We start from the raw sequence: 72,089 nt of genomic DNA on the forward strand, positions 1-72,089 counted from the left end.
GCATCAAAAAATGCCTCCATAGACCTCAGACAATGATCATCAGGAGACAAGGAAAATGCCCAGATTTGAGGTTCCTTACGCAGTAGAGACATAATAATTCCTAGACGCTGTAGTTCACTACCAGAAGATCTAGGTCTGAACAGAAAATACAACACACAAGCATTTTTAAATAAAAAAAAACACTCAGGTAATCCTACCTTAGGTTCTTCATAGTGTTCTGCAGGGTATTTAGTCACGTACTGATGAAGATCGGCAACCTCCAGAGTCATCCCTTGCAAGCGTTGAGCAAGCTCTTGGATGGGACACATATTGAAGAAAATCCAGGAAGAGGAGAGGAGAAGAAAAAATAAATAAAACTAAAATAAAATAAAAAAACACCTTTTCTTTAATTTTTTTATTAAACGCGGCTGGACATACTGTTATGTTCTGCAACTTAGAACTAAGAAATAGGAGGGAAAAGCTGTCCCTGCACTGAGACTCAGCTTTACCCTACGCTGGGGTGGGAGCCCTATTCCTTGTGAATAGCCCCACCGAAACTCCTGCACTCTAGTATCGTCACTCTGTTGTCAGGTTCAACCACAATTCTTCAGTTTAGTGTCTGATTTCTAACAAAGACATGTTAGGCAATTCTTACATCAGATGCACTCTTTATTATCTATTGAAGACTTACTGTTGGTTTTTTAAATTCACTGTTTGTTCTCTTTTCATTTGACACCCTTTTGTGGCCAAAACTTCTGGCATGGTGCTGTTAGAGAGGTCACAATCTGACTTTAGCGAGAACCTGTCAAGTTTAAAATTCTGCCCCGTCCTAGCCGCGGGTGGCGCTTGTGTAGCGCCCCGAGGGTTCGGCCGCTGCAGGGGTATTGCACCTCTGCCAGAGGTGTGGTATTCCACTCCCAGGTAAGGATGGAGTATGGACCAGGGCTCAGTTAGCTGCATACAGCACACTCACCCCATTTCCGAGGGACAGTTCAACGGTGCTCCCATTAGACAGAAATGCAGGCACGACAGACCATGTCCCTGGCTGGAGTGGGGAGGGAGGAGGAATACCCAGTGATGTAGGAGCAGATAGGGGTTGGTTCCTGAGCGTAGGTAGGAGCCCATTGGTTGCTGGTCACCTGGGCTCATGTTCTAGAGGGAGGTATATAAGGTGGGCACCATCTTAGTTCTGGTTCAGTTCAGGGAGTGAGAGAGGACGGGGAGCAGAGGCTCTGTAGGAGCTCTGCTCAGAGGCAGGCCTAGAGAAAAGGCCGGGAACAGAAAGGAACAAGAACAGCAAGGAACAGAAACAGAAAGGAACGGCAGAGAAAGAGAGAAAGAAACAGAAGGGCTCAGGAACAAGAAGGCAGAAGGGACCCTGAGAACCCACAAGAATACAGGGTGAAGGGTCAGGCAGATTAAGGGTACTGGATCCCAAGTTGGTGGAGGAGAAACAACCCTCAGCCAAAGACCGGAGGTCGTGATCATTTATTGGTGCGACACCTCATCAAACCTGCTAGGAAGGCACCATATAGAACAGTGGGGAACGGGATCCACGTTTACCCGCACAAGTTTGCGACAGCTGGACAAAAGTGGGTCACTGGTGAGGCAGGCCAGAGAAAGGATAAAAGGGGGTCCTGGGCCATGCTCCTGAACTTCCTGGAGGTTGACCGAGCCCCTCACCTGGTGGACGCCGGACGGCTTGGGTGGTCACTCCCTGTACAGAAGTGACCCGGAGAATCTGAACTGTGAGTAAAAGGCATTGGACTGTAGTACGTTGTCTATGTACTCTTTCGCTCCTCCAGCACTAACGGTACTGGGACTCCCTGCACCATCACCCCCACCATCCACTGCACTACCCTGGGGTTACACTATTCCCGTGGGGAGTTATACAATTTCAGCTGCGCATACCATCAACCTCAGGGGACTGCCTTGCAGCGGCGGTTCCTAATAACCGCAATCCACGGGTGGCGTAGTCGGACATTACCAACAGCACGTAGCAGACTACCATTGGTCTGACCACCCTGAGCCACGGAACCGGGTTGCCACTACTACCCCCATCGTCTCCCTATTGCCCGGTTCCGAGTGCCCCACGGCCCAGGGGGAGAGTCACTTGCGCAGATTGATCTGGTTGCAGGCTTCAGTAAAATGGTGCCAGTGTCGGCGCATGTGCACATTAACTTCCCAGCAGGCTTCAAGAAAATGGCGCCTGAGGTGGCGCATGAGCAGGTTGAGATCTCGGTTCAATGACGAACCGAGAACTCAAGCGGTGCATGCGCCGCTACCAGCGACGACAGCAGTGGCACAGAATTTTAAACAGTATGAAGATACAGATGAGGGGCCATACAAGGGATTACAGTACAGTCATAGAGACTGATTTACAGCTGATGTTCTTTCTGATGGAGTCATTCATCTTTTCCATCTGGCCCAGACCAACATGACAACGTCTCCAGCGTTTTTTTCCTGATGATGGAGTTTGTTCAACTCTGAAATGCGTAGATTAATAAAATTGTTTGTTCAACTCTTTGTTCAACACCATCATTTCCATTAGATATCTTCTTGACCAGCAGCGCAGCAGAATTATACATATATCCTTTTCTACTATTGTATTGAGATTACAACACAGACACATTTGACTTCTCATATGTCCTACACAGTCCCCATCTATTCCCAACCTGCACAAACTTCTCATCCTGCTGATACCCCAATGCTGAGCTGCTGATGCCGCTGTAAATGTTCCTATTACTGCACCTGCTCCTCTTGGTGCCCCACATAGTATTGCCCTCTACTATTTCAGTTACAAAGTAAAACGAGTCCTTTGAGTCCTTTTGATGGTTAAATTGACCCATAGAGTATATTAATACCCTGTTCAAGAAACCTAGAAAACAGTACCCACATTTTGCCGACTACAAAGTATTAACGCCCCTGTGTGCCCATGTAACAGGCACAATACCTTGAGTGCCTCTATAGCAATAAGTGATGACTTAACATTTAATAATTTTCACTGAGTCTCCCCCGTTATCCACAGTATGATTGGCTCAGAGCTCCCCTATCCACAGTATGATGTCCTCATAGTTCCCCTATGCACAATATGATTGTCCCACAGCTCCTCCTTATACAATATGAATTCGCTACAGCTCCCCTGTACACAGTATGGTGGGCCCACAGCTCCCCCTTGCACAATATGCAGTGATGGGAATACAGCTCGCCTCTATAGGTTGGCTCCATGGCTCCCCTATACACAATATGATGTCCTCACAGCTCCCCTATACAAAGTATAATGTATAATGGCCAAACTGTATGATGGCCCCCACAGTATCCCCCATGCTGTATGGCCCCTTGTAGCCCTCATGCTGTATCATGATTACCTTATTAGCCTTCACTCTGTAGAAGGGTTTCCTTTGTAGCCCCAAATTTTTATGAAGGTCCCCTTAGTAGCCCCCGCTCTGTATGAGGGTCTCCTTAGTAGCCACCACACTGTATGATAGCCCCCTTAATAGCCCCACCTCTGTATGATGACCCCTTTAGTAGCCCACCACTTTGTATGTAAGCCACCTTAGTAGCCCCCACTCTGTATAATGGCCTACTTTGTAGCCCCCATACTGTTTCATGGCCCTATTAGTAGCCCTGGTGCTGTAAGATGGTTTCCTTTAGTAACCCCTATGCTGAATAAATTTCCCCTTAGTAGCTCTCACTCTGTATAAGAGCCCCTTAGTAGCCCCCACACTTAGTAGCCTTCACTCTGTAGGAGTGCCCTCTTAATAGCCCCCACATTGTATCATGGCCCCTTTAGTAGCCTCCACACTGTAGGATGGCCACCTTTGTAGACCCCCCACACTGCATGAGGGCTGCCTTAGTAACCCACATTCTTCAAAAGGGCTCCCTTAGTATTCCACACTTTGTGTGAAGGCCCCCTTAGTAGCCCCCATGCTGTATCATGGCTCCCTTAGTTGCCCAAAGGCTGTATCATGGCCCCCCATTCTGTATGATGGCTCCCTTAGTAGCCTCCACTCTGTATAAGGGCCATCTAAGTAGCACCTGCTCTGTAGGAGGGCCCTCTTAGTAGCCTCCACTATGTGTTAGGGCCCCCTTAGTAGCCCCCTATTTATGACAGCCCCCTTAGTAGACCCTACGACGTATGATGGCACCCTTAGTAGCCCACACTATATATGAGGCAGCCCCCATATACAATGGCCCTCACACAATATTAAAAGAAAAAAATAAACATCATATACTCACCTAACCCCAGCGAGTCCAGCAGCTGACAGTGGTATATGTTTTCTGGGGTGAGCTTGTACAGCTCCTCTGCCCCCGATGCTACTCACTCCTCTAGCCTTCGGCCTACTCGGGCCCTCACTAGGCTATACACACTGACAGTTAGCTCGCTGCCTCTTCTGCCGCTCTCTGAGCGTCGGCAACGCTCCTAGCTCACTAACTTGAGCTACTTGAGTCTAGCTTGCAGGAGCCTGGTGCTCCACTGCTGAACCTTTAGCTGTGTTCTGGCTAGACTGCAAACTGAAACTAGACTGAGCTCCACTGCAGACTGACCTGTTTCTGTGTCTCACTCTGCAGGAACTGAACTGCCTAACTCCACCTTCCCTATTTATATCCCTAACGGGCTCCCTCTGGTGGTCTGAGGTGGAAGGTGGAGGTGTGTGTGTGCTGTGGGGGCCTCTTGTGGAGGAATCCGTTCATGCACCCCTCTAGAATCTGTGGCACTCATGCGCAGCTGGGGCGCCACATATTCATATATAATGTACTGCTGATACAATGCAAGGATATAAACTAATAAACATTTAAGAACAATTATAAAAAAGCCCTAATATTTATTTTAAAAAAAGCCCCTCCCTAGTATGAAATATAAACTTAGTTCTGGTTTTGAAATGTAAATAAAAAGCCCAATGTAACATGGCAAAGTCTATGATACAAAGGTCCTCTACATTTGTACTTGAACTCATTGACACTACTAATGCAGTAGGATGACTTTACAGGTTTTCTCTAAAACTGTGTTTAAGAAAAAGGGGGCCATCAGTGGTTAGATACCCTTAGTTATGGCGGATATGAAATTCAGTAGAAAGGTGTGTTTCCATTGAGCTAAGTCTTGGTAAACTGTGGTATGTGGTACACTTTATAATTACCGTAATATTTCTGTGAAGTCTCAAGTCTTTGCAGAGATACCTGTCACATATATTGCAAAACAACCATCCTGCAGAACTCTCTGGTGCTTACTAATTTTTCTATTTGTGGTTATTTGTTATATATATGTTTATATATACCATACTAAGCAAAAATTTTAGGAAGGTGTACAAACAAGGCTTCAAAGTAAGAATGCTTACAAAATAGAAGTGTTCACAGTTTATTTTTATCAATTAACAAAAAAAATGGAAAGTGAATGAACAAAAGTGAAATCTAAATAAAATCAATATTTGGTGCAACCATCCTTTGCCTTAAAGGCAGCATCAAAGCATCCATCTTCTAGGTACATTTGCACACAGTGTTTGAAGGAACTCAACAGGGAGGTTGTTCTTAACATTTTGGAGAACTAACTACAGATCTTCTGTGGATGTTGGCTTGCACAAATTCTTCTTTTATGTAATGCCACACAGATTTAATGATGTTGAGATAATGGCTCTGTTGTGACCATACCAACACTTTCAGGACTCCTTGTCCTTCCTCATACTGAAGATAGTTCTTAATGACATTGACTATATGTTTGGGGTTGTTTCCCTTCTGCCGAATTAATTTGGATCTAATCAGATGCCTCCCGGATGGCATTGCACGATGGATAAGTATCTGCCTGCATTTCTCAGTAATGCGGACACCATTAATCTTGACCAAATCCTCAAGTCCATTTGCTGAAATACAGGCTCCAAACGTGCAAGAAACCTTTACCGTTCTCCACTATTTCCCGCACACACTCATTATCGTACTACTTTACAGCCCTTCGGTGAACAAACTGACGTCTGTTACAAACAAATATTTCAGATTTTGTCTTAATGGTCCAAAGCACCTGCTGTCATTTTTATGCACCCCTGTTCTCATGTTTTGTCACTTTTCCCTGTTTGCATATCAAAGGTATTGTTTTCACCAATATTCTTTCATAAACACCACTTCTGGTCAGACTTCACCGAACAGTAGATTGGTGTAGTTGGGTCCCAATGGTTGCTGCCAGTTCTGAATTCATGACACTAGTGGGCGTTTCCTAATTTTTAAGGGAAGTAAACATGATGTGTCTTTCATCTGCAATAAGTTTCATTGGCCAAATACTGCATCTACACTTCTCAGCATTGCCCATTTATTTATGTTCTCAGTGGTGAGAAATACAGGCAGCTACTTATCCAACATATAAAAGTATCTGATTGGCTTATTTTGTAGCAGGACAATGATCCCAAACATACAGCCTATTTCACTAAAGACTATATTTAGAGTAAAGAAGAACAAGGAGTCCTACAATTGATTATATGGCCCTCACAGAGCCCTGATCGCAACATCATCCAGTCTTTCTGGGATTTCATTAAGAGACAGAAGGATTTGCACCACCCTACATCCACAGATCTGTGGTTAGTTCTCCAAGAAGTTTGGAACAACCTCCCTACTGAGTTCCTTCAAAAACTATATGCAAGTGTACCTAGCAGAATTCATCCTTTGATGCTGTTTTGTTTAAGTAATTTTTATTAGGGAGATTTTTTACATAAGAGGGAAAGATTTGGGGAAGAAATGACATATTTGAGTAGTAAATATGCAAAATGAACAGTCAAAAATGAAACAGCATAGTAATACCAAAATATGTAAATTCCAACCAGTTACAAAAGGAACAATACAATTGAAAGGGTAAGACTAGGAAAAGGAAAGGGAAAAAGCAAGGAAGAATAAGGGGGAGAAGGAAGGGGAGATCAGGAAAGGAAGAAAAGGGAGAAACAAAAAGAGTCATCTGAATCATGCATATTCACAGTAAACAAAATAACAAATGAAGTTATTAACACAACATGATGCTATTTTGAAGACAAAGGGGTGGTTGTCAGGTATTCCACAGCGTCGACAGTGGGGAGATCACGCAATAGCTCACCGTGCCGTCACTGTGTTACGGATTTCGGCTGGAATCACGAGCACATGATCCAGACTACTCTCTACTTAGGTATCAGCAAGCGAACAGTGAGTGTATGGCATCAGACCTCTGGATTCCAACGCATGGAATATGTGTTTACGGCCTCCGTATGGTCACTGTCAGCTTCACGATAGCCCGATTATTAATATTATTCGCTGCCACCACCGTCCAGCTTTGAAATATAATACAGGCCTGGGCAGACGCCTGCATTCTGGTAGAATATGGATTTGGGGGAGGGAACGATTACAGGACAAAAGAAACAGAATCATTAAACCTTATATTTAATCCAAAAGGGAGGCAGTGTTTAGGAAAAATATATACACGGATGTTACAAAGGAGACATTAAAATACATAAGTAGTTACACAAAATAATAAGGATTAAAGAAGAAACTTACACTATAAAGATTGTTGCGACGATTCAAAATAGGTGGAGGGGAGACGCTCCGCTTAAACTGTTATCAAACAGGGTCCTCCGCTATGATAGCCATATACTTCCGGACAAAGAACACGACTCCAGCCTCAGCAAACTATCTTATGCTGAAGGTAGAGACATCATGTGGGGCCAGAGGGGGCTACGGCTACGAAAAACTGAGCATCTTGTTTCTTGGCTGTCCCTGCCACTAAAAATATGGGTCCTGTTATCATCTGAATTATGTTATTCCATATTTCATATCGGCTCCGATCGGACTGGGGCTGGTGGCTGGGAATTGTTTGTGAGTGCCTTTGAACTTAACGAGCTTCGTCCTCCTCTCTGTGTCTAATCACCCCCTGGGTCTGCCAGGGAGAAGGATGCTTGCATTTTAAGTAGTTTGGTGGCACCTCTTGGCTGCCAGCTTTTATTTAAGGCCTTACTCATGATTGTGTTAATTGGGGTTTTGTGCTGGGATTTTTATGGAGACAGTTCTTGTACTGACAAGTGATGAGGGGAGCTTCAGGGGGGAGAAATGGTTAATATTTTCCTGACATTAATATCCCCCTGACTTTAATATTTCTCTGACAGTGGTAACAGCAAATATTGATTTGATTTAGATTTCTCTTTTGTTCATTCACTTTTGTTAATTGCTAAAAAATAAACTGAAAACTTCTAATTTTTAAAGCATTCATACTTTGCAGCATTTTTTGCACACCTGCCTAATAGTTTTATACAGTACAGTATATTTTATGCTTCATATATTTAAAACAATTGGCTCTTTTGGCCATTCATTCCATGGCCACTCAATGTGATTGAATGATTTTTAAGGGTTGCTGGTGACAGTGTTGTCAACACACGATAAACCAAGAATTACTTTAACTCCTTAAACTTGAGCGTTGTACACAGCGGATGAATGGAGCAGGCTAAGAAGCTGACCATGTTCTATTCCTAGGATATGATGGCTGCCATCATCTGCCTCTAGCAGCTTACAGCAGCATTTACAAAGCATGATTCGAGGATGTGCCATTCAAGTGCAAATCACCCTCCACCCTCCCGTAGAGCAAACGCAAAGTCATGATGGGTAGGCATGACAGTTTGGGCCTTCTGAAGTGGCCCATGCCTGTCATGACGATACTCCTGTGAATGCCGGGGTCAAATCCCCTAAGTAAAGTGAAAAATAAAAAGTAAAAAAATTAAAATAAAAAAAAAGCATAACAATTTATGTCCTTAATGACCAAGCCAAATTTTACAATTTTGACCAGTGTCATTTCATGAGGTAATAACTCTGGAACGCTTCAACAGATCCCATTGATTCTGAGACTGTTTTTTCATGACATATTGTACTTCACGATAGTGGTAAAATTTCTTCAACATGACTTGCGTTTATTTGTGAAAACAATGGAAATTTGGTGAAAATTTAGCAGTTTTCAAATTTTTCATTCTTATGCCCTTAAATCAGAGCGTTTTGTCACACAAAATAGTTTATAAATAACATTTCCCACATGTCTACCTTACATCAGCACTATTTTTTTTTGTTAGGAAGTTATAAGGGTTAAAAGTTGACCAGCGATTTCTCGTTTTTCCAACAAAATTTACAAAACCATTTTTTTATGGGCCTGCATCACATTTGAAGTGACTTTGAGGGGTCTATATGACAGAAAATACCCAAAAGTGACACCATTCTAAAAACTGCAACCCTCAAGGTGCTTGAAACCAAATTCAAGAAGTATATTAACCCTTTAGAAGCATCAAGGGAATTAAAACAATGTGGAAGGAAAAAATGAACATTTAACTTTTTTTCACAAAAATTTAACTTTAGACCCAAATTTTTTATTTTCACAAGGGTAGCAAGAGAAAATGGACAACAAAATGTGTTGTGCAATTTATTCTGAGCCTGCTGATACCCAACATGTTGGGGAAAACCACTGTTTGGGCGCACGGCAGGGTTCAGAAGGGAAGGAGCACCGTTTGACTTTTTGAATGCAAAATTGGCTAGAATGGAGAGAGGACGTCATGTCGGGTTTGGAGTGCCCCTGATGTGCCTAAACAGTGGAAAACCCCCACAAGTAACATGTAGTCAAAAAGTTCTGTTTGGACAAAAGGCAGAGTTCGTAGCAGAAGGAGCAATATTTGAATATTGGAACACAAATTTGGCTGAAAGAGATCGCGGGCACCATGTTGCATTTGCAGGGCCCCTAAGGTGCTTAAACAGCAGAAACCCCCCCACAACTGACCCCATTTTTGAAACTAGATCCCCAAGGATTTTATCAAGAGGTATGGTGAGCATTTTGAACCCAGAGGTACGACACAGAATTTGATAACATTAGGTTGTCACATTGAATATGTTGTCATTAGTGTTGAGCGCAATGCTCACTACTTGAATTTGCATCGGGTGCTCGGGTATGCACCGAGTATTACAGGTGCTCGAGTTACATGCTCGAGTCCCCGCCCCTCATGTTTTTCAGCTGTTAGACACCCAAAAAAGAACATGTGGGGATTGCCATGTAGATTGCCCGTGTAAGGCAGGCAATCACCGCATTTTTTTGGGCTGTATATCTGCAGCAAAACATGTGGGGCAGGGACTCAAACATGTCACTCGAGCATCCGCAATTCTCAGTGTATACCTGAGCACCCAATGAAAATTCAAGTAGCAAGCACGTGCACTTAACACTAGTCATATCGCCATCATTTTTTTTTTTCTTTACTTGAAAAAATCCCAATCCTAATTCAACCCTAACCCAACCCCAACCCTAACCTCAACACAACCCTAACCCCAACCCTAACACAACCCTAACAAACCCTAACCCAACCCTAATCTTAACCCAATGTCACGGGTGTGTCAGAAGTGACAGACAGTCGCCCTGCAGTTGGTTGCAGAAGATCTCTTTGTTTGGCTTTACAGACACCTTCTTAGTTGTCTCACTTTAGGACAAAGCGGCTACCTCACTTCGGCTAATTGACACCCAGGCTGGGTGTTTAAAGACTGGCTGTTGTTAGAGGGAGGTGCCGGTGATATTCATATGACCCCTTGTAAAGGCTTGGAGCAAGTGCAGTTCTTACTTCCTCTCTGGTGCTAAGAGGACGTGTGTGCCATCTCTCTGAAGTCGACTCAAGCTAAGCTACTTCCCCCGTGTCTGTCTCCCCTTGCTGTCTTTAGTTGTCAGTGGGGATCGACTAGTGCTCATCCCCCCTTCCCTATCTAGGGCCAAGCGATAAGGAAATACAGGGATAGGTTCCTGTGCGGCGATTGGTGAGGAACCAATATAGGGATGGTAGGGGTAGACAGGGTGATTGCAGATCAGCCTAAGAGGTCTCCACTTCCCCCTTTTCCTAGTGTCTGGGCTCCCTTCCCTTTATGCATATAGCATTTATGCATACTTTATCGAAGTGCCATAATTTAGCAAAGTGCCCTGGCAGTTAGAAAATGGCACTGCTAATATTCATCTTTCTTCTCTTCTTACAGGTATATATTTTTCACTGCTTGTGTGATCTGTCCTGAAAACTGCATTATATCTCCATGCAATGCTCTGCAGCCTATCAATTTCTGGTATATATTTTTCACTGCTTGTGTGATCTGTCCTGAAAACTGCATTATATCTCCATGCAATGCTCTGCAGCCTATCAATTTCTGGTATATATTTTTCACTGCTTGTGTGATCTGTCCTGAAAACTGCATTATATCTCCATGCAATGCTCTGCAGCCTATCAATTTCTGGTATATATTTTTCACTGCTTGTGTGATCTGTCCTGAAAACTGCATTATATCTCCATGCAATGCTCTGCAGCCTATCAATTTCTGGTATATATTTTTCACTCCTCTAGCTTTTTTATTCCATGATACTTAAAGGTCATCACACTTACTTTAAGAGTTTATGATCCATGCCGAGTTTACTAGTCTGTTTTTTTTTTTTTTTTTTTTTTTTCCCTGCACTTTATGGTCTCCTGTTGTCTTTTAAGCTAGTGATTGATTGTTAATGAGTTAAATCTGTGCAGATCTAAGCAGATACGTCCCTATATATTGAGACTTAGTTAAGGGGAGGCATTTATGCGGGGGCATTTATGCATATAGCATTTATGCATACTTTATCGAAGTGCCATAATTTAGCAAAGTGCCCTGGCAGTTAGAAAATGGCAGTTGGACAGGGCAGGAGACAGGTAAGACATGCAAGACAATTAAACAAACTTGCTTCCAGGTCATCTTTTTGGCAAACAGTATTCACCATTTGTATCTGTGCCATTTATACTCTGGTTGCTACAATCATCCACATTCACCGTTCACCCACAAATGCGGCACACTTCATCCATATTAATCCCTCACTCCTCTCTTCTCCTATGTACAGTTGTCATGCTCTCTTCACAATGTTATACCACGCAGATCCATTCATTCCCACCATACAACGCAGGAAACGCTCTCACAAATCACTCAATCATCTGCTCACTCTCTGTATCTTCCTTCTATTAGTCGCAGGTGATATTTCTCCCAACCCAGGACCCTCCAGTAATAATAACACTAACTCTTTCCCTGTTACATTCAGAAACCCTGCTAATCTCATTAATATTCCCTGCATATCTTCTGTCTCATTCAACTGTGCCCTTTGGAATGCACGCTCAGCTTGTAATAAACTCTCTTACATCCATGACTTTTTCCTCTCTAATTCCCTCAACCTTCTGGCTCTCACTGAAACCTGGATCCAGCAGTCGGACACCACCGCCGCTGCAGCTCTCTCCTATGGTGGCCTACATTTCTCTCATACCCCGCGACCTGACAACAGATCAGGTGGAGGTGTTGGTCTGCTTCTTTCAACAAAATGTACTTTTCAGGTTATCCCCCCTGTACCCTCCCTTATCTTCCCGTCCTTTGAGGCCCACACAGTCAGACTCTACCGGCCCTTCTCCCTGCGAGTGGCGGTTGTCTATCGCCCCCCAGGTCCCCCCCGTCAATTCCTGGATCACTTTGCTGCCTGGCTTACAAATTTTCTATCCTGCGACATCCCCACGATAATCATGGGAGACTTTAACATCCCAATTGGCGATCCTCTTTCCCCATCTGCCACGCATCTTTTATCATTAACCTCCTCCTTCGGCCTTTCACAGCTTGCTAATTCTCCTACACATGAGGACGGGAACACATTGGACCTGATCTTCTCCCGGCTTTGCTCAGTACATGACTTTACGAACTCTCCCCTTCCACTCTCTGACCATAATCTTCTTTCATTCTCTGTCAAGAACTGTGACTCTACTCAAGACACTCCCACCGTCCACACTTATAGAAATTTACGCGCCATTAACACCCAGAAATTTATAAAAAGGTTGCAATCATCATTGGCCCCAATCTCCTCCCTCTCATGTCCCGAATCTGCATTGAAGCATTATAACAAAATAATGCTATGCGCCCTGGATGAAGCCGCACCTCCTACACAAAGAACAATTCGGCATAGACGGCGACAACCCTGGCACACACCTCAAACACGTCTTCTCCAGAGGTACTCCAGGTGCGCTGAACGGCTGTGGAGAAAATCAAATCTGCCCGAAGATTTCCTCCACTATAAATTTATGCTGAAAACATATAACTCTGCCCTTCACCTCTCCAAACAAACCTACTTTAACAACCTCATCATCTCACTTTCCAATAATCCTAAACGACTCTTTGACACGTTTCATTCTCTCCTCAATCAAACAGCACAGGCCCCGACCACCGACCTCAGCGCTGACGATCTGGCTAACTATTTCAAAGAAAAAATTGACCATATCCGACAGGAAATTTTCTCCCAATCCCCAAATGTTATGCATGCTCCCCCCCGCCACATTGTATCTTGCTCATTTTCTGACTTCGAACCAGTCACGGAAGATGAAGTGATCAGGCTCCTTGCATCTTCTCGCCCTACCACCTGCACCAGCGACCCTATTCCCTCACATCTCCTTCAGTCCCTTGCTCCAGCTGTCACCTCTCACCTAACTAAAATTTTCAACCTTTCCCTCTCATCTGGTATCTTTCCCTCTTCTTTTAAACACGCCAGCATACAACCATTACTTAAAAAACCATCCCTCGACCAGAACTGCACAGCCAACTACAGACCTGTTTCCAATCTTCCCTTTATCTCTAAACTCCTGGAACGCCTGGTCCACTCCCGTCTAATCCGCTATCTCTCAGACAACTCTCTTCTTGACCCTTTACAATCTGGTTTCCGCTCTTTACATTCTACTGAAACTGCCCTCACTAAAGTCTCTAATGATCTACTAACAGCTAAATCTAATGGTCACTACTCCCTGCTGATTCTCCTGGATCTCTCTGCAGCATTTGACACTGTGGATCACCAGCTCCTCCTCACTATGCTCCGCACTATTGGCCTCAAGGACACGGTTCTCTCCTGGTTCTCCTCTTATCTCTCTGACCGCTCCTTCTCGGTGTCTTTTGCCGGCTCCTCCTCCTCCCTACTTCCTCTTACTGTCGGGGTTCCTCAAGGATCAGTCCTAGGCCCCCTTCTTTTCTCCTTATACACCGCTCCTATTGGACAAACAATCAGTAGATTCGGTTTTCAGTACCATCTCTATGCTGATGACACCCAATTATACACCTCTGCTCCGGACATCACCCCTGCATTACTACAAAAGACCAGTGATTGTCTTTCTGCTGTGTCTAACATTATGTCCTCCCTCTACCTAAAACTGAATCTGTCAAAAACTGAACTACTCGTCTTTCCTCCCTCCATTAATCTACCTGTGCCCGATATTGCCATCTCCGTTTGTGGCTCAACCATTACTCCCCAGCTACAAGCCCGCTGTCTTGGGGTCATTTTTGATTCAGATCTTTCTTTCACTCCTCACATCAAATCACTCGCTCGTTCATGTCATCTACACCTCAAAAACATCTCAAGAATCAGGACTTTTCTCACCTTTGACTCGGCAAAAACTCTTACTGTCGCTCTTATTCATTCTCGTCTTGACTATTGCAACGCTCTACTAATCGGTCTCCCTCTTACTAAACTCTCCCCTCTCCAATCCGTCCTGAACGCAGCAGCCAGGATCATATTCCTCGCCAACCGCTACTCAGATGCCTCTTCCCTGTGCCAGTCATTGCATTGGTTGCCCATCCAATATAGAGTTCGTTTTAAACTTATCACGCTTACCCACAAAGCGCTCCATGCTTCAGTACCCCCCTACATCTCCTCCCTTGTCTCAGTCTACCACCCTACACGTGCCCTCCGTTCTGCAAATGACTTGAAACTAAAATCCTCCATAATCCGAACTTCCCACTCCCGTCTCCAAGATTTCTCGCGTGCTGCGCCAATTCTCTGGAATGCACTACCCAGGACAGTTCGATTAATTCCCAATACCCACAGTTTCAAGCGAACCCTAAAAACACATTTCTTTAGACTGGCGTATCACCTAAACACACTCTGTCCATCCCAGCTTTCCCCCATATTAAAATCTTCTTCAACTTCGGGTTCAAACCAACCATGCACATAAAAGCCTCTGTCAGGACTGCACACATACTGGCTGGCGACCAGTCCATGTATTATTATTTATCCTATTCAGTATATCAAGGCTGCATTATAAAATATATGTACTTTTTACCTTTTGTGTCTCCCCCACTTCCTCATAGACTGTAAGCTCGCGAGCAGGGCCCTCACTCCGTGAGATATGCTTATTCTGTATTGTCTGTATAAGTCCCCCCTAAAATTTGTAAAGTGCTGCGGAATATGTTGGCGCTATAAAAATAAACTATTATTATTATTATTATTATTATCCCTTCATGTCGCACTTTGTCTTTTCAACAATGTGCGTGACATCATCACTGGCCATGCACATTTAGAGAAAAAAAAACTGACACTTGGGGTTTTTTTGGGCGTTGTTTTTTTTTCCCCTTGGTATGGGTTCAGTTGCAGAGCTCCCAGAGTGGCTGTGCAGTCTGTCTCTGGAGGTGAATGTGAGGTTCAGCAACAGCATCAGCGGCTACAGGTCACTAATGTGGGGGTCTCTGCATGTAGGCCTGTCCAGCCTGAACCCAAGGTTGCCCTCCCGAACAGGTTTTCAGGAGGTAGGGACAAGTTTTTTGTATTCAAGGAGGCCTGCAAACTGTATTTTAAACTTTGTCCTTACTCCTCCGGAAATGAGGAGCAGCGGGTTGGGCTTGTGATCTCTCTACTGCAGGGAGATCCTCAATCGTGGACGTTTTCTTTACCGCAGGATTCAGTTTGTCTCCAGTCTGTAGAGGGTTTTTTCGGGGCTCTGGCCCTCATCTATGATGACCCTGACCAAGTCGAATTGGCTGAGTCTAGGCTACGTCACATTCAGCAGGGGAATCGGTCAGTGGAGATGTACAGTTCTGAATTCCGTAGATGGGCAACGGATTCCAAATGGAATAACTCAGCCCTTAGAAGTCAATTTTGTGAGGGACTTACTGAAAGTTGAAAGATGCCTTGGCAGTATATGAAACCCCTCAGTCTTTGGAGGCTGCCATGTCATTGGCCATACGTCTTGATAGATGTGACGCGCCCCCTGGGCCTATGCTGTGCTGCTGTGCAGGGGGAATACCCGGAGCCGGATCGCTGGGGGTTGTAGTCTCCATGTGGCGGTGACCCGGTCCGTGCCCAGGGTGGTCAAACCAGTGGCAGTCTAAATGTTGTAATAAGTGTCCGACTACGCCACCCGTGGATTGCGGTCAGTGGGGACCGCCGCTGCGCTGCCGACCGCTGAGGCTGATGTTGGTTGCGCAGCCGAGTATGGGATAACTCCCCACGGGAGGAGTATTGCCTCAGGGCAGCTAATGTGAGAGATGATGGGAGTGATGGTGTGAGCGTCCCAGTACTTATGGTGCTGGTGCGGCAAGGAATCACAGAGACGTGTGGTGCAGTTCAGGGTCTTTACTGATGGTACAAGGCAGACCCTCCCGGGAGTACTGGCTAGTATAAGGGGCCTGGTCAGTCTGCGAGCAAGCAGGAGTTCCCCTGGCCAGGTGGAGTTGTAGGCCTCCCCGTTTATCTACACTCTTCCTGGCTACCTTGCTGTCAGCGGTTACAAGTAGCCCACGTCCCTGAGTATACCGTGTGGTGCTCACCCGTATGGCTGGTGACTTGGGGCCTTCTGTTAGCCTCCGCTCCTGGATGGCGGCGCTGGTCCCTTCTCTGTGACTGAGCCTCCGGGCTTCTATGGCCAGAGGACCTGGAATCCCCTGCCGGCTGGTTTCTGCTGCTGGGTGTAGATCAGTCCCCACAGCTTCAGACTCCTGTGTCCAGTTTTAGTGTCCTTGTCCAGGGCGAGCTCTGCTCAGCTCCAGCCCCTGGACTTCTGCTACTGCTCCTACAGAGCTCCTAGTTCTTCCTTTCCCTGTGTCTGGAACTGAACTGAACTCTCTAATCTCGCCCCAGACCCAGTTTAAAAGGGCAGATTCCTCCCCTCCCAGGTCTGGGCGGACCGTGTTACATGTTTAGGGATCCTGACCAGAGAAACCTCCCACTTGCTTTCAGACATAATATCTCTATTACTGTGGCAACCAGACCCCTGGGGTGTCACAGATGCCTTTGGAATAGACGGTTGAGACCACCTTCTCTGGGGCCTTCTTGTCGGGGTTATGTACCTCTGCCGGGGGAACGGTCTGGCGGTGAACCAGTACTGGGGGAGATGGAGGAACCCATACAGTTAGAAGGTACCTTTACAGCATACGTATACCCGGAGATTTGCAAGAAAAATGGCATATGTTTCCTTTTGTGGGAAAAAGGGACATTTTATTGCGACCTGTCCTTCAATTTCTAAAGAAAAGGAGACTTGATTAACTTTTGGCAGTCTGGAGTTGGATAAGCAAGGGGTGCATTTGTTGCCAACCTGCAGTTCCCAATTTGTCCTGACAGCAGAGATGGTGCTAGAAAGCAAAACCGAGAAAATTTCTGTGTTTGTTGACAGTGGAGCCGGAGTCAGCATGGTTGATGCTGAGTTTGTGAAAATTCATGGTCTTGCTTGCTGTACTTTAGCTAAACCTATTTCCATCTTCGCCATCGACTTGGCGCCACTTGCACAGATAGCCTTTACTCAGATAGTACATAATGTAAAACTGAGGGTGGGATCAGTTCATTGTGATGTCCTGGACAGTCTTCCCACCCCAATTGTTTTGGGTCTTCCCTGGCTGGTGAAACATAATCCATTGGTGGATTGGCAAACCAGGGAGATTATTGAATGGGGAGATTATTGCCATGAGAACCTCATCATGCATATGACTGTCCTATTAACCTGACCCCCTGAGCTAAACTACCAAAGTCCAGACTGTATAATCTTTCTGGTCCTGAGATACAAGCCATTAAGTATTTCATTGCGGAAAGTCTGGAGAAGGGAAACATTAGGCCCTCATCTTCACCTGTGGCGTCAGGGTTCTTCTTTGTGAAGAAAAAAGTTGGCGGTCTATGTCCCTGTTTAGATTTCCGGGAATTAAATCAAATTACCATCCGAGATCCATACCGTCTTCCTCTGATAACTGATTTGTTCAGCCAGGTTGTAGGAGCTAAGGTAATCTCCAAGTTGGATTTAAGGGGAGCCTACAATCTGGTTAGAATCAGAGAAGGGGACGAATGGAAAACAGCGTTCAATACCCCTGAAGGGCATTTCAAGAGTCTGATTATGCCTTTCGGTTTGACCAATGCACCTGCGGTATTCTAGCATTTCATAAATGATATTTTCCATCATTTGGTGGGGAGGTTTGTGTTGGTCTATCTGGATGATATTTTGGTTTATTCACCTGATTTTGAGACACATAGGAGGCATGTTAAACAGGTGCTTTGGATATTAATGGATAACAAACTCTATGCCAAACTGGAGAAATGTGTTTTCGCCGTTCAGGAAGGGCAGTTTTTGGGGTACTTATTGTCATCTTCTGGTTTTTCGGATGGATCTGGAGAAGATCAGTGCAGTCCTTGATTGGGACCGTCCTGAGAACCTGAAGGCTCTACAACGTTTTCTGGGCTTTACTAACTTATAGCGGAAATTCATCCAAAATTACTCAGTAATTGTGAAACCCCTTACTGACATGACTAAGAAGGGGTCTGATTTTTCCAAATGGTTGGATGCCTCCCTCCAGGCTTTTTCTTCCTTAGAGAATTATTTTGCCACTGCACCTATACTCAGTCCACCCGATGTTTCAAAGCCCTTTATTGTGGAAGGTGATGCGTCAGATGTGGGGGTTGGGGCTGTGTTGTTTCAGAGTCTGTCCCCTGGTAAATGGTGTCCATGCACCTTTTTTTCTAAAAAAATTGTCTTCGGCTGAGAGAAATTATGATGTGGGAAATAGGAAACTTCTGGCGATCAAATTGGCGTTCGAAGAATGGTGACATTGGTTGGAGGGGGCTGTCCATCCTATTACTCTTATCACTGACCATAAGAACCTGTCATATCTCCAGTCAGCTAAAAGTCTCAACCCTAGGCAAGGCAGATGGTCAATGCTTTTTACTAAGTTCAATTTTGTTGTCACTTTCCATCCAGGGGTCAAAAATGTCAAGGCTGATGCTTTGTCCCTGAGCTTCCCTGGTGGCAGTGACCATGAGAACCCTGCCCCGATACTACAGAATAGGGTAGTCATTTTGAAATTATATCCTGAACTGGAGGGTGAGGTGTTGGAGGCTCAGAGGGACGCCCCTGCCTCCTGCCCTTCAGGAAGGTTATTTGTATCATCTAATCTGCTCCGCAAAGTAATTAAGGAACATCATAACTCAGTGCTTGCTGGTCATCCAGGTGGTAAAGCAACCGCAGACCTCCACTCTCGTCATTTTTGGTGGCCACGGTTGCATCAGGATGTGATTGAAGACGTATTTGCTTGTAGTATTTCTAAGGTTTTGCATACCCGCCCATCTGGTACTCTTCTTCCGTTAACTATCCCTAGTAGGCCATGGACACACTTGTCCATGGATTTTATTACTGGCCTACCAGTTTCTGCAAGCAAAACAGTGGTTTTGGTGGTTGTAGATAGGTTCAGTAAAATGGTTCAATTTGTCGCATTACCTGCATTCCTAAATGTCAAGACACTTGCTCAGGTGTTCATAAATGAGATCGTGAAGCTTCACGGGGTTCCCTTCGATGTGGTGTCAGTTCGGGGAACCCAGTTTGTTTTCAAGTTCTAGAAGTCATTCTATTCTCGAATAGGGGTGCAGCTGTCCTTTTCCTCTGTCTTCCACCCTCAGTCGAATGGGCAGACCAGGCGTGTCAATCAAAATTTGGAGACCTACATCAGATGTTTTGTCTTCGACAATCAGGAGGATTGGGCATCCTACTTACCGCTGGCAGAATTTGACATTAATAATCATCGTCAAGAATCCACAGGCAGATCACCGTTCTTTGGTGCATACGGTTACAACCTACAATTTGGTACCTTTAGTGGGGGAGGAGCTTCAAGAGTTCCTGAGGAGGAACGTTCTGCTTTGTTGCTCTCCCCGGTGTCACGAGGGGTCCTGAGTAATTTAAAGATCATGGGAAACAGGTATAAACGTATGGCTGACAGAAAACGCTTGCCAGGTCTGGACCTGAATGTGAATGACTTTGCGCGATTGTCTACGAGGAAAATTAAGTTGAAAGTCCCTTCCTTGAAGTTGGGACCTAGGCTTATTGGTCCCTATAAAATAACCACCATCATTAACCCAGCAGCATTTCGTCTTGAGCTTCATCAGGCCCTTAAGGTCCACAATGTTTTCCACAGATCCTTACTCAAGAAATATGTGGAACCTCTTGAGCCCTCACCTCTACCGCTGCCCCCAGTAATGGTTTATGGTAATCCGGAGTTTCAGATTTCGAGGATTGTAGATTCTCATCTCCAACATCGTTGTCTACAATATTTGGTGCACTGGAAGGGTCCAGAGGAGAGAATGTGGGTTTCAGCATCAGAGGTGAACGCTCCCAGGTTGGTTTGTTTATTCCATACCTCTTATCCTGAGAAACCTGGTTCTGAGTCTCCAAAGGCCACTCGTAGAGGGGGGGTACTGTCACAGGTGTGTCAGAAGTGACAGACAGTCGTCCTGCAGTTGGTTGCAGAAGATCTCTTTGTGCAAGTGCAGTTCTTACTTCCTCTCTGTTGCTAAGAAGACATGTGTGCCATCTCTCTGTAGTCGACTTAAGCTAACGAACTTCCCCTGTGTCTGTCTCCCCTTGCTGTCTTTAGTTGTCAGTGGGGATCGACTAGCGCTCACACCCCCCTTCCCTATCTAGGGCCAAGCGCTAAGGAAATACAGGGATAGATTCCTGTGCAGCGATTAGTGAGGAACCAATATAGGGTTGGTAGGGGTAGACAGGGTGATTGCAGATCAGCCTAGAAGGTCTCCACTTCCCCCTTTCCCTAGTGTCTGGGCTCCTTTCCCCTCATCCCTTCGTGTTGCACTTTGTCTTTCCTACACTGTGGATGACACCCAACCCTAACCCTAATCCTAACCCAATCGTAACCCTAACACACCCCTAACCCTAACCCTAACACAACCCTAACCCTAATCCTAACCCTAACACAACCCTAACCCTAATCCTAACACAATCAAACACAATCCTAATCCTAACCCTAATACTAACCTTAATGGCAAAGAATGGAAAAACTTATATTTTTTTAATTTTATAATTTTTACCTAACTAAGGGGAGGACAAAGGGGGATTTGATTTATTATTTTTGGCATTTGATCACTATGATAGAATCTATCACAGTGATTAAAAGAAAGCAATAAGAAAATTTCCCTATTGTTGCCGGGTACCGGCGGCAGATCCTGGCGGGCGCTCTGTGCCTGCGCCCGCAATTTTCTTTCTGTACAAGGAGGAAGAGGTACTGTGGGGGGTCGGGGACCCCATTTCTCTCTTCTCAGATATGTTAGATCTTATTAAAGGAGAGAGAAATGAATTTTAAATCTGGCTTTTTTCTTTTTGTGATCGCCGTTATTCGGTTAATAACGGCGATCATGTGAGAAGAGACCGTAAAAACCGGCCTTGATCACGTTCTCCGGGGTTTGTCCTACTGGTAGCTGAGATGCCGGAAATTTTCTGACGCTGGGAGGGCGCTACACCCTTATTCCTCAACGCCGTGAAAGAGTGGCACTGAGGAATAAGCACCCTTAACGGCTGCCGTGAAAATGCATTACCGCTGTCGTTAAGGAGTTAATATAAAGATCTTAAAAACATGAAAAACACACATGTGGTATCACTGAGTTTACAAAAGTCCATCCTATCAAAATATAAAATATGAAAAAGATGAAAGAAATAGAAACGCCAGAATTTCGATTTATTTTTTGTCTCCACAATTCCACAAAAAAAATTAATAGGAAGCAATCAAAACGTCATACCTACTCCAAAATGGTATTAATAAAAATATCAAGTTGTCCTCTAAAAAAGTATACCCTCACACAGCACAATCAATAGCAAAATGAAAACATTTTGGAAAATGGTGACACAAGCAAAAAAATGCTTTAATTAATTTCAGATTTGTTTTTCTCACTTAAAAAATTATGCAAGTTTGGTATCTCACTATAATCGTAATGACCTGAAGAATCATATTTCTAGGTCATTTTGACTGTACAATGAATGCCATTAAAACCAAACTCAAAAATCCAAAGCAGTTTATTTTGCAATTTCACCTCACTTGGAATTCTACCGGTATTTTCCTGTACATTATATTGTAAAATGAATGATGTCATGCAAAAGTACAATTTGTCCTGCAAAAAAACAAGCGCTCATATGACTATGCGCAGAAATAAGAAAGTTATGGCTTTTGTAAGAAAAGGAGGAAAAAGAAAACGCACAAACATGAAAAATCTCCCAATCCTTAAAAGAATAAAGGCTATGACCACCTTAAACATAAAAAAATTACATATGTTAGTGATTAGTTTGAGCTTAAAGAGAACCTGTCAGCAGCATTTTACTAAAGTACTGACATGGCCATAGTAGCGCTGTCATACCTCAGGTGAATAAATCCAATTTGTAGATTTTCTTTAATCCTTGTTTGAATTTTCCTTTATTCATATCTTCGTGCATCAGGGTGGACCTGTGGGCAGGACTGTGGGTAGGGTCCTCAGCTTTGTCCCATCCTTTCCGTTGTGTCTGGGTGTCATTTCTTCTTTATGTAACATTTTTGCGCTGGCGCCATCCCAACCACTGGTGGCGCTTCCGCAGATTGAGCTCTTGGAAGTCTTCAGGAAAATGGTGCCGGTGGCTTCACATGAATACACTGTGTGCAGAATTATTAGGCAAGTTGTCTTTTAGAGGATTATTTTTATTATTGATCAACAACTATGTTCTCAATCAACCCAAAAGACTCATAAATATCCAAGCTTAATATTTTTGGAAGTTGGAGTGGGTTTTTTTTTAGATTTGGCTATCTTAGGAGGATATCTGTTTGTGCACGTAGCTATTACTGTGCAGAATTATTAGGCAACTTAATAAAAACCAAATATAATCCCATCTCACTTGTTTATTTTCACCAGGTAAACCAATATCAGTGCACAAAATTTAGAAATAAACATTTCTGACATGCAAAAACAAAAAACAAAAAAATTAGTGATGAATATAGCCACCTTTCTTTATGATGACATTTAACAGCCTTCCCTCCATAGATTCTGTCAGTTGCTTGATCTGTTTTCGATCAACATTGCGTGCAGCAGCCACCACAGCCTCCCAGACACTGTTCCGAGAGGTGTACTGTTTTCCCTCCTTGTAGATCTCACATTTTATGACGGACCACAGGTTCTCTATGGGGTTCAGATCAGGTGAACAAGGGGGCCATGTCATTATTTTTTCTTCTTTTATACCTTTACTGGCCAGCCACGCTGTGGAAAAGTTGGATGCATGTGATGGAGCATTGTCCTGCATGAAAATCATGTTTTTCTTGAGCGATACCGACTTCTTCCTCTACCACTGCTTGAAGAAGTTGTCTTCCAGAAACTTGCAGTAGGTCTGGGAGTTGAGCTTCACTCCATCCTCAACCTGAAAGGTCCCACAAGTTCATCTTTGATGATACCAGCCCATACCAGTACCCCACATCTATCTTGCTGGCGTCTGAGTCGGAGTGGAGCTCTCTGCCCTTTACTGAACCAGCCTCTGGTCCATCCATCTGGCCCATCAAGAGTCACTCTCATTTCATCAGTCCATAAAACCTTTGAAACATCAGTCTTAAGATATCTCTTGGAACATTCTTGACGTTTTATCTTATGTTTCTTGTTCAAAGGTTGTCGTTTTTCAGCCTTCCTTACCTTGGCCATGTCCCTGAGTATCGCACACCTTGTGCTTTTTGATACTCCAGTAACGTTGCAGCTCTGAAATATGGCAAAACTGGTGGCGAATGGCATCTTGGCAGCTTCACGCTTGATTTTCCTCAATTCATGGGCAGTTATTTTGCGCCTTTTTTGGCCAACACACTTCTTGCGACCCTGTTGGCTATTTGCCATGAAACGCTTGATTGTTCGGTGATCACGCTTCAAAAGTATGGAAATTTCAAGACTGCTGCATCCCTCTGCAAGACATCTCACAATTTTGGACTTTTCAGAGCCTGTCAGATCTCTCTTCTGACCCATTTTGCCAAAGGAAAGGAAGTTGCCTAATAATTAAGCACACCTTATATAGGGTGTTGATGTCATTAGTCAACACCCCTCCTCATTACAGAGATGCACATCACCAGATTTACTTAATTGGTAGTTGGCTCTCAAGCCTATCCAGCTTGGAGTAGGACAACATGTATAAAAAGTATCATGTGATCAAAATACTCATTTGCCTAATAATTCTGCACACAGTGTAGATTGCTTAGTGCCACCGACACCATTTTACTGAAGCCCACCATTAAGCTTAGCCGCAGGCAGTGCTTGTGCAGATTAATCTAATGGTGGGCTTCAGTAACATGGCATCGGTGGCACTAAGCAACCTACACATGCACAGCTGCTGGCACCATTTTCTTGAAGACTTCCAAGAGCATAATCTGCGCAAACGGTGCCCACGGTTAGGACGGCGCTTGCACGAAATTTTAAATAAAGTAGAAGAAAATACACCCAAACACAGCAGAGGGGATGGAACAAAGCTGAAAACCCTGCTGTCATGGGTGTGTCAGAAGTGACAGACAGTCGCCCTGCAGTTGGTTGCAGGAGATCTCTACGTTTGGAATTACAGGCACCTTCTCAGAGGCTGTCTCTAGGACCCAGCGGCTACCTTCCTCTGGCTAATTAATACTCTGGCCTGGGTGTATAAATACCTGTTGTGTGTCAGAGGGAGGTGCCGGTGATATTCTTTACTCCTTGTGAAGGCTTGAGCGAGAGCAGCACTTCTTCCTCTCTGGTGCTTGAGGACGTGTGCGCATTTGTCTGGAGTAGTCTACAGCTAAGCAATTTTCCCTTGTTTGTCCTCCCTTGTTGTCAGTGGGAATTGACTAGTGCTCATCCCCTTCCTTCCCTAGCTAGAGCCAAACGCCAGGGAAAAACAAGGCGAGGAATGCGTGCGGCTATTCGTGAAGAGCCAATGTAGGGACGTTAGGGGAGACAGGGTGATATTCTATCAGCCAGAAGTTCTCCACTCCCCCCTTTCCCTAGAGTCTGGGCTTCCTTTCCCTCTTCGCTTTGTGTTGCACTAAGTCTTTCCGCACCTTGCGTGACACCTGCCCACAAGCCTGCCCCGATGCAGATATGAATGCAAGGAAACATCAAACAAGGATTAAAGAAAATCTACAAAACAAATTTCTTCAACTGATATATCATTTTAATCAGTATGACAGCACTAATACGGCCTTGTATGTACTTTATATAGTAAAATGCTGCTGACAGGTTTATTTTGAAAAGTTTTCAACCTACTGAGTTGCTACCTTCACCGGCTGTACTAACTGATCCTTCAAAAGTCCTTGAGTTATCTCTACTTTTTTGTAATGATAGGCTTTACAGGTTTTTTTTTCAGGCACACAGATTATTTAACCATTGTAAATTCTAAGAAAAATAAAGAAGCATCATGATTTATTGGCTGTTAAAATTCTGCTGTGTTCCTGACCTGTCACATGTGGTTAATTGACCTCCAGCGCTTTACTTGCTGCTACAGTTCATTCAAAGCACAGAGTACAAGGATTTCCTATCTCTGCTTTGAAAGGAACATAACATAGAAGTCAAGCACAGCCAGGACTCCGCCAGCTGCTCTCAGTGCAGGGTGCTCTTAATAATAGAGGTCATCTACACTTCTGTACTTCTTTTTTTTTTATCTCTTCTGAAATTAAAAATTAAGCATCTTCCTAAATAGTCTTCATAAAAAAATAATATGTTGGTTTTGCTGTGTAGGGACAACTACTGCTTTACATAGGTGCTGTGTCTGACATTGATCCTCTCCGCTTCCCTCCCCATCATGAGGGACGTGGCTAGCGATCCTTGGCCAGTGTTTGACTGTGGATAGAGAGGGACACGAACAGAAGCTATAGAGATAGTGCAGGTACAGGCAGAACAGAGGGGATGGTGCTGGGTGTTCCAGAGTGCTAGATTACATTAGAGTAAATTAATCAATTTATTCATGACTCATTGCTCCCTCCACAACACTGATCCTCTGTAGTGCCAGTATCGGCACCTGTAACATTATTGAATCCAGGACATGATACTGGGCAGCCTGCGTGTTTGGCCCTTCCTGAAAACTTGGATACTTTCCTTTCTCTCCACACTCTGATCTGCCATGTAGAACCTTCTTCCCCCAACTCACCCTGCTTCTAATAATAATAATATTATAATAATAATAATAACCTTTATTTATACAGTGCTAACATATTCCGCAGCGCTTTACAATTCAGAGGTTCATATACAACAGTCTAAGTAACAGTTAAAGATAATACAATAATTGAAGCAAAAATAAAGATGACCCTGCTTGTAAGAGCTTAAAATCTACCATGAGGAGGGGGTAACACAAAGTACAGGTGCTTAACTACAATGATGGTCAAGCCATCTTGAGGGGTTGTGGGATAGATAAAGGCTGCATTAGCTTGTCACCAGCTAATACTTGTAGTGCTTTTGGGTGCGGTGGAGCTTGAAAGAGAATTATGTTCAGAGAAATAGTGAATGGGCTATATATGAAGGGACTTTGATTAGGGGACGTGATAGGCCGCCCTAAACAGATGTCTATTTAGAGAGAGCCTAAAACTTTGTAAGTTGTGGTTTGTCCCAATTTCTTGGGGTAGAGCATTCCAAAGAATAGGTGCGACTCGGGAGAAGTCTTGGAGTCGGGAGTTGGAGGTACGGGTTAGTGCGGATGTTAGTCGAAAGTCGCTTGTAGAACAGAAAGAACGGGTAGGCCAATAAACATAAATGAAGTAGGAGATGTAGGGGGGTGTCGCACTGTGGAGAGCTTTATGGTTGAGAACAGGCAATTGAAATTGGATCCTATAATGTATGGACAGCCAGTGCAATGACTGGCACAGGGCGGAAGCGTCCGAGTATCGATTAGCCAGATAGATGATCCTGGCTGCTGCATTAAGGATGGACTGGAGAGGGGAAAGTCAAGTGAGGGGGGGGGGGCAATTAAATAGAGAATTACAGTAGTCTAGGCAGGAATGGATCAGGGCAACAGTGAGGGTTTTTGTTGTTTCCATGGTGAGAAAGGGGCGGATTCTAGAGATGTTCTTCGGTTGCAAGCGACAAGGGTGGTCAAGAGATTGTATATGGGAGGTGAAAGAAATATTGATGTCAAACAGAATACCCAGACAGTGAGCCTGCTGGCTAGGCATTATTGTTGTGCCACACACGGAGAGGGAGATGTCAGATTTAGGGAGGTAAGTAGATGTCGGGAGCAGAAGAAGTTCAGTTTTGGAAAGGATGAGTTTAAGATAGAGAGTGGACATGATGTTGGAAACGGCGGCCAGACAGTCACTGGTGTTCTGTAGTGCAATGGGGGTAAGGTCATGGGACCAAGTGTATAGTTGTGTGTCATCAGCATAAAGATGGTACTGAAAGTCAAATCTGCTCATGATCTGTCCAACTGGGACCGTGTAGAGAGAGAAGAGAAGACTGAACCCCTGGGGGACTCCAATAGTGAGAGGAAGAGAGGAAGAAGTGGAGCCAGTGAACGATACACTGAAGGAGCGGTCAGAAAGATAGGAGAACCAGGAGAGAGCAGTGTCCTTCATGCTGATTGAGTGGAGCATAGAAAGTAGGAGATGGCGGTCAATAGTGTCAAAAGCTGCAGAGAGGTCAAGAAGAATGAGCAGAGAGTAGTCACCGTTACGTTTTAATTTCAAAAGATCATTGGTCACTTTAATGAATGAGAGTGAGTGGAGAGGTAACGGGTAAGGCGGGAGTAGACCAGGCGCTCCAAGAGTTTAGATATGAAGGGAATATTGGAGACTGGTCTATAGTTACTTGTCCAGGATGGGACAATAAAGGCTTGTTTTTAAAAATGGAGTAATGAAAGAATGTTTGAAGGAGGAGGTAAAGATACCCGAAGAGAGGGAGAGATTGAATATTTTAGTTAGGTGAGTAGTGACGACTGCAGAGACAGACTGGAGTAGGTGTAAAGAAATGGGGTCAGTAGTGCATGTAGTAGGACGGGAAGAAGAGAGGATCCTGGAGAGTTCCTTTTCTGTAACTGGGTCAAATGTGAGAGTAAGCTAGAGGAGATGTGGGGAGGGATGAGAGTCACAGCACTTGGTGGCTGGGAGCTAATTTCCTGACTGATATTTTCTATTTTCTCTGTAAAGTAGGAGGCCAGATCACCAGCACAAATGTCCGTGATAGGGCCTGCCCTTTAGGACTGAGGAGGGAGTGAAAGGCGTCGTAAAGATTTTTTGGGTTGTTGGATAGTGAGAAGGACAGGGTGGTGAAGTAGGTCTGTTTTGCGAGGTGAAGGGCAGAGTTATAGGTTCCCATTTCCAAGATGCTATCCCTATATGTTATAGGTGTAGTAGTAATAATATTAGCAAATATCTCCAATTAGAAATGTAGTATAGTTCTTCTGATAAGTAGGTCTCTTTCCTCATGTGCAGGGCATTTCTGTAGCTTAGATAACCATGGTTATGACCACTCATATAGTGACAGTTTGTTGCTAGTGGTCGTAACCATGGATACCTAAGCTACTGCAATGCCCTGCACATGGGGTAAGCGACATAGCTTATTAGGAAAACTTTACTACATTTTTAATTGGAGGTATTTGCTAATATTATTATTACACCTACTACATATTGGGATAGGATCTTGGACATGGGAATACCCCTTTAACATAAATTTATAGTGGATAAAGTTTTCTGGTGAGAGAGTTTTCTTCCATAGGTATTCGGCACTCCTAGAGCATCACTGGAGAAATCAAGAGTGCAGTGTGAGCTAGGGCTGTTTTACTCTGTGTTTGGAGGTTTTGTGGGTGAGGGGTGCTACTTGGTCCAGGGTGCTTCTAAGTATGTCATTGTAGTGATTTACAGCCAGATAAGGACAGAAGAAAGAGATTTGGGACTGTGGTGAGTGTAGGGAGTCTGTAAGTTTATGAGGGTTAATGGCTTGTAGATTTCTGAATTTGTAATACGTAGGAGTGTGCTGAGGTGGGCCAGGATTTGTGAGCGTGAAGGAGAGAATGTTGTGGTCAGAGAAGATACGAGGTGAGTTATCTAGGTAGGAGATTGAACAGAGCCAGACAAAGACCAGATCAAGGGTGTTACCATCTTTGTGTGTCTCACAGGTTGAAAGCTGTGAGAGGCCAAGAAAAGTGATTAGAGATAGAAGCTGTGATGCAGATGGGGAAGTGGCGCTGTTTATGGGGATGTTGAAGTCTCCCAGGATAAGGGTTGGTAATTCTGAGGGCATGAAGTGCGACAGCTAGGCAGAAAAATTACTAAGGAACTGGGTGGGTGAGCCTGGGGGATGGTATACGACTGTTACTCTGAGGGAGAAGAGATGGAAGAGTCTGATGGTATGGACCACAAAAGAAGGGAATGAGATTGATTGAACTGGTGGGGGATGACCTGGAAAGTGCATTGTGGGGACAGCAGTAAGCCGACTCCATTACCAAGTCTGTTCGCAGGTCTCGGGGAATGGGAAAAATGGAAGCTGCCATGAGAAATAGTGGCAGGGGAAACAATGTCAGAATCCTGAATCCAGCTTTCAGTGAGGGCCAGCAAATTAAGAGAATTGGTTATAAACTAGTTATGCAGAAACGGAAGCTTGTTGTATACAGACAGTGGATTCCAGAGTGCACAATTAAAAGAGGGAGATGAAGGAGTAAAATTGATGTTAATACGGTGAGCAGGGTTTCCATGTGAGGTGGGAGAGGGGTTGAAGGTGGCAGAGGGAGGACCGGGGTTAGGAGATACATCATCATTAGTAGCAGTAAAAAGAAAAAGAGCAAATAGTTTTTGGATTTGTGACATGGTTTCTTGTGCAGTATCTTTGGACAAGATGGGCTGAGATTTTTCAGGAAGTTGAAAAGAGCATGGGAGCTGTACATGGGAGAGGGAGGAAAAGAGGGGTTGGTGTGGATGAGTGGTGATGGAGGGTGGTTGGGGCAGTGAATGTGGATGTCAAAAGCACAGAGGAAGATGGACAATAAAGCACAACATTAAAAGAGTGCAAAGTGTGGGTTACCTGACTCCTGCCCTGACTGACTGCCATTGAAATGACTGCCAGACACTTGGCCATGAGGACACTTCACTTAAGAGGACACATGCATGCACCCCACACATGTGCACCCCTTATGATGCTTCTAGATTTATAGGGCAGACTATAGCATAAGGTGAGAGGGATTGTGGGAGCTAGTTTAGGATAAATAAACAGCAGGGCAACACACCAGTGGATGCCTAGCTAATCAAAGACAGAGCTAACACTATGCCTGGCTTCATCTACACTACCTTTCACCATCAGAGAAAAGGTCTACAATGAGGGAAGGACGGGCATATATCAGTGAGTATTGAATAAAATGCAACAGATAACATATAGCAGACATACAGCAAGCAGAGATGTTATACCATGACGCTGTTTCAGGATTCTAAAACGGCAGATGACATAGATACAGCAAGCAAAAGACGTTTCTGTGAGAGAAGAGAGATGGAGAGAGCAGAGAGGATCTATGTCAGTAACAACACCTATGTAAGGAAAGAATAGTCCAGACCCTTAAAAATGTCTACTATTTTGTTTCGGTAATTAAGACTATTTAGGGAGCTGCCAAATTTAGCATTTAGGAAGAAATAAAAAAAATAGCGACTATATATAATTGAAATGTTTAATCACTCTCTTGCACAGCAATAACATGTAGGTCAGTGCAAATATTATCACTTCAAATTATTATCTTTCTGTTTCAGAAATGAATATGTTAGGTGAACTAACTGAAAATATAGATATGTCCCAAGTACCCTTTCCCTACATAAACTGTTTATTTTAATATGTTCTGCCAAAGTAAATACATTGGCACCAATGACCAGGTCTATTTTAGTGCATTTTTCGGCTTCTTTTTAGTACAAGCTTAGTCTGGTTAATAATTAGTATAAAACAGTCCAACACAAACATCGCAGTTCATGACAGAGATTCAATAAATATGTATTAGAGGTAAAACAGTTCTGGACAGCTTTTATAATAATTTCTATGCTGAATGATCACTGGCTATTTCTAAGTTGTCTAGAGAATTCTTAAATTTACTATGTTTGGATAAAATAACATTTACATTTCTAAAGGAATAAAAATATTTATATAGAATAAAAAAAACTGTTTTATACAACACAAATTCTCGCATACACTGAAATAAAAAGTTATATATTCAGCCCTAGAAGAATTCCTCTATACTCAGTCAACATTATCTCTAAATCAATAAGATCTTTGATATATCAAGGACGTGTACATCACTATGTTGATATATAATTAGGTTCTGTAATTCTGTAGGTTGCCTATGCTTTTAGTTTGTTGCCCTCTCCTTTGCCTTTTCTGCTTATGTTTTTTCCCTTGTGATTAATATTAACACATTTCTATTGTTAATACTATCATTCTTTTTGCTTTGACTATGTAATGATGTATGTAGATAGTAAGCATGTTGTCATTATTTAAATGCATGGGTGTTAGCTATTCACATATGACTGCTAGACACATGCTTTATTCCGCATGTTACTATGTTTAGACGAAAAAATGGCAATATTATTTGTTCGTTTGATTGGTTGTTGATTGACATTTTCAGTTATCTCATTTTAGCTGGAGGTGCTGAAGTTACATGTGTGCCTTACATAGTTTTATAAATACTAAAATGTTGAAACACTGATATACTGGTTGAAAGGATAGCAGCATAAGACAATATAACTAGAGAGAATATAATTAGGGTGTCATAGGAGAGAGGGAAATTCAAGGGGTGATTTAGTCCACTATAGAGGGTAGTAAATGAACATCTACTCCTACTGGATCGCTTTTTTACCCTCAGGATCAAACACTCTTGCCATCCATATTGATTATGTTTATCCAATTTGTATATCTTTCATTTGCCACCAATTTTCTGAAGACTGTTGAACTATCAATGTATTCAAATGATCGTTCGTGGACCACTTAGGTTATATTTATTATTAGTTGGGAATGTTGTCTCAATTTTGAATCCATAATAAAAGTATGGGCATTTACTTCTAAAATAGTTAATATAGTTACTCTATTGGTGTATTTTGTGTTGCTGTTATTCCCGTGTCTCAACTCCAGGGCTGGGCTTTGCTCCATTTCCTTACTTTGATGTGTTCCATGTCGGATTTCACAAGTTGCTTGGTATACCTCTCAGGCATCATCACTTATGGCCTTCAAAGATCAACTTAGATACACTTGTGTGTCTGGGTATTCAATAAGTGATGCATTCAGTTGCCGTTTGTTTTGGAGTTTGCCACTATTCGGTTGCTTCAGCTCTAATCATTTCTGCAAAATCCTGTATTTCTACTACTTGTAGATACTGTTCTTCAGCCCTGCTAATCACCCATCATCAGCTGAAAGCATTATGAACTTTTATCTATTTTATCACATTATGCTGTAATCACCTCTGCAAATTCCTGTGCAACCTGCATCTACAGCTGCTTAGATTTCCTGAGTAACCCACAGTCTATTGTAAGCAGTACAAACTGTTATTTTGAGACTGTTCACATTACACTGCATTCATCTCTGCAAACTCCTGTGCATTCAACAATATGCATCCTAGTTCAGACCTGCTGTTTAACCCTTCATCTGCTGCAAGCATAGCGATTTGTTACCTGGACGCGGTCTACTTTACACTGAGTGCACAATTATTAGGCAAGTGAGTATTTTGACCATATCATTTTTATGCATATTTTTCAACTCCAAGCTGTATAAACTTGAATGCTTACTGGTTTGAAGCATATATATATCAGGTGATGTGTATTTGTGTAATGAGGCAGGGTGTGGCTTAAGAATATCAACACCCTTTATCAAAATGTACATCATTTTTATGCAGCTTGTTTTCCTCATACAAAATAGGCCAAAAACTGACACTTAAAAGTCAAAAATTGTTAAAAGTCTTACAGAGGGATGCAATACTCTTGAAATTGCTAAGATATTGGGGCGTGATGACAGAACCATCAAAAATTTTGCTGCAAATAGTCAATAGGATTGTAAAGAAAAATGTGTTGAAAAAAAATATGCACTTTATCTTCCAATGTTTTCTGAAGAATTAAATGTGAAGCAACCAGGAACCCATTATCCTCGAGGGCTGTCACATTCCAGAACCGTAACATCCCTGGAGTTCCCAGAAGTACAAGGTGTTCAGAGATATGGCCAAGGTAGGGAAGGCTGAAACCCGACCACAGCTGAACAAGACACATAAGTTGAAATGTCAAGACTGGGCCAAGAAATATCTGAAAACAGATTATTCAAAGGTTTCATGGACTGATAAGAAGAATGGTAGAAAAAAAGGGGGTTTATCCAACTCACCGTGAGGTTGTTACCATGCAGTCCGGAGCACGAATAACAGCTCTGCCTCAGCTTGAGAAGACTGTATTAAAGAAAGGATAATTCAGCCCAATGGATCTGCTGTCTTTTTTATTCAAATAGGTATTTTACAAATCATGATTAATCATGATTAAGGGTGCTGCACCTGAATCGCGTAGATGCCCTCTGTGATCCATTCTTAACATGAATGTTTTACTAGTCATCCTTTGTAAAATACCTATATGAATAAAGAAGATTGCAAGTCTGGGGGCTGGTTTATCCTTCTTTTACTACTGATAAGATGAGAGTGACTCTTGAAGAACCAGATGGATGGGTTCGTGGCTAGATCAGTAATGGACACAGCAGGTTGGGCTCAGACAACAGCAAGTTGGCAGTGGGGTACTGCTATAGGCTGGTATTATTAAAGATGAACTGGTTGATCCTTTTCACTTTGAAGATGATTCAAATTCAATTCCCAAACCTACTGCCAGTTTTTAGAAGACACTTTTTTCAAGCAGTGGTGCAGGAAAAAGTTTGCATCTTTCAAGAAAACCATGATTTTTATGCAGGGCAATGCTCCATCACATGCATTGAAGTACTCCACTGCTTTGCTAGCCAGTAAAAGCCTTAAAGATGAAAGAATAATGACGTGGCCCGCTTCTTCATCTGACCTAAACCCTATTGAGAACTTGTGGGCCCTTCTTATATTTGAGATTTACGGTGAAACAAAACAGTCCACTGTTCTCTGAACAGTGTCTGGGAGGTTGTGGTTGGTGCTGCCCAAAAAGTTGACCATCAACAAATAAAAAAACTGACAGATTCCATGGATGGAAGGCTTATGACTGCTGTTGAAAAGAAAGGGGGGCCATATTGGTTGCCAATATTTTTTTTCAAATGCCAGAAATGTATTTTGTACATTTTGAGTTGTTTGCTTATTATTCTCACTTTAACAGATGAAGATAAGCAATCGAGAGGAGAAAATTAATGTTTATCATTTAGTTACATAATAATTCTGCACACTAATAAATGGCCAATTATTATGCATACATAGATATTCTGCTAAGAAAGACAAACTCTTACTTTTACTTTCTTAAATATTCAGGTTTTAGGTTTATTTTTGGAATTGATCGACAGCACTGCAGTTGTTCAATAATAAAATGAATCATCAAAAACACATATCTATCTATATAATTGTCTTATCCCGTCTGTCTGTCTGTCTGACTTTCTGTCTGTCTGTCTGTCTATCTGTCCAGGAAATCCCGTGTCGCTGATTGGTCCGGCCGCGGCCAATCAGCGATGCAGCATTTCACAAAAAGATGGCGTCTGTTAGCGGCTGATCTGCCGCACGGAGGTGAGCGGCGATGCAGCCGGGAGATGAAGCCGGCTGCTCGCAGCATATGTCCCCCGACCAGAGGCGCCGCTGACCCCCATGCGGCTACTGTCGGGAGATCAGCGGCTACGGCTGCTTATCTCCGGATGGTAAAAGTGACGCCCCTCCCCTCTCCTCCCCTCCTCTACTCTCTCCTCCCCTCCTCTCCTCACCTCTCCTCCTGTCCCTCCCCCCACTCGCTCAGGTCCCCGGCACCCGGCGCCATACTTACCCCTCCCTGTGCCAGATCACACTGAGAATAGCATGTGAATGCGGCTGCGTGTGACCGGCAGTAACCTTAAAGACTTCACCGCCGGTCACACGTAGGTCTTCGTAACTGTTATTGTTTCGAGCACTGACATCACTGCCATTCGGCTCAATGGTTCTGAGCGGCTTGTGCCATCTACTCAGGCAGCGCCACTGAGTTTACTTAGTAGCTGCAGCACAGCTGATGTGGAGTCAGGGCTGCTGACAATAGCAAACACTGAGAGCAGCGGCGGAGACTCAGCGCTGGTCCCAAGGAGGGTGAGTAAAGCACACTTTGTTTACCTGTTTGCGTTTGGACAAAATGAATACCATAGTCTAAGACTAAGTTTCCACAATGAGCTTTTGGTGACTTTTTTATGCTGTGTTTTTTTAAAAAAATGCAAATAACCTATTATACTTAACTAGATGGTTGCCCGATTCTAACGCATCAGGTATTCTAGAATATGCCCCATGCAGGATGTGACTCCCCCCCCATATAATGCGCCATGCAGGATGTCACATCCCCCATCCATTATAATGCCCCATGCTGGATGTGGCATCCCCACCTCCCTTATAATACCCCATGCAGGATGTCACATCCCCCCATAGTGCCCCATGCAGGATGTGACATCCCCCCCTCCCTTATAATGCCCCATGCAGGATGTCACATCCCCCCTATATAATACCCCATGCAGGATGTCACATCCCCCCCATAGTACCCCATGGAGGATGTCACATCCCCCTTCCCTTATAATGGCCCCTCCACGATGTCACACTTCCCCACCCCACCATTTAATGCCCTATGGCCCCATACAATAGAAAAAAAAAAAATCCAATACTCACCTCACTTGTCAGCTGCTCCTCTGGACTCCAGCATAGCCCGCATGTTCCCGCTGTGCGCTGTGACCGGTCAGGAGAGAGCGCGGTGTAAAGACGTCACCGCGTTCTCTGACCTGATACGTCACACAGCAGCAGCGGAAGACACAGGAGCTGCTGCGCAGGCACGGGGAGGGGTAGGTATGACGCTGGGTGCCGGGGTCCTGAGCGAGCGGGGGGGGGGAGGGAAGGGGAGAGGAGGAGAGGGGAGGGGAGAGGAGGAGAGGGGAGGGGTAAGTATGGAGCTGGGTGCCGGGGTCCTGAGCGAGCAGGGGGAGGGACAGGAGGAGAGGGGAGGAGAGGAGGGGAGGAGAGAGTAGAGGAGGGGAGGAGAGGGGAGGGGCGTCACTTTTACCGTCCGGAGATAAGCGGCCGTAGCCGCTGATCTCCCGACAGTAGCCGCATTGGGGTCTGCGGCGCCTCCAGTCGGGGGAAGTATGCTGTGAGCAGCCGGCTTCATCTCCCGGCTGCATCGCCGCTCACCTCCGTGCGGCAGATCAGCCACTAACGGCCGCCATCTTTTTGTGAAATGCCGCTCGCTGATTGGCCGCGGCCGGACCAATCAGCGACGCGGGATTTCCTGGACAGACAGACAGAAAGACAGACAGACGGGATAAGACAATTATATAGATAGATGGGTGCAGAAATGGTGCAGAAAATCTGCAACATCAAAAACTCACCAAAAGCTCATCTTGGGAATGTAGCCTAAGACCGCTCAGCATTCGTAGAAATCTCAGGCATGACTCAACTCCCCTTTTCGATAGTCCAGTCCATTCTGACTGTGTCTTATCTGGTCAATCAAAGGATGGAGGAGAGAGGACATTTCTCAAACATCTTAAGAATACCTTGCATAGGAATGCCAGAGGCTGTGACAGGTGTTTTGTGAAGATGGACACTGTGTATCAGTGTGCACAAACGGCAGCAGGATCTTTCATGAGGTGTTAGCTTTGCACTAGGTATGATGACTATATATTTGACATGTAATTGGTTCTATTTTGCATATTTTTTACACTTGAATGTTTTAATGCTCTTTTTAAATGATGATTTCATTTATTGACGTAAAAATTCTGATCAGCTCTATTTCACCCTATGGGAAAAAGTCATTATCCTTTTGGCTACTAAATCAACTAATTAATCAAATTCATTTGATAATTGGGCTTCATTTCAATAACCAAGCCCAGCCATGATCACTGCCAGAACAGACCTATTTTGTCAAAACATCACTTACATAGAATCTGCCCTACCATATGAATCAGGTTGGAAGATCTCAAAAAGCAGCACATAATGACACTTTCTAAAAAAAGATTCAAATCAAATCATTTAGAAGGGGTTAAAAGCCATTGCTAGGGTTCAGCAGCAAGCTACAATGGGAGCCATTTTGCACAAATGGAAGACATGTAACAATAGTGAACCTTCCCAGTAGTATCCGGCCTACCTAAATTTCAACAAGAGCACATTGGTTACTCATCCAAGAATTCACAAAATAATCAAAACACATAAAGAGATGAAGTACTCACTTGCCTTAGTTACGTTCACTGTACACAATTCCATAATGATAAAGTAATTGGGCAAAAATGGCAGCCATGGGAGAGTGCAAGGTGCAAAACACTGCTAATCAAAAAGCACAGAAAGGCTTATCTCACATTTGCCAAGAAATATCTAAATTACCCCGAGAAGTTTTTGGGGTGGACCAATGAGTCAGCGTTGGAACTGGAACATCTTGTTTTAAAATTAGTTGGGTGATCTGAAACATTTAAATGTGAAAAAGAAATCAAAGAAATCGGGTGAAGAACAAATACTTTTTATATTTCACTAAAATTTTAACATTTGAATAGAGTGTCACTATGAAATGATTCTTACTCGGTTAACCCCTTCTCTCAAATGGATGTATCAGCACATCATAACAAAAAAAGATTTTTATAATAGTAATTTCTTGTGCAAATGTAGCAAAACATAAAAACCTATATAAATAATTGACCAGCAGAATGAATATCACATGTGAATTATACCTAACAGTAAATGATGTTTTAAAAAAAAATAAACTATTGAATTGCTGTTTTTTTTTACGTCAAATTGCCTCCCAAATAGTGTAGTAAAAAATACTCAAAAAGTTGCATCTACCACAAAATAGCAACAATTAAAACTACAATATAGAAAATATACGTGGCGTGCCGTATATCTACCATTAGCAATGAAAATGAAAACTACAACATGTCATGAAAACAAATAAGTCTTCATGCAAACAAAAAATTGTGAAACGTATGGCTTCAGAATGTAGCCACCGAGAAACAAATGATTTTTCAAAATTGTATTAATTGTGCAATTGTAATAACAAAAAATAAAACCATAGAAATTTGGAATCATCACAATTGTGTTGATCCACAGAATAAAGTGAACACATTTTTTTGGGGGGCAGTATAGAAAATTATCGAAAAATAAAAAATGCAAAAAAAAAAATGCGGCAGAATTGCCGTTTTGTTTATATTTCTTCCCATAAAGAGATAATGTAAGTTTTTTAATAATGAATCCCAAAATGATGCCACTGACAAACACGGCTCATCCCGTAAAAAAAGATCTGTCACTGAGGAAATAAAAAAAGTTATGGCTCCTGAAATGTGACAAAAGAAAAGTGAAGAAAAAAATGGTCTAGCATAAAGGCCGAAGGAGCGGCAGCTTTTCTAAGTGTAGATGGACACACAGCATGGCAACATCTAGTAAACAATTTAAAGTCCCTCTTTGCAGCATGTGTAATGTGTATAGTGATTGCAAACATTCTGTTCCTCCTTATTAATTGTGCATGTAAATCCTTTGTTACTGCTTTGTGACATTAATTGAGAAGAACAAGGCTGTGGCACTGCAGTGAGTTTTCCCACAGTGCCATTATATCAGTGTGTGCTAGGCCTGAAGCCAACTTACTGAATGTATCTTTGAATTCTTCTATTTCCACAGCGAGAAGCTTTTTTTACGGAACCTTGTATTATAAACCACACAGATATAATTGCAGAGCCTCTGATCCCATTACCTGCCAGTAATGGAAGATTTGGATTACATATTACTAACCCTGGGTTATGTAAGGCGTGTTATTTGGAATTATTTACACTTGTAAATCCTAACATTTTTCTAAGCTTCTGAACCAAAATAACCTTCCCATCTTCTTTACAGAAAATGTTCTTTATGCTGTTCCATCATGTACAGTCCTTTATATATCTATACATACACCCTCACATTGTAAGATATTAACACTTTCTGCATCAGAACATTTTTCCAAGTTACTGTCCAGACCCATCAGAGTCGTTTATAGCACACAAGGAATTATTGGTTTTAACATTTTTTGGGTTAGGCTATCCAAATATTCTTTTTAATTTTTTTTTTATGATGAATTAGGGTTTTACATTTGTACCATTTTTTAAGATATTGGTAAAATGTTCAGGAAAAAAAGTGTCTATTTTTTCTATTTTATTTTTAAATTGAAAACAGAACTGAAATAAAGTGGTTTTCCATTTTCATTGAAGTTATTTATAGGTATGGCACATTCATTTGTGGTGTTGTTTGTTTACTTAGTATTTCTTTTACTTTTAATCATTACTTATTGGCTGCCATACTTTTTTGTTATATTCACGTTTGTTTTTGTTTTTATACAAGGACGTGTCTTGTTTTGATCCAGTTTGAGGATCAAAGCTTCACATTCAATTGAGTAGGTCCGTTAAAAACCAGATAGCACTTGAATGCAATCTGTGTGCTATCTCATTGCTGTCCATTTTTCAGTAGTTGGTAGGAGAAGCTTTAAAAAAAAATTCAAACAAGAAAAAATGGATGGCATTTGGATAGGAAAAACAGATGCATTGACCAAAAATGTATCTAGCACATTGTAAAAGAATTGGTCCATTTTTCACATATGGCCCAAGGTGTCCAGTTCAGAGGAATATGCAGACTACTAAGATATTTATAGAGACAAGGCAATCCTCAAATAGTTGAATTACTAAACTTAATTATGGTGATGCATAATTGTGGTCATGCTGTCTGGGTTCATTTCATGCAAACAATTTCTTACAAGGATATGTGAACATCATAAAGTTATACACTACACTCTATGGCAAGTGGAAGTCATCATCACCATGAGGAATGGTATGAGCTATAATTTTGTTGAGGTGCAGGGCATTAGACTCATGGTCTGATAGTGAGCGGCACTGGAAGTGTTTATTTAGTGTCCAGACTGTCTTGTTTTGCTCTGTGTATGAGGATAATATGGTTGGTTGCTGACAGTTTGGGAACCTAACCACTGTTTTGGAGTAAAAGTTCAAGATGATACCAATAGCTAATTTTCCCCCAATTTGTCCCAATATGTTTTCATCAAATTATTTAGATTGTGATCCATAAGTATTCACACTTAAAATAAACACAGCGGACACAAGAGTCTGGGACACACAGACGTCCAGTAGACTCTTAGACCGTTAGACTCTTCAAACCCTTCTCCCTGCAAGTGTCGGTTGGGTATCTCCCTCCAGGGAAAACCAACCACTTCATAGATCACTTTGCCACCTGGCTTCCACACTTTCTATCCTGTGACATTCCCACTCTCATCATGGGGGACTTTAATATCCACATTGATTATCTGCTCTTTCCACTGCCACTCATCGACTTTCTCTAACCTCCTCCTTCGGCCTTTCACAGCTTACTACCTCTCCTACACATGAAGACAGGAATACTACGGACCTGGTCTTCTCCTGGCTCTACTCAGTGCATGATTTTGTGCATGATTTGTGGTCCCACTCTCTGACCACAACCTTCTTTCCTTCTCTGTAAAGAACTGTCACCCCACTCAGGACACCCACCTTATTACACATACAGAAATCTATGTATCTTCAATACCCAGCAGCTTATGAACAATCTATAGTTATCTTTAGCTCTGATCTCCTCACTCTCCTGTCCAGACTTGGAGTTGTCACATTATACATAATAATACATTGCAGAATGCCGTGGATGCAGCAGCTACACGCAGAAAGACCTGACACAGACGACGGCAGCCCTGGCACATGCTGCAAACATGTTTTCTCCAGCATTGCTCACGGTGTGCCGAGCGTCTTGGGAGAAAATAGCTTTTGGTAGAATACTTCATCCACTATAAGTTCATGCTCAAAACTTATATCTCTGCTCTCCATATGGCCAAACAAGTCTACTTCACCACCGTCATCACATCACTAGCCGACAATCCAAAACGACTCTTAGAAACTTTCCACTTCCTCCTGAGCCGTAAAGTACAGGCATCCATCACCAACCTTACCACTCACTCTGAGTACTTTGCTGAGCCGCATGACATGGGTATTCCCAAAGTGAGTGGAGAAAGAGGCAGTGGAGAGTGTGATCCTGAGCCAAGAAAGGAAAAGTGACAGAAGTATAGAGTGATGCACTGGAGACTGGTCGTGGGTGAGGATATAGCAGTATGGCCTCGAGTGTATAACTCAGAGAGGTAAGTGCCAGGATGGAACAGAGAACGTGAGATGAAGAGAGTGCCCCAGGCGGACGTTCCAAGGCATCAGCAAGCTGAGAAGCTAAGTACCAGCCATATTGGCAAACTAGTTCCCTTAACCCCTTACTGACATGTGTCGTACATGTACGGCACATGTCGTGTCTCTTCCTTTGGTGCGGGCTCCGGCGATGAGCCTGCACCTTTCCTGGGACATGACAGCTGATCTGGTCACCACATTTTGAATAGCACAAATAAAAGTACAAATAAAGAATCTCCTTTTTTTTAACTTAAAATAGAGTGCCGAGTATTTTGAAATATAGCAGTAATGGGTTGGAACTCTTGCTTATGCACCACTGACCAGAGTGCCGTACACTTACTGATTTTAGTGTAAGTTCGATCCAAGTACTTGAATAAGCCTATATTGCTGATGGTTATATCATGTGGAACAACACATACCTGACCCTAATAAATATAAATGACATTTGAGTCTATGATGGATTTGATGAGATATGGCTACATTTTCTCATATTGAAATGTTTATTTCCTGTATGTCATACACCTATGGATTCTTTTTTTTCTATACAGTAAAAAAAATTGGATATATGTGTATATATGTACAGTATAGACCAAAAGTTTGGACACACCTTCTCATTTAAAGATTTTTCTGTATTTTCTTGACTATGGAAATTGTACATTCACACTGAAGGCATCAAAACTATGAATTAACACATGTGGAATTATATACTTAACAAAAAAGTGTGAAACAACTGAAAATATGTCTTATATTCTAGGTTCTTCAAAGTAGCCACCTTTTGCTGTGATAACTGCTTTGCACACTCTTGGCATTCTCTTGATGAGTTCAAGAGGTAGTCACCGGAAATGGTCTTCCAACAATCTTGAAGGAGTTCCCAGAGATGCTTAGCACTTGTTGGCCCTTTTGCATTTACTCTGCGGTCCAGCTCACCCCAAACCATCTCGATTGGGTTCAGGTCTGGTGACTGTGGAGGCCAGGTCATCTGGTGTAGCACCCCATCACTCTCCTTCTTGGTCAAGTAGCCCTTACACAGCCTGGAGGTGTGTTTGGGGTCATTGTCCTGTTGAAAAATAAATGATGGTCCAACTAAACGCAAACCGGAAGGAATAGCATGCCGCTGCAAGACGCTGTGGTAGCCATGCCGGTTCAGTATGCCTTCAATTTTGAATAAATCCCCAATAGTGTCACCAGCAAAGCACCCCCACACCATCACACCTCCTCCTCCATGCTTCACGGTGGGAACCAGGCTTATAGAGTCCATCCATTCACCTTTTCTGCGTTGCACAAAGACACGGTGGTTGGAACCAAAGATCTCAAATTTGGACTCATCAGACCAAAGCACAGATTTCCACTGGTCTAATGTCCATTCCTTGTGTTCTTTAGCCCAAACAAGTCTCTTCTGCTTGTTGCCTGTCCTTAGCAGTGGTTTCCTAGCAGCTATTTTACCATGAAGGCCTGCTGCACAAAGTCTGCTCTTAACAGTTGTTGAAGAGATGTGTCTGCTGCTAGAACTCTGTGTGGCATTGACCTGGTCTCTAATCTGAGCTGCTGTTAACCTGCGATTTCTGATGCTGGTGACTCGGATAAACTTATCCTCAGAAGCAGAGGTGACTCTTGGTCTTCCTTTCCTGGGGCGGTCCTCATGTGAGCCAGTTTCTTTGTAGCGCTTGATGGTTTTTGCAACTGCACTTGGGGACACTTTCAAAGTTTTCCCTGACTGACCTTCATTTCTTAAAGTAATGATGGCCACTCGTTTTTCTTTACTTAGCGGCTTTTTTCTTGCCATAATACAAATTCTAACAGTCTATTCAGTAGGACTATCGGTTGTGTATCCACCTGACTTCTGCACAACACAACTGATGGTCCCAACCCCATTTATAAGGCAAGAAATCCCACTTATTAAACCTGACAGGGCAGGCCTGTGAAGTGAAAAACATTTCCGGTGACTACCTCTTGAAGCTCATCAAGAGAATGCCAAGAGTGTGCAAAGCAGTCATCAAAGCAAAAGGTGGCTACTTTGAAGAACCTAGAATATAAGACATATTTTCAGTTGTTTCACACTTTCTTGTTAAGTATATAATTCCACATGTGTTAATTCATTGTTTTGATGCCCTCAGTGTGAATGTACAATTTTCATAGTCATGAAAATACAGAAAAATCTTTAAATGAGAAGGTGTGTCCAAACTTTTGGTCTGTACTGTACATATTTATTTGAAAGTAATTTTAACATTGTTTATTTGACATACTAGATGATTACCATGGCTACTGGGATGGGCCCTGAGGAGGAAGAAGAGGTGAAGCCCTTAATCCTGTTGGATATAAAGCTGTGTTTGTATGTCTCTGTATTGTGACTGTATTTTAGGCTTCAGAAAGGCTATTTGGCCGAAACGTTGCTCTATCTTTGTCTCCTCATTGAAGTGATGCATTAAATATTTTGGAATAAAGATTGGGTTTTTATAAGGATCTCTATGCTGCCTCAGATATGTTTGGATTTGCTGCTATTTTTGGACCTGATGGGAGGCCCTGCTGAGTAGCACATACTCATCAATGGTGCATGGGAATTCTATACTGGACAGAAGAAGAACTCCTTAATTTTTCTCGCCCTGCAACCTGCACCAGGAACCCTATTCCCTCAAATCTCCTTCAGTCTCTAATCTCTCTCTTTCTTCCAGTATCTTTCCCCCTTCATTCAAACATGCCGTAATAACCCCTTTAACTTAAAAAAAACATCCCTGGACCAGAATTGCGTTGCTAACTACTGACCTGTCTCTAATCTCCCCTTTATCTCTAAACTCCTGGAACACGTGGTCCACTTCCATCTCATCCGATATCTCTCAGATCACTCTCTTCTTGAGCCTTTACATTCTGGTTTCTGCTCTTTAGACACTACTAAAACTTCCCTCACTAAAGTCTCTAACGATCTAACAGTGAAATCTAATGGCCACTACTCCTTGCTGTTTCTCCTGGATCTCTCCAAAGCATTTGACCCTCTGGATCACCAGCTCACTATTCTCTGTGCTATCGGCCTCTCTGACACCATTTTCTCTTGGTTCTCGTCCTACCTCTCTGGCCATTCCTTCAATGTATCTTTTGCCGACTCTTACTCCTCAAATCTTTCCCTTACTATCAGGGTTCCTCAAGGCTCAATCCTAAGCCCCCTCCTCTTCTCCTTGTACACTGCCCCCATTGGAAAAACCATCAGCAGATTTGGTTTCCAGTTTCATCTCTATACTGATGGTACCCAATTATACACCTTTTCTGCTGACATTACCCCCACCTTAGTACAAAATACCAAGGATTTTCTGTCTGCTGTTTCTAACATCATGTCCTCACTCAATCTGAAACTGAATCTCACCAAAACTGAACATCTTGTGTTTCCTCCCTCTACTGACCTATCTATACCCGATATTGCAATTACCTTGGGTAGTTCAATTATAGTTCCCAAGTAACATACTCACTTTCTTGGGGTTATATTTTACACAGAACTTTCCTTTATTCCCTATATCCAATCACTCACTCACTCACTCACTCATGTTACCTGCATCCTAAAAACATCTCCAGAATCCAACCTTTTCCTTTAAAACTGCAATAACTCTTACTGTATCTTCTATTCATTCTTGTCTGGACTACTTCAACTCTCTACCGATTGGTCTCCCTCTAACCAAACTTTCTCCTTTCCAATCCGTCCTGAATGCAGCAGCCATGGTCATATTTCCGTCCAGCCGCTTCACCGATGCCTCCACCTTGTGCCAGTCATTGCACTTGTTGACCATTCTCTACAGGGTCCAATATAAACTTATCTCTGTCTCCCACAAAGCTCTCCACAGTTCTGCACTGGCCTATATTTCCTCCCCCATCTCTGTCTATCACCCTACCCATGCTATCTGCTCCGCACTTATATATAACGCTAATCACCACCGTTCAATGACAAGCCGTGAGGCAGGATAGTCAAATGTTCTGGGGGCAGATACCAAGAAAGCACGTTGTCAGGCAAATATGGAAGAACATTTTCCTGACATGGAAATATTAATGTCAGGAAAATGTTCTTCAATATTTGCCTGACATTAATATTTCCCTGTCACACGTAATAAGCAAAAGAGAAAAGATAAAGTCAAAGTCAGGTCGCGGTCAGAAACCAGAATACCAGGAGAATAGTGCATCAGAGCAAAGGGGTTGAGCAAACGGATAGTCAGAACTATGTCCAAAGTCAGGCAGCAATATATCAATGAACAGAGCACAGAATACTATGAAACAGCACCACAGAGCGAATGTTATGATTGACAGAGATCTAAGCTGAAAGCTGAGCTAATAGCAAGGAAATAGTTAGAAACAATGAGCACCTGCAAGAAGCCCAGCACCTCCCAGTCTCTGATTGGAAGGCTGAGCTGTCAATCAAAGTACCGACAGCTCAGCACACGCTTGCATCAGATTGGACTACTGAGCTGTCAATCAACACACTGACAGCTCAGCACGCGCCTGCACCCGATTGAATGACTGAGCTATCACTCACTGTGCCCATGACATGCTGAGGGGTGGATTCAAGCCATAATATAACACTAACATCCTCCAGAATCTGAACCTTCCAATTCCATCTCCATGACTTCCCTTGTGCTGTGTCAGTTTTCTAGAATGCATAACCCTGGACGATCCGACTAATACCTAGCCCACATGTTTTGAAGCATGCTTTAAAAACACATTTCTTTAGACAGGCCTATCACCTCAATTTACTAACCTAACTCTCCCCTGTTCCTGATTTCTAAATTTTACTTAGAATCTGGTCCCTGCTATTCATCTGTCTCCACATCCTCCATGCACCCAATAGCACCTGGTGACTGCACTTAGACATATACTGTTTTATAACATAACCCATATTTATTATAATGATGGCTGGACCATACATAACAAGCACATTCTACCTATTGTGTCCCCCTTTTTCCTTATAAATTGTAAGCAGGGTCCTCACTCCTGTAACTGTTGAGTTATGTGTTACTTTCTGATGTCTATATTGTTTGTACATGTACCTGCTTAACTGTAAAGTGCTGGGAAATATTTTGGCACTATATAAATAAAATTATTAGTAGTAGGTACTCAGGTACTCAGAGGGCCAATAAGGCAAAAAAAACTAGTGGCACTGGAATATAAAGTTGTCAGTTGGTAGCTTTCCAACTTCTTTCTTCAAGCCAGTAGAAGATTGCGTGGAAGTCCAACATCATAATCTACTGTTTGCCTAACATATAGTTGTGTACATAATTGATGAGAAATATATTAAAATACATACATTTTCACTCAACACTGGAAAATACAAAGAAAAAAAAATATCATATTTCTGCAATGACCATTTAACAATTGGTTAATTCTTCTCTTCTAGTAGGTAAATTAGAAAGATAGCTAGATAGGTAAGTGACAGCCTTATTCAAGCAAGATAGATGAGAGGTAGATATATGGATAGATAAGGACAGATAGATAGATAGATAGATAGATAGATGATAGATAGATATATGATATATAGAAAGATAGATATATGATAGATAGATGATAGATAGATAGATAGATAGATAGATGATAGATAGATATATGATAGATAGAAAGATAGATAGATAGATAGATAGATAGATAGATAGATAGATAGATAGATAGATAGATAGACAGATAGATAGATAAACTTCTAGTAAATGATGCACCATTAAGTTTATGATCTGAAATGTCTCCTGGTAATTGAGTTGTAATTCAAATAATCCATGAAGATTAAAAGCTAAAATGGGAAGCACAAAAAAAGAAATCCCCGTCTAGTTTTATATTGAATAGGTTCAAGTTACATTTGACAGAAATCCCCAAACTTTCCTACTTGGAAATTCCTGGAACATTATTAACATGTTTGTTCTTGTATATATGTTATTATATCATGTATGTTTCATTGTAAAAAAGTGGAAATAAAAATGGTTCCTAACTAGTGATGAGCGAGCGTGCTTGTTACTGCTCAGTATTCGCCCAAGCATCTCACTGCTCGAAATGCCCGGCGCTCCTCGAGTATTTTCAGGATGCTCAGGTGGGAGATCGGGTCCCTTCCCTGTAGGTTTGGCGCTCTTTAGAGAGCCATTTAACATGCAGGGATTGCTTGCCACTCACTGTAATGCAGTAGCCATGTTGGTTCTGGCATTACAGTGATTGGCTGGTCGCATAGTGTCATCAGGTCTATATAAGACCTGGTGACCCTATGCTCATCACAGTGTACCCCAGAAACAGGCAGAATAGGGAGAGGTGCTGCTGAGTAAGGTACAGAATTGGTGGCTGTTTTAGTAACATAGTAACATAGTTTTTAAGGTTGAAGGAAGTCCATCTAGTTCAACCCATAGCCTAACATGTTGATCCAGAGGAAGGCAAAAAAAACCCATATGGCAAACACTAAGCTCCACATTGGTGAAAAAAATTCCTTCCTGACTCCACATACGGCAATCAGACTAGTTCCCTGGATCAATGCCCTATCAAGGAATCTACTGTAGTATATGTAACCCGTAATCTTATACTTTTCAAGAAAGGCATCCATGCCCTTCTTAAATGTTAGTAGTGAATCACTCATTACAACATCATGCGGCAGAGAGTTCCACAGTCTCACTGCTCTTACAGTAAAGAATCCGTGTCTGTGATTATGATTAAACCTTCTTTCCTCCAGACGTAGGAGACACCCCCTTGTCCCCGTCTCAGGCCTCATAGTAAAAAGATCAGCAGACAGGTCTTTGTACTGTCCTCTCATATACTTGAACAAAGTAATAAGATCACCCCTAAGCCTTTGTTTTTCCAAACTAAATAACTCCAAGTATAATAACCTGTCTTGGTATTGCAGACCCCCCAGTCCTCTAATAACCTTGGTCGCTCTTCTCTGCACCCGCTCCAGTACAGCTATGTCTTTCTTATACACCGGAGACCAGAACTGTACACAGTATTCTAAGTGTGGTCGCACTAGTGACTTGTATAGAGGTAAAACTATGTTCTCCTCATGAGCATCTATGCCTCTTTTAATGCATCCCATTATTTTATTTGCCTTTACAGCAGCTTCCTGACACTGGCCACTAAACGTGAGCTTGTCGTCCACCAATACACCCAGGTCTTTTTCAGTTACAGTTTTGCCCAGTGTTTTACAATTAAGCATATAATTATACATTTTATTTCCTCTGCCCAAGTGCATTACCTTACATTTATCCCCATTAAAGCTCATTTGCCATTTATCAGCCCAAGCTTCTAGTTTACATAGATCCTCCTGTAATATAAAATTGTCCTCCTCTGTATTGATTACCCTGAAGAGTTTAGTATCATCTGCAAATATTGAAATACTACTCTGTATGCCCCATACAAGGTCATTAATAAATATGTTAAAAAGAAGAAGCGGGCCCAATAGTGAGGTATTCCACAGCTATATATATATCTAAACTAACAGTTCTTCTAAGGACTAATCCAGCTGCATATATTACTCTTTATAGCAGGAGTTAGGCAGGGTTTCTGGACAGTGTATACAGCTTAATAGGGTCCATTGCACGTTCTGTGCACGTTCTGTCTGTTGCTGCTGTTACAGATATCCATAGCCCTAATATCAGGGCTATTTTTTTTGCTCTAAATCCTGATTATTTGCTTAAAAAGCAATACAATACTCTATTTTTCTGTTCCATTTGTTTGCTAGCAGAATACAGGCAGATTTTTTTGATTTTATTCACATTGGTGTATTGTGTAACAGAGAAACTTTTCCGTCATCACACATATTCCCATATTACTACGGTAATAATCGTGACATTTTTTGGAGTGTGCCAAATATTCCACTCCATTTAAAGTCAGTCATCTGTGTTTTTTGAACCTATTCACACTTGGTCGTTGACTAATACTATAACACAAGGCCACAGCCTAAAACCGTGGTCGTCACACGTGATCGCATATTACTGCGGTAATAATCCAGAAATTTTGTGGAGCGGGCCTAATATTACACTCTATTTAAAATGGTAAAGGAGCTTGGCAAGGGACGGAGGAGTGGACGTGATGGTGATGGTGCACGCAGAGGCCGAGGCGGTAGGCAAGATGAAACTGTGCCTGCTGAGGGAGCACAACAAACACCCACATCATGTCGAACTGCCTTCCTGTCCCAATTACTAGGGGGTTGCAGAATACTCTTGAAGCCAGAGCAGTGTGAAAAGGGTGTTGTTTGGATAGCGAAGGTGTGAAACTGTCGCAAGAGGTGGATGATGATGAGGCACAATTTCCATCAAGTCAGGGGGAGGCCCAGGGTGCGTACATGGAAGACGAGGTGGTGGATGATGAAGTCACTTACCCAACCTCACAAGGTGACATGCGGAGCGAGGACAGCAGCACACAGGGGGACGGAGGTGTAGCACCACAACAGGCAGGAACAAGCAGTGGGGTGACCACAGACACAAGGCGGGCAACCGTTCCCCGGAACACCAACATGACGAAAGTTGCAAGCACAACTATTAGGTCTTCCAGAGTCTGGCTCTTTTTTAAAGGCTGTCCAGATAACTCCAAAAAGGCCATTTGCAACATCTGCCAGGCCAGCATCAGCAGGGGCAGGAGAACTACCAGTCTGACCATCACCAGCATGCTCAGGCACATGACAGCAAAGCACCCGACTAGGTAGGCAAAATACCAGGGTCCAGAAACAGTGTCTACGGGTGACACCTGTTCTGCTGTTGTGCATGCACACCAATCCCCTGTCCATGGCGCAGGCGAAGATGCCTCCCGCCTTGCACCTGTCATTGCATACTTGCAACCATCACCGTCACCGTCCACGTCCTTGTCCCAGCACAGCGTTCAGTTGTCTCTACCCCAGTCCTTGGAACGCAAGAGCAAATACACAGTCAATGCCCCACAGGCCACACTACTAAACTCACACATTTCTCGAATGCTTGCGCTTGACATTTTGCCTTTCAGGCTCGTGGAGATGGAAGCTTTCTGCAAGTTGATTGCGGCAGCCGTCCCTTGATATTCGGTCCCCAGACCCCACTATTTCTCCTGTCCCCGCATTACACAAGCACGTGTCCCAGAACATTACCCGTGCCCTCACCAATTTTGTTACTGGGAAGGTCCACCTAACCAAGGCCAATGCTTGTGGCCATGGACTGAACATCTTGCTGACGGCACACTGGGTTACTATAGTGCAAGCCGGGACCCAGTCGGACCTTGGGAAGGAACGCATACTCCCGACGCCGAGGATTGCGGGCCCTGGGTCAATCAGTGTTGCCCCCACATTCTACAGTCCCTGCACCTCCTCAGTCTCCATCTCTGAAATGATCACATCAGTTGCAAGCTGGAAGCACTGCAGCACTGCCTCGGCCAAGCGGCAACAGGCACTGCTGAAGCTATTATGCTTAGGAGACAAACCGCACACCTCTGAAGAGTTGTTGACAGCTGTAACAGAGCAGGCAGATCTGTGGCTGTCACTATTGAACCTACAGCCAGGCATGGTCGTGTGTGACAATGGCCAGAACCGGGTGGTGGCTTTGAAGCTAGGCAACCTCACACACGTACCATGCCTGGTCCATGTGCTCAATGTAGTGGTTCAGCAGTTTCTCAAAACCTACCCGGATCTGCCTGAGCAGCTTGTGAAAGTATGCCACGTGTGTGCCCATTTTCGAAAGTCACCTGCAGCTTCCGCAGCCCTCGCTGTGCTTCAGCAGCATTTGCAGCTTCCAGTTCACTGACTGGTGTGCGATGGCACCACGCTTTAGAACTCAACCTTGCAGATGTTGGATGGGAAGGATTTGTGAGCAGCAAAGGGAAGTTGTTGAGTACCAGCTTCAACACGCCCGTCGGCATTCAGGTCAGCCTCCGCATATAAGAACTGAGGAGTGGGCATGGATGTCAGACATCTGTGTCGTCCTCCAAAACTTTTGAGAACTTCACCAAGATGGTGAGCGGCGATGACGTCATAATTAGTGTCTTCTCTGTCTTCTAAAACACTCACTGCTCATAATTAAAGAGGAGGCATTGCAGGAACAGCACGATGAGATGGAGCAAGGAACCATATAGGGTGATCCCACACAGCCCAGCCTCATCTCATCCCAATGCGGATTGGGTGCTAATGAGGAGGAGGAGGAGGAAGAGGATGAGGGGCTACGGTACTACCCACACCACATTCATACCGTCTGTTCAGCGTGGATGGCCTGAGGAAAGGGAGAATGAGGAGGTTGAGAAGGAGAGCATGGACAGTTGTCCTCTTGGTCAGGACAGGGAACACTTAGATGGTGTCAGTCAGGCACACATGGTTGACTTTATGTTCCTCTGCCTTTCCCGTGACCCTCGCGTAGTATTCATTTTGGCCGACAGTAATTACTGATTTGTTTCACTTCTTGACCCACGCTACAAGGAGAACTATCTATCTCTCATTCCCTTAGTGGAGAAGTCTAGTAAAATGTTGCAGTACCAGAAGGCCCATCTGAAAACCCTGACGGCGGAGGTCACAGTTCCTTGAACAACCAAGTAGTACAGGTGAGGGAGACACAAATATGATGCAGAAGAGGCAGGGGAACACTGTCAAAGGTGTTGGGACAGTTTTCTCAGACCCTCCCAGCGCCCAGGCTATGATGCGCAGGGTACTCTGGCAAGGAAGGAAAAGTTTTGGAAGATGCTGAAGGAGTACCTTGCTGACCGTACCAACATCCTTCGTGATTCCTCTGTGCCTTATAATAATTGGGTATCCAAGCTGGACACGTGGCAAGAACTGGCTCTCTATGCTTGGAGGTCCTGGCCTGCCCTGCAGCTAGCGTTTAGTCAGATCAGGTTTTTATTGCTGCCGGGGGCATTATAACTGATAGGCACATCCGCCTGTCAACTGAAAATGCTGACAGGCTGACTCTTATAAAAATGAACAAGGGCTGGATTTGGCCAGACTTGTCAACACCACTGGATGATAGCAGCGGAAATAAAGGCAAATCCAGAGGCTTTTTGGGGGGGTCTATTCCCATGCAACTCTTCACACCAAGACATGGATATACGCTTCCTGGTTTTTCCTATTTTCTGTTGTCCTCCTCCTTCTCCTTCTCCTCATCCTCCACTACCATATCACCATATAATTTTTTGCCAGCCCTTGCAGTCACTACATGGGCATTACCAGTAAAGGAGACCCACTCCTTTATAATGGGAATTTTTTTTTACTGAGGCCCTCCTCTATGTCTCTTCAAAGGGGTATTGGAGTACGTCCCAATTTTTGGCAGCCCTTGCAGTCACTGCATATGCTATAACAGTATAGGAGACGCACTCCTTTATAATGGGAACATTTTTTTTACTGAGGTCCTCCTCTATGTCTCTTCAAAGAGGTATTGGAGTGCTTCCTAATTTTCGGCAGCCCTTACAGTTACTGTATACGCTATAACAGTATAGGAGACCCACTCCTTTTTTTTACTGAGGCCCTCCTCTATGTCTCTTCAAAGGGGTATTGGAGTGCGTTCTAATTTTGGGCAGGCCTTACAGTTACTGCATACGCTATAACATTATAGGAGACCCGCTACTTAATAATGGGAATTTTTTTTCTATGTGTCTTCAAAGGTGTATTGGGGTTTTTCCAAATGTTGGGTACGCTGGAAAAATGCTCGAGTTTCTCTTAGACTTACATTGGGCTTGTTGCTCTGGTTGGGTAGTGCTCGGTCATCACTTTTTCTAACTCATATAACTGCAGGCACCAGGGTCGCCCTAACCCATACAATAACCTATTTAGATAAGATGTACGTCACTCTGTATAAAAATATGGTGTCAGGATAGATACCACTTCATATACTCAGTGAAGAAAAATCCGGCACTCATAGAGTTGCAGAAAAAAATTAGACCAAAACAGTGATGTTTTGGTCTAAAGGACCTTCTTCAGACAGATTGCATATGGTTCACTACATGTGACAGCAATGTGGGAAATAAGGGTTCAATGTCCATAGTATTTGCGCAACGTCACTGTTTTTGGATTGCTTTACTAATAAATCTGATTTTTTTTCTTCAACTCTGTGAGTGTATATGTACAGCAAAAGAGTATAAAGCCTAACTTTTAATAGATATAGTTAAAATCCAATCCACAATAATTCAATAACACTGATAAAGTGCTCGTGGTGAAAGTGCTCATAAAAAATGTCACAATCTCACCCAATTCGCCTATGATGGCCTGAAGGCGATTTCCTCACCACGGAGACAGGTGGACCAGGACAGGGGAAAAAAGTATGCACCTAATCACCCCTGTCGTGCTCTGTTTATCTCCCACCCGTACAAGGGCAGTACCCAAGTGTTTCCTATAGATTGTACCCCGAAGAGCACTAGCACTTTAAATTGAATACATTTATCACAGGTACTCTTTCCAGTCCAGGTTAATGATTGTGGGTGCCATACATTTTAACACCTGATCTATTCTTCTAATCATGCAATACTATATTGTATGTATATAAATTGCTTATGTATTGATATTTTGGAGTTAATACAATTTTGAGGTATTTTATGGACATTTTACTCCAATGTTTATTGTTGTAACTGTTCAGAAAGGTGTACTGTTTTATTTCATCATAAGGGGAACCTGTCAGGTGATACATGATGATCAAACCGTGGGCAGCAGGTATCATGCTGCAACGATTCAGAGAAAAACATACTTTTAATAGCTGCCTGGGACCAAGCCGCTCTTTTGAATCGTACAGGTGGATCCCCGGTGGCTTCTCCCCACCTGCTTACAGTGATAGTTATAGATAGATAGATAGATAGATAGATAGATAGATAGATAGATAGATAGATAGATAGATAGATAGATAGATAGATAGATAGATAGATAGATAGATTTTTTAAGAAAATGTATTTCTAAAGGTGACGCTGACATGAAATTCTCACCAGATGTCGGTAACAACCATACAATCCACACAGGCAAAGAAATCACACCATAGATGTCCACAAATTAAGTTATGTGTAATAATGGGAAATCACAAAGGGAAGTATTATTGAACACATGAAGAAAGGTGCAAAAAGCCATGGAAAGTCACAACACCAGCTGAAATCTATCAGTAATTAGAAAGGAATCCTGCCACTCAGTGAAAGTTAATATCAGTTGGTGCACACAGGAGGATGCACCACAGAGAACGATGACTTTTTGCATTGCGCAAAGGATAATTTCACCCAATGAACAAGCGTTTTGCTCACTCATCTGGTGATTGGCAGCCTGTTTACATGGCAAGCGCATTTAAAGGAGCATATTCAGCAATGTTCATTCACGATTATCTTGCAGAGTAAATGTATCTTTAGAAACCATGAAATTAAAAAGTGTACATAAGGGCGTTCTAACAAATCTTGTATCTCATGCAAAGGACAAGTTTGATACTAAACTGACTGATAAAGGAGGAGATTATCAAGCTTGGTGCCAAAGTCTGCCAAGTCACAGTGTGAAGAACATAAAGTATCTGTAAAAGCCTAAACATTTCCAGGTATGGTGAACAGAGGAAATAAAGCACTTAAGCCAGTTTGCCATGCAGACACAGATCATCTGCTATTCACAATAAACATGTTTATGGACAACGTGTTGTGTTTCTGTAACAAAGATTACTAGTTCTGACTTCATCAACCAGTTAGGCTCTGTAGTAGCCTCAGGGCATATAACTTGCTATTTCTAATTTAACTTGCCATATATAGATATAAAAGTGTAATATCGAGTATAATTATGTATATAGCTTTGTACTTGTCATAAAGTCTTTAGCAATGAGTTAGATAAATGCGCCAGTTTTATTTAGGGAGGTTTTTATGCTCAGCAGAGGAGGCCATCATTTAAAGGGCAGCTATCATCAGAAAATAACCTATTGTTTAAATCAGGTTTTTGTGCTAAATGGAAGATATAATGGAAAAATTCAGGAACCGCAAAAAAAAATATTTTCTATATAATAATATAATTTTTATTTACATAGCGCCAACGTCTTCCACAGCACTTTACAATTAAATAGGGACATGTACATATATAAAACATTACATTTATTTGGATATGGCTAAAAACAAAGAAAAAATGAACGTAATATAAAATAGCATTTTGGACACTGGGTCTACACGTTTTGAGCCTTAGGTTAAGTTCACACCATGCGTTTTTGATGTGTTTTCGCTGTTTTTTCGGTGCGGAAATGCATCAAAAACGCATTTAATCCTTCTGCCAGCTAATGCAAAGACAATCCTGATGTGCTGTGCACATGATGCGGAATTTTCTACTCTGGATTTTCATTGAGTTTAAATTCCCCACATGTCCATTCTATGTAGCATTTCTGCAGCATTTCCGACCCATTGATTTTAATTGAACTGCAGCAAACCCGCAGGTATAAATAGATCTGCAGATTTGCTGCGGTTGTTTGCTGCGTATTTGACTAATCAATGGGTCAAAAGCGCTGCAAAAACGCACATACAATGGTACCCGGGTCGGCTGGGGAGGACTATTCTCCCATCATCCAACCGCTGATCCCGATGATAACAGCGAGAGTGGTGTTGCTGAGGGGAGCAGTAGTCTTCTCAGCCGAGCTGGCGCCTGTGTGCGTGCTGTGTGAAAAAAATAAAAAGTAAAAATAATAAAAGAAACACTATTCTCACCAGTCCAGCGTCCCCCAGTGCCCTCGCGATGTCCCTCGACGATGCGATCAGCCTGGCGGCTGGAGGTACACTGCCGGGACTCTGGGAGCTCAGTTTACGGCATCGGTGCTACGTGGGAACATTTGTGAGAATGTTCCCACGTATCACTGATACAGTATGGAGTCACCAGGGCTGATCAGCTGATGAACCCAAATGACCTCACCCCTTCAGCAGCGATGTACACTGACAGAAGTGAAGTCTTCTACAGCAGTGACATCAGTAATGGCCCCTTCCCCGGCTACTAATATCAGCTCCCAGCGGTCGGCTTTCCCTATGCTGGTTATAAAAATGACGCAGGAGCCCACGCCATTTTTTAAAACTTTTAGGATTTACCCCATTCTATACATTCTAGTGGTCAAATTTATGTTGTGGAGACTAGTGACTCCGCAAGAGAATTTGACATGCTGTAGTCCTGAAAGACGTTCCGCATGTCAGTGTCCGTGGGTGAGTCGCAGCCTTAGATTCACGCATAGTGGACATGAGATTTCTAGAAATCTCATCCACTATGCTGTAACATCTGGACGCTGAGGGTTTGATGCTATATAAACACACAGCTTCGAACCTGCAGCGGCTCCTGATCGTGGCCACGTACCTAAACTCACGAGCAGCATGTCCATTTTTTTGTAGTGGAGATGCCAGTCTCTGCTGCAGATTTTGACCGATTGAAGTGTCATTATATGCGGTGGACTCACATGTACTGACAACAAAAGTGTGGTATTAGAACACCGCGTTTTGGATGCAGCAAAAATACGCTGCGTCCAAAGCACTGCTTGTTACTGTTTGGGGGGACGTTTCGGCTAACGAAACAGCTGTGAGCTGTTAATAATAGCCAGGGACCATGTTTGCCTAATTGCACCTTCCTAGGCTAAAAATATCAGCTTTCAGCTGCCCCAGAAATTACATGAATGGGAATGCTAATGAGATTGGATATATGGGATTAGCTGGCACCTAGCTCTTTTGTTTGGTGTTTGGTGATGACAAGGTGTCAATCAAACCCTTTCATTACCAAACCTAATTAAACTAAATTAAAGAGTTAAATAAACACACAGACACAGAGCAAACACTTTATTTGGTGCCTGCACAGAAGATCACAGACCAGTGTATTGCGTGATCTTCTGCGCAGGCACCAGCAGTGACGCGCCTGTGCAGAAGATCACGCAATTCACTATTCTGTGATCTTCTGCGCAGGTGCCAGTGAGACATGGAGACTCGTGGGAGAGAGAGAGGGAGGATCCATTTTTCCCTCTACCCGTGAAATATTCCCCGTGCCATTGGCTTCAAACACAACCCCAAAGCATGATTGATCCATCCCCATTATTAATGGTTGGCAAGATGTTCTTTTCCGGAAAATTCTGTGCCTTTTTTTCTCCACACATACAGTACAGACCAAAGTTTGGACACACCTTCTCAATTAAAGATTTTTCTGTATTTTCATGACTATGAAAATTGTACATTCACACTGAAGGCATCAAAACTATGAATTAACACATGTGGAATTATATACTTAACAAAAAAGTGTGAAACAACTGAAAATATGTCTTATATTCTAGGTTCTTCAAAGTAGCCACCTTTTGCTTTGATGACTGCTTTGCACGCTCTTGGCATTGTCTTGATGAGCTTCAAGAGGTAGTCACCGGAAATGGTCTTCCAACAATCTTGAAGGAGTTCCCAGAGATGCTTAGCACTTGTTGGCCCTTTTGCCTTCACTCTGCGGTCCAGCTCACCCCAAACCATCTCGATTGGGTTCAGGTCTGGTGACTGTGGAGGCCAGGTCATCTGGCGTAGCCCCCCATCACTCTCCTTCTTGGTCAAATAGCCCTTACACAGCCTGGAGGTGTGCTTGGGGTCATTGTCCTGTTGAAAAATAAATGATGGTCCAACTAAACACAAACCGGATGGAATAGCATGCCGCTGCAAGATGCTGTGGTAGCCATGCTGGTTCAGTATGCCTTCAATTTTGAATAAATCCCCAACAGTGTCACCAGCAAAGCACCCCCACACCATCACACCTCCTTCTCCATGCTTCACGGTGGGAACCAGGCATGTAGAGTCCATCTGTTCACTTTTTCTGCGTCGCACAAAGACACAGTAGTTGGAACCAAAGATCTCAAATTTGGACTCATCAGACCAAAGCACAGATTTCCCCTGGTCTAATGTCCATTCCTTCTGTTCTTTAGCCCAAACAAGTCTCTTCTGCTTGTTGCCTGTCCTTAGCAGTGGTTTCCTAGCAGCTATTTTACCATGAAGGCCTGCTGCACAAAGTTTCCTCTTAACAGTTGTTGAAGAGATGTGTCTGCTGCTAGAACTCTGTGTAGCATTGACCTGGTCTCTAATCTGAGCTGCTGTTAACCTGCGATTTCTGAGGCTGGTGACTCGGATAAATTTATCCTCAGAAGTAGAGGTGACTCTTGGTCTTCCTTTCCTGGGGCGGTCCTCATGTGAGCCAGTTTCTTTGTAGCGCTTGATAGTTTTTGCAACTGCACTTGGAGACACTTTCAAAGTTTTCCCAATTTTTCGAACTGACTGACCCTCATTTCTTAAAGTAATGATGGCCACTCATTTTTCTTTACTTAGCTGCTTTTTTCTTGCCATAATACAAATTCTAACAGTCAATTCAGTAGGACTATCAGCTGTGTGTCCACCAGACTTCTGCACAACACAACTGATGGTCCCAACCCCATTTATAAGGCAAGAAATCCCACTTATTAAACCTGACAGGGCACACCTGTGAAGTGAAAACCATTTCCGGTGACTACCTCTTGAAGCTCATCAAGAGAATGTCAAGAGTGTGCAAAGCAATCATCAAAGCAAAAGGTGGCTACTTTGAAGAACCTAGAATATAAGACATATTTTCAGTTGTTTCACACTTTTTAGTTAAGTATATAATTCCACATGTGTTAATTCATAGTTTTGATGCCTTCAGTGTGAATGTACAATTTTCAAAGTCATGAAAATACAGAAAAATCTTTAAATGAGAAGGTGTGTCCAAACTTTTGGTCTGTACTGTAGGTTTGATCGTTGTGGCCAAAGAGTTCTATTTTTACCTCATCGGTCAACTGGACTTGTTTCCAAAATGCATCAGGCTTGTTTAGATGTTCTTTTGCATATTTCTGACGCTGAATTTTATGGTAAGGACGCAGGAGAGGTTTTCTTCTGATGATTCTTCCATGAAAGCCATATTTGTGCAGGTGTCTCTAAACATTGGAACAATGTACCACAACTCCAGAGTCTGCAAAATCTTTCTGATGGACTTTTTCAGTCAAGCGGTGTCACAGGTGTGTCAGAAGTGACACACAGTTGCCCTGCAGTTGGTTGCAGGAGATCTCTTTATTTGGCATTACAGACACCTTCTTAGAAGATGTCTCTCTAGGACCCAGCGGCTACCTTCCTCTTGCTAATTAATAACCTGGCCTGGGTATATAAATACCTGCTGTTTGCTAGAGGGAGGTGCCGGCAATACTCACATGACCCCTTGTGAAGGCTTGGAGCTAGTGCAGTACTTCTTCCTCTCTTGTGCTAAGAGGACGTGTGTTCATCTCTCTAAAGCTGAGCTATCTTCCCTTGTTTGTTCCCCTTTGTTGTCTTTAGTTGTCAGTGGGGATTGACTAGCGCTCATCCCTTCCCTTCCCTAGCCAGGACCAAACACCAGGGAAAGACAGGGCGAGGTTCCTGTGCAGCGATTGGTGTGGAACTAATATAGGGATGTTAGGGGAGACAGGGTGATATAGGTCAACCTAGGATGTCTCCCCTACCCTCTTTCCCTAGAGTCTGGGCCCCCTTTTCCCCCTTCCCTTTGTGTAGCACTTAGTCTTTCCTACACCTTGCGTGACAAGCAGGGGTTCTAATTTGCATCTCTAGCAATCCTACGAGCAGCTCTTACTGAAATTTTTCTTAGTCTTCCAGATCTTATCTTGACCTCCACTGTTTCTGTAGACTGCTATTTCTTAATTACATTTCAAACTGAGGAAACAGCAACTTGAAAACGCTTTGCTATTTTCTTGTAGCCTTCTCCTGCTTTGTGGGCCTCCACCATTTTCATTTTCAGAGTGCTAGGCAGCTGCTTAAAAGAACCCATGGCTGCGTTTTTTGGCACACGGTTAGAGGAGACTGGGTTTTTATAAAGCTGGAAATTGCACAATGAGCATACAAATCTCCAAGGGTGCCCAAACTTTTGCATCAGCCCATTATCCTTTTTATAAATTTTAATATGTAAAAAATTACATAAATTTAATTTTATTTTTTTGCCTAAAATACAAAGGAAATGTGTCATCTTTAATTTCAGGCCTTTTAGAGATAATTTTATCTTCAACTTGCTTAACTGTTCACAGTAACAGCAATTTTGGCCAGGGGTACCCAAACATTTGTATGCCACTTGTAGGATTTGGTACTCACTTAGCCGCGTTAGAAGTAGGCACGGGACACTGTCTCTTTAAAAATGTCCAAGGCAGGTTTATTATGCTGCATAAACCGCACTTCCAGAAGTAAACAAAAGAAAACCTTGTCCGGCACCGTGTAACAAAACAGAAAGTAAACAGTCCATCCAATATGGCGGGTTCACCCGCTCATGGTCACGGTCAGTGTCTTTTTACCCTCAAACATTCTGGAGGTCTCCACACGTCCAGCCACAGACACTGAATGAGACACTTAACTCCATGTTATAACTTATAACATGTGTATAACTCCATGTTATACACATGCCCTGGGGTGGGGATATGCGAGCAGCCAATCCCCCCATCTCTTATGACTGCTCGAAAAAAAACGGCCCTGATACGCCCTATTAACCCTCTCAGCACTATGTGTGCTGGAGCATGCTTTCCCGGTTTCACATCACTGAAGCTGCCCAGCTCAGCGACACATATCTCCCCTCAAGGACATGTCCGGCGGCCCTCTTACACACTGTATAGCTACAATGTTTGCGGTTGCAGGATATTTCCACTATATCTTCCATGGTTTCAGCTCAGGAGCCAGCCTGATGCTTCCATGCACATCACCTTCTACACCATGAGCTGATCAATGGCTTGTTTTTCTTTTGTATTAAATGTATTTTTAAAATATCTTTGCCAATGTTTAATCTTACAATTTTCACAATGGCCAATGGGGCTTTTTTAGGCTCTAACTTTCTGTTGTTTCAGGAAACTGACCTTGACCCTATCTTTTCTATTGAAATGTCTAAGAAGGGAGTGCAAAGGTCATTGTGTAGGGAGTGAGCACAGGGTCAGCTGTAACATCGCCTTCTGTGAAACATGGATCTTTTGTTATCGACTGTGTATAGATGTGTTAATTGTCATCGTAATTCTGCCTTTAATAATAAAAAAGCTTTCCTGAATACTCTTCTTTAAAGGACAGGAAGAGTGAATCTGAAAAAGCACAGTGACCAGCGAGAAAGTTGCACTTAGGGTATGTGCACACGATGCAGAAATGAAGCAGAAAATTTCTGCATCATTTCTGCATCTCCCTGGCAGAAAAAACGCATGCAGATTGTGCATGCGTTTTTCCTGCAGAATACATGCGGATCCACATGCAGATTCACATGCGTTTCCGCATGCAGATTGACAAGCGCTTTCCAGGCGATGTTAGCATCACCTGGAAAGTGCTTGATAACTAGGTCAAACAGCATGGATTTATACAGTGTGAACCGAGAGAGTGTATATACTTACCTCCGATGGCCCGCGCTGTCCTGCTCACTCCGTTCTCCCGGCTGCCGGCAACTTTGAATTGAAAGACCTGCCGACGTCAGCGTCACGTGACCCGTCACATGACTCTGACGTCACCGCAGGTCCTACAACTCACTGCAAGTGCCGGGAACCAAGCGGGAGCGCAGCGCGGGCCGACAGATGGTAAGAATACATTTATTTTTTATTTTATTCTTCTTTTTACAGCTTTTTCAATGGTACCTGGGTGTGGATGAGACTCTCCTCTCCTCCACACCCGGGTACCATCCGCACATTAGAACGCACCAATTACGCAAGTACAAATGCTGTCTTGCGGAATTGGCGCGTTCTAATGCAAGTCAATGGCGGCGAAATCGCCGCGTTTCCGCAAAATTAATTGACATGCTGCGGATTTTTGACCGCATCATGGGCACAGCACATGCGGATTTCCATTGGGGAACATTGCTGCCCTTCTACCATGCGTTTTTCATGCGTTTCCGCGGCGTTTACGCAACTGCAAAAACGCCGCGGAAACGCATGAAATACGCATCGTGTGAACACAGCCTTAATTTGTTTATAAATGTATTACTTTTTTTTTTAACCCCTTACTAACCGGGGACGTATTAGTACGCATATTTGCGTGCCCCGGGTTCAGTGAGGGCTGCTGCGCTGAGCCCTCACTGAACGGAGCACATGTCAGCTGATTCTTACAGCTGACATGTGCCCGCAACAGCCGCGGGTGGAATCGCGATCCACCCGCGGCTGTTAACATGTTAAATGCCGCTGTCAATCTCCGACAGCATTTAACGCGCGCTTCCGGGTAGCGCGTCATAAGCCCCGCCCACCGGCGACCCCATCACGTGATCGCGGGTCGCCGATGGGTGGGCATGACAACCCAGGGTCTGCAGTAGACGCCTGTGGTTGTCATGATCTTGTCGCTATGAGCGCCACCTAGTGGTCGGCGCTCATAGCACAGGACCATTTCTGCTACATGCAGGGGACCTGCTCGTCCCCTGTATGTAGCAGAGGCGATCGGATAGTTGCTGCTTCTAGTCTCCTATGGAGACTATAGAAGCATGCAAAAAGTAAAAAAAAAGTTTTTAAAAATATAAAAAAAATAAAAAAATATAAAAGTTTAAATCACCCCCCTTTCGCCCCATTCAAAATAAAATCTAAAAAAAAAACCCCCACATACACATATTTGGTATCGCCACGTTCAGAATCGCCCGATCTATCAATATAAAAAAAGAATTAATCCAATCGGTAAACGGCGTAACGAGAAAAAAATTCTAAACGCCAGAATTACATTTTTTGGTCGACGCAAAATTGCAATAAAATGCAATAACGGGCGATCAAAACATCGGATCTACCCCAAATGTTATCAATAAAAACGTCAGCCCGGTGCGCAAAAAATAAGCCATCAACCAGCCCCAGATCACGAAAAATGGAGACGCTACGGGTCTTAGAAAATGGCGCTATTTTTTTATTTTTTTTTTTAACAAATTTTGGAATTTTTTTTCACCACTTAAATATAAAAGAACCTATACATGTTTGGTGTCTATGAACTCGTAATGACCTGTAGAATGAGAAGGGCAGGTCAGTTTTAGCATTCAGTGAACGTGGTAAAAAAAATAAATTAAAAACAACTGTGGTATTGCACTTTTTTTGCAATTTTACCGCACTTGGAATTTTTTTCCCGTTTTCCCGTACAGGATATGGTAAAACTAGTAATGGCGTTGAAAAGTACAACTCGTCCCGCAAAAAATAAGCCCTCACATGGCCATATTGACTAAAAAATAAAAACGCTATGGCTCTGGGAACAAGGGGAGCAAAAACGAAAATGCAAAAACGAAAAATGCTCCGGGGCTTAAGGGGTTAAATTCACGACATGAAGAAAAAAAAACTACCTTTTTATTTAAATACCTGTGACACATAAATCTGATTTAAACAATAAGTAATTTTCTGATGACACACTCCCTTTAAATAAATCATTTAGGAGAAATGGAAGATTTAATTATTTTAGAGCAGTTTCAATAAATATATACAATTTAGGAAACATTTTCAATAATTAGAAAGGTTTTATTAATAAATACGATTAAATTAATTAAATTAAATGAATAAAAATAAACACAGTTTTATTAATTTGTTAATGTATTTTTTATTTTGTAAAAGGGTTATTTCCCAATGTGGACTTTTCATCATGTAAATATACTGTATATATTTTTTAATTGTGCCAATATAACTTATTTTTAATTGGCCTCATTTTGCACATATCACCCCTTATTGATGCCTATTCAGGCTCTATTTACCATTTAGTCGTTATTGGATCTCTCCTGCTGTAATTCCACTGCTCCTGGTCCAACATATGCAGTGCAGTCTTTCTATGATTTTACAAACTGAATTATCATCTGGCTTCCAGCACTTCCCTGCTGTAAATATATAAAACCACTGCGCTGATATACTGAGAGGAGTAGGTACGGATTACTGGGGGTAGCAATGGAAGAATACACGAATGCTGATGAACGCCAATACCCTTACCTCTATTTTGTGAACCAATAGTAAAAAATGTTATGGATACATATTAGCATTAAAACAAAGGTTAAAAATAGAGCATTGGGTAGTTCCTCCAGGGATCCAGAGCTGTTTGCAACCTGGGATGGCAGGAGGATCTTATTATAGGATGAGGAGGAGAATAGGAGCGGAATAATAGATCTTCTTATTAGATAAAATATTGAAGTGATTAATAAAAGAGCGTGATCCTAGATATTAATTAGATGCGCGGGGATGTGTCTTCGGTTGATGAGTATGTGCTTCTGTGAGGTTATTGAAGCTTAATTTGGGTTAAAAAAGCTGGTAGAGCCTGGTATAGTTCAGGTAAGTTGGGGGATGCATAGAAACCTGATCGGGGTGTTTATTAGTTCTGTAGAGGTAGAGCAGCAACCTCTCTTCTCTTATGTAACAAACTGCTATGCCTGCACTGGTCCAGTTGTAGCAGGGTGTCACGCTCTTTTATTAATCACTTCAATATTTTATCTAATAAGAAGATCTATTATTCCGCTCCTATTCTCCTCCTCATCCTCCAATACAATCCTCCTGCCATCCCAGGTTCCAAACAGCTCTGGATCCCTGGAGGAACTACCCAATGCTCTATTTTTAACCTTTGTTTTAATGCTAATATGTATCCATAACATTTTTTACGATTGGTTCACAAAATAGAGGTAAGGGTATTGGTGTTCATCAGCATTCGTGTATTCTTCCATTGCTACCCCCAGTAATCCGTACCTACTCCTCTCAGTATATCAGCGCAGTGGTTTTATATATTTCTGGCTTTATTTTCTATAGTGGTCTATGGTGACACATACCATCTGCAGCAGATATACTGAGCTTACCTACCAGCGCCCCTGATTTTATATTTACTTCCCTGCTGTGCCTCCATCACATACTGCATTCCTGGCACATCATAAAGCTAATCTATGTTTAGAATACATTCTATGCTTCTGTACACTGTATGGCTCTGTACATTACTCTTTCAGGTTGATATTATCTTCTTTCATGTATATGAAGTTAGCTGCATGTTCTGCATTCTGCTCTGCTGCTGTCAGCTCTGCTCCGCTGTTACATTGAAGCTTGTGTGGCACCCCAGGGGTCTGGTTTCCACAGTAATGTAATGTTATGTCTGAGAGCAGGTGGGAGGTCCTTTGGTCAGGGATCCTGTGCATGCCACACCTCCTGCCCAGTCTTGGGAGGGGAAGAACTTTCCCTATATAAACCCGGGGCTGAGGCAGGGTTAGGAGTCAAGGAGAGTAGAGACGAGAAACAGTCATAGGAAGAAACAGCAGAAGCTCAGTGGGAGCAATACTACTATGAGTCAGGGGCTGGCAGCTGCAGAGCTCGCCCTGACTGAGAAGCTTTCTTACCGGACCCGGCGTCCGAGGCTGTGGGGACTAACTCTTACCCAGCAGCAGAAGCCGACCGGCAGGGGATTTCAGGTCCTCAGGCCCAGAAACCCGAAGGCAAGGTCACACGCGTGGGACCAGCACCGCCATCGTGGAGCGGAAGCCATTAGAAGGCCCCGAGTCACCGGCCATACAGGTGAGCACCACACGGCACACTCAGGGACGTGGGCTACTTATATCCGCTTCTAGCAAGGTAGCCAGAAGAGTACAGTCAGTTTGGGAGGCCTACAACTCCGCCTGGCCAGGGGAGATCCCATCTGCTCAAGGACTGACCAGGCCCCGTTCGCTAGCAAGTACTCCGGGAGGGTCTATCGTTGTTACCAGTAAAGACCCTGAATTACACCGCACCGTCTCTGCGTGGTTCCTGCTACCCCCATCTTCCACGTCGGCTGCCCTGAGGCCATACCCCTCCCGTTGGGGGTTATACTATCACGCTGCACAATTCTACACCGGCCTCAGCGGCAGCTCCATAGCTGCAAATCAACGGGTGGCGTAGTCGACACTCAAATAACACCTATCAAGACTGCCACACACTGAGTTTGACTCCCTGGGCACGGACCGGGTCCCCGCCACTCGGAGACTACAACCCTCATCTGATCCGGTTCCGGGTAAGCCCCCGAGCGCGAGACGCTGCGCGACACAGCAGGCCCAGGGGCGCGTCAACTTTGGCGTAGTCGGCAGGATTTCGTGCCCGCAACCACCGGGTACTGCGTGCCTGAAAAAGAGACTTTCAAACTCACCTGTGGTGAAGATTCCCGCCATCCGGCGCCATTTTCAGCCTTCTTCCCGCCATCTGTGAAGATTCCCGCCATCCGGCGCCATCTTCAGCCTTCTTCCCGCCATCCGTGGAGTTTTCCCGCCGTTGGACGCCATCTTGAGGACGCCGCGCGGGAAGAAGAGGGGCGTGGACTCCGAAAAGCCCGCGAGAACTGAAGCCCCGCCTCACGTCCGAACGTTGCGTAAGGTCCTGGAAGGAGCCCAGCAGACGCCGACGTCACCGGAGCGCGACGGAAGGTCCTCAACCCTGACGATCCACTGCGGAGCCGCGGCCTACGGAAGAGGATCATCGCAAGGTAGGCCACGGTCCACTAGGGGGGAGAAGGATGTCGGATACGGAGGAGAGCTTCACCGCTTCAACCCCCGCCAGCGCCACCGCTGTCGCGGTCATGCCTTTCACCATGCCCTATATCCCGGGGGCAGCCTGGCTACCCCAGTACTCAGGGGAGTCACATACCCTGCAGGACTTTAGAGAAAGGCTGGATAGCCTCTTCCAGGTGTACCCCCTCACAGAAGAGCAAAAAGTGAGCATCCTGGTGGCCCAATTAACCGGAGCAGCCCGAAGGGAGGTAAAGTCCTGGCCACCTGGGGGGAGGACTGTCGCAGGGATACTAACCCGGCTGAGGGACACCTTTGATACCCGCACCTCAGCCGAGATCAAGCTTAGATTCTACGGGTGCAAACAGCGGGCCCATGAGAGTATAAGGGACTATGCCCTGAACCTACAAGAGGCCCTGAGAGCCATTAAGCAGACCGACCCTGACGGCGTGGGAGACGAGGACAGGCTGTTGACTGAACAATTTATAGAGGGTTTATATTGCAATGCCCACCGAACCCAGTTGCGGGCAATGGCCCTACAGGACCCTCATCTGGGATTTGCACAGTTCAAGGACAGAGCCATCCGGGTGCTCCGAGAACCGGCACCGGATGGCGTTGTGACCCACAGGCGCCCAGCTATCACTTACCACCAGGAGGCGGCGCCCTTGTCGGCAGGGCCTGTAGGGGCTGATGCGCAGGCTTTGAACAATGACCCGGCTCCAGACCTGCACCATCAGGTCCAAGAGCTAGCTAAAAGCGTTGCTGCGTTAACCCGAACTGTGCAGTCTTTACAGGCTTCCACTCCAGGGAAGATCCAGCTGGCATCCGGACCGGAGAACATCCCGTGGCGTCGACCAAGGAGGACCCCACCGGCCAGAGGAAGACCCAGTGACCGGTACAACGAGGACGGACGACCCATCTGCCGCCGCTGCAATCAACCCGGACATATGGCAAGGTACTGTCCTTTAAACTGGCACAACCTGGGGGTAGAGGGCCAACCCCCAGGAAAAAGACCACCAGGCCCATCGAACTGGCGCGACAAATATGTCGGAGGGCGTCCAGTCTTGCCTGTGGTACTGGATGGCATCCCTATGAGTGCCCTACTGGACACCGGGTCACAGGTCACCACCATCCCGTACGTGCTCTTCAAGCAGTACTGGAATGACTCGGATATAACCCGCTACCCTGACGATGACTTGAGTATCATCGCCAGCAATGGTCAGCCCGTGCCACAGATCGGATTTAAAGAGGCGACCATTAAAATTGGTAGAGTCGAACTGGCAGCACAGGGACTGATTATTGTAGACATTGACAAACACGAGAGTCACCCAAAGATAACGCTAGGAACTAATGTAATTGAAAATTGTCTTGCAGAGGTGATTTTCCTTTTACAACAGGTTGCCAAGAACGCCAGCTCCGGCGAGCAGCGAGTGCTCCAGAAAGAGATCCGGGCACTGATGCGACGGCAACAGGTGGAACTCTCCGGCGGTGAGATTGGTAGCGTAAGAATGTGTGACCCTTTCCCTATTGCCATGCCCCCAAAAAGTGAAATGATGATTTGGTGCCGGGCAGCTATTGGTCCGAGAGGTAGGGATTACCAGGCAATGGTAGAACCAGTTTACTCAGACAGTAGGCCCACCATTTTGACAGCACGGGGGGTGGTTAATGTACGCCATGGGAGGGTGCCCGTTCGCCTAATAAATATCGGGAAGAGGGAAGTATACCTACCCCGGTATGCCACGCTAGCCAAATTATATACCATCAACCAAAACTCTATACAGTCTGTGGAACCCTTGCCTCCATCTCACCCGGAGGAAGGTAACGGCTCTAAGAAAGTAATGGAGGATTGGTGTCAGCAACTACACTTGGGAACTGACTCCACTCCCTCCCACCAGAAACAGGGAGTCTACCGGGTGGTTCAAGAGTATGAGAGAGTGTTTAGTAAACACCCGTTAGACTTCGGGCGAGTTAAGGGGGTAGAACACCGCATCCCCACGGGAGATCATCCTCCCATAAAAGAGAGGTATCGACCCGTACCCCCTGCACATTACCAACACGCCAAGGGGATGCTTAGAGACATGAAGGAGGCTGGGGTAATCCGGGATAGCTGTAGCCCCTGGGCAGCCCCACTAGTTTTAGTCAAAAAGAAAGACAACACTATGAGGATGTGTGTAGATTACCGGAAAATCAATCGTATCACACACAAGGATGCGTACCCTTTACCAAGGATAGAGGAGTCTTTGGCTGCTTTAAGATCTGCTAACTTCTTCTCTACCTTGGATCTCACTAGCGGGTACTGGCAGGTTCCTGTAGCAGAGGCGGACCGGGAGAAGACCGCATTCACCACCCCGATGGGACTTAGCGAGTTTACCTGTATGCCGTTTGGACTTTGTAACGCACCCGGAACCTTCCAACGATTAATGGAGTGCTGTCTGGGACACAAAAACTTCGAGACGGTCCTGTTGTACCTGGACGATGTCATCGTATATTCCAAGACTTATGAGGACCACCTGAAACATCTGGCGGAAGTGTTCGAAGCCCTGGCAAGTTACGGCCTGAAGGTGAAACCCTCTAAGTGTCACCTCCTGAAGCCAAAGGTGCAGTACCTGGGACACGTGGTGAGCGCTGACGGAGTGGCTCCCGACCCTGATAAGATCACCGCAATTAAGGAATGGCCAAGTCCCTCCAGTATAAAGGAAGTGCGGCAGTTCCTTGGGTTGGTAGGCTATTACCGCAGATTCATCCCCGGTTTCACCAAAAAGGCAGCTCCTATGCAGGACCTCCTGATAGGCCAGTCCCGGAAGGCCAAGAACCAGAAGCCGCCCTTCAGATGGGAGAAGTTAGAAGAAGAGTCCTTCCGCCAGCTGAAGATGGCCCTCACGGGGGATGAAATCCTGGCGTACCCCGATTACAGCCAGCCCTTTATCCTCTACACTGACGCAAGTAACATCGGGCTAGGAGCTGTGCTGTCCCAGATCCAGCAGGGGAAAGAACGAGTAATCGCTTACGCCAGCCGAAAACTGCGACCCACCGAGAGAAACCCGGAGAATTACAGCTCCTTTAAGCTAGAGTTCCTGGCAGTGGTGTGGGCAGTCACCGAACGCTTTAAGCACTACCTCGCTTCTTCCCGGTTCATCGTGTACACGGATAACAACCCGTTGACACACCTGGACACAGCAAGACTCGGTGCCCTAGAGCAGAGATGGATGGCTCGTCTGTCCAACTACGAGTTCACAATCAAATACCGGGCAGGACGCTCCAATACCAACGCGGACGCCCTGTCCAGGATGCCAAATCTACCGGACGTAGGAGAAGATCCAGAGGAACTGGAAGAAGTCGAACTCCCTGCGTTCCACCGTCATGGGACTATCCAGTGTTCCCACCGGGTAGGGAGTAAGCAAGCCGCTACGTTTAACCCCTTGCCTCACTACAACTGGGCGGAAACGCAAGACAGCGACCCTGCCGTCCGGCTGGTAAAGGAGATGCGGACTCGGCCAGAGGCTCGCCTTGACCCAGACGCTCCGGAGGAAGCCAAGCAACTGTGGGCAGAAAAGAGTAGACTGTTCCTTTACAAGGGGAAGTTGTGCCGCAGAATGGTTAACTCCCGGACGCATGAACTAATCTGGCAAGTAGTGGTGCCACGAAGAGACGCAGCCATGGTGATGGAGGCATACCACGACGGGGCTGGACACTTCAGATGGAAGAAGCTGGAGTTCCTGCTGCGCGAGCGGTTCCACTGGGTAGGCATGAGGGGAACCATCGAGAGGTGGTGCAGAGACTGTGGCCCGTGCAACCTAAGAAGGAAGGACCGTGCCAGCCAGATGACTCCCCTGCAGTCCATCGTCACCCGGCAGCCGTTGGAACTGGTAGCCTTGGATCATGTAAAACTGACCCCAAGCAGAAGTGGCTACGTCTACGCACTAACCATCGTGGATCACTACTCCCGGTTCTTGGTTGTCGTCCCCGTCAAGGACTTAACAGCTCGAACAGCAGCTAGAGCCTTCCAGCAGCATTTCTGCCATCCACACGGGTACCCGGACCAAGTGTTGACAGACCAGGGACCTGCCTTTGAAGCGGAGGTCTTCCAAGAATTCTGCACTCTGTATGGCTGCCGGAAGATAAGGACGACACCCTATCATCCGCAAACTAATGGACTTTGTGAGAAAATGAACCAGGTGGTAATGGATCTTCTGAAAACGTTGCCCCTGGAAGAACGCGGTCTGTGGCCTGAGAAGCTGCCCGATCTGGTGGACCTATACAACCACATCCCGGTAGGTTCCACCAACTGTACCCCGGCTTACCTAATGAGGGCGAGACCTGGTAAGTTACCTGTTGACCTGGAAATGGGAGTCCTGACACCCGAGGACACTTCACCAGAAGCAGACTGGGACACAGAGAGGCAGCAGCAGTACCGGAGAGTACAGGAGAGCGTGGAGCGAAGTCTCTGTCAGGCTAGGGAAAGACAAGAGAAAACTTACAACCAGTATGCTCCCGCTGTTCCCCTGGTACCCGGCGAGCAGGTCTTGAAGAGAAAAAGACGGCTCCACAAGTTGGACGACCAGTGGGAGAAGGACCCGTACACCGTACTGCCCTCAAGCCACGACAACCCAAAGGTCTGTACCATCAGTAAAGACGGAGGTGAAACCACAACCATTGTATCCCGGGATCACCTGAAGAAGTGTCCCGAACAGCTACGGAACCCTGAAGAGGAACAAGAAGACCCTCGACCCGTAGAGGAAAGGGAAGACATGGTTAGTACTGTGCTCGGAGACTTCCCTCGGTCTTGGACTCAAGTCAATGGCGCAGTTGTAGTACCCGTACTCACCTTCCTCCAACCCGCATCCCAAGCACCTACGGAGCGACAGGTAGAGCTGGAAGACCAGCCGGTCCAGGAGGCAGAAGACTCCACACAAGCAGAACAGGAGGATCAACCCTCTGCTTATAGTGAGCCTGCCGTACCCCTAGTGAGCCAAAGAGCCGGTAGACAGCTGCCCAGTTTACCCTTGACAGCTCCTACACCCTGTAGTTCAGGGCTAGACAGTCAGCTCCGTAGGTCCACTAGGGCCACTAGAGGCCAGTTACCCGCACGTTGGAGGATTTGAAATGTATAAGTTGTTTTATTTGTGGTTACCTGTTTTTCTTATTGCTTGTGTATAATTATGTGTTTCTAGTTGTTTATAGGAGTCTTTGGTGGGTTTACCGGGAATCCTGTGTACATAGTTGGAGCGTAACCCAGGACGGACTAAAGACTGTTAAGGACTCGGGGCAGAACAGACCCCTACCTGGTTACGTCTCCCTGTTTTGGTGAAATGGACACCTTGCTTTCTTCAAAGACTGCACCCGGTTACGGATATCCGTGACCAACTTTATGTGTTTCTTCTTATTGTACTATTATTGTTGTTATATCTTGTTATGTTTTTCTAAAATATGTTTAGTCCCGGAGTACTAAATTTCACTAGGGGGGAATGT

This window comes from Phyllobates terribilis, unplaced genomic scaffold (genome assembly GCF_046119375.1).
Source record: "Phyllobates terribilis strain yellow unplaced genomic scaffold, ASM4611937v1 Scaffold_11__3_contigs__length_659146591, whole genome shotgun sequence".
Classification (NCBI taxonomy): Eukaryota; Metazoa; Chordata; class Amphibia; order Anura; family Dendrobatidae; genus Phyllobates; species Phyllobates terribilis.